We start from the raw sequence: 62530 nt of genomic DNA on the forward strand, positions 1-62530 counted from the left end.
ATTTTAATGACCTGTTTGCTTCAATTAAGGCCTGGCTATTATCTTTCCAAGAGGCAGAGGGTTGGGGAGGGGGAGACGGAGCAGGAGAAAAAAGCTGATCACTAGGACGTGTGAGTAGAACATTTAAGGGGCCAGCTGAAACCGAGAGTGGATTTGGAAAGGCTGTGTGATGAATCTGTGACATTGCAATATTTCAATCATCACATTTCAGATTCTGGTTCATGCATCATTTGCTATGAAAGTTTTGAGATTTTAATCAGTGTTTCAAGAGTAAATTGATACAGCCTAATCATTTAGAATCTCTGGCACAAGACCAAAGTGTATTATGTTAAGTGTATGTTATGTATTATAAAAGCTGCTTGCTGAAAATTAATTGAGTATTCCCGTGCTAGATAATGTTTCTCCATTCCCCAGAGCCCATCCCTTTGCGTGCGAGTGTTTTCCCAAGTGCAATGCAGATGCCAGAGAAAAGGTGAATATATAACATATGTAAAAGACTGGCTCAGTTAGACACAGCACAGTATCAAGCCTGCTAACCTCCCTGGCTAGATTGTGGGGCTGTTTATTTGTCTGCATGATGTGTAGGAGGAAAACTGCCGGGTACAAAATGAAAAAAAGAAAAGTATTTTCCATAGAAGCAAAATATAAGAAAGCCTGTGCCATGACTCTAAGTCATGTAAAAAATTGGAAATGTGTTTGCATTTCTCCTGATGACTTATGCGGACTTGGCAGAACAAGCAACCCAAGTAAATGACACGGTTAGCAGCCAGTGAGTCTAGGTAATGAATGTGCCACCATACTGTGTGTTCAAAGGCTCAGTAAATTCCTATGTTATGCTTGTCCTTCATTTTGTACCTGTGGCAATGCTGATAAAAGTAATGCGTTCAGAGATGAGGCATTGGGCACACCTTTAATTTGCCAAAAGCCAACACTGGGTGGCCACCAGCATTATTTATGCTCAGTGCTGACATTTCTGATACAAACAATTTCCATCTGGAGGGTTTGGTTTCTCAGGGGAACTTGGGCCCCTTTTGCAAAGAGGGGTTGTTTTTGGAGCTTCCCCTACCTACCTAGTACACAGGCAATTGGTTCAAATACTTTTGACCTGAGTTCAAATACCCCTGCTGCCCAATTCATGGCTCTGCACAGGGGAGTCTCCCCTGAATCTCCCCACTACCAGGATGTTCTCCCCAGCATCCTGGTTGAAGCTGTCCTGACTCTTTTGTGGTTTTCGGTTATTCTCAACGTTAGGTGCAAGAAGATGGGTGTTCACTGCCCACAGCTGGAGCTCACTTCCTTCAGCTCCAGCCTCAAGTCCTCCTCATCAGACATTTACTTCCTCTTGCCTGCACAGTTACCATTTTTAGAAATTGGAACAACATCAACACCAAGACCATACATCCATCCTCTCACCCTCTCATAAAATGTCAATGCAAGTCCATTAGTCTGAACTGGGTGTACCAAAGATTTGAAGCCCATTTGTACACATCCCAGGCAAGAGCCCCCACTCACTATTGCTTAAGCCCTTCAGCCACAAAATGAGGAGAAAGGCAGCATTTCTTTCAATGGCTTTGGCTAGGACACCTAGCCTCCCCATCTGACTGTCTTTGCCTCTTGGCTTTTCTTAAAGCCCCAAGGCAATGGAAAGAAAGCATTTGTTTGGGGTCACTTCAAATGCTTCAGTCAGCCAGAATTAATTGTTTCATTCTGCTGAATATTGGGAATTTTTTTCTTGCTGTTTCAGTTAAATGCATAGTCTCCCCAAATGGAAAATCAATAATTCTCAGTGGTCTTAATCAAAGCACGCTCATTACCAGGCCTTTTAAGATCAGACGTGGTCCATAAGATGGAGGAGGGAGATAGCTGGAAGGAGGCCGTCCCGCTCTCCTGAGGAGAGAACATCCCAAGGCACTCAAGCGACTCCTTTCTGTTCAGAAGGTTTGTAGTCCCTTTTCCCCAATTTAGGGCCTGGTTTGATTAAGACCATTACAGAAGGGTCAAAAGTACATTTGCTGGGTGCACACATACCATATCTCATTTACTGAGCAGGGAAATCCCACATCTGGCTTCTCCCTTGGGGCCTTGTCATTCTGCAGTCATACATCTGCAGTTCCACTCTGTAGTACTCTCTGACCTCTCTTTCAAAGGACAGCTAGCTGGCCTCATCTGTCATCAGCTTACTCATCACCTGGTGGCCGCAAAACAGCTGAGGGGTGTCCTCTTAGTGGGTCCCCTGTTCCCAAAGGAGTCCTCCCGCAGTCTAAGGCTGCAGCCTTTGCCCTGTTGCCTGACAATTTGATGTGCTGTCTTTGATCACTGGCGAAGGTACTTAGGTGTCCTATGGGAGAGGTTTCATGCTCACAATCACAGGTGATTTAACATTGCAAGGAAATGCAGCTTAGCTGCCCACCTTTACACTCTTATTTCTTAGCAGAAATAATCCAAGCATTTAATCACTAATTGTCTGTTTGTAGTGGCACCTTCTGGTATGACAGTGAGCAGGAAATAGAAATGGAGTATCCAAGAAGTTAAATACGCCTAAGGTTCAAAACTGATATCCCTCTTCAACTGTGGGGTTGAAAGTTCTTCCCTCTAGGAAGAAATGAATTATTTTGTGACTATGAAATCCTCATCTTCCTGCCTTGTGTCATTTGGACACAGACAACATTCCTCCAAGGACAGGAGGCCAAGCTCTTTTTTCATAGATCATGGAAGAGCTTGAAGAACTTCCTTGGAATATCCTTCAAAGGTATTGTAGTCTTAACACTGGATGCCAGAAGACACAAATGCTTCTGCTTCGTTTAACACATATTGTGAAATAGCACAATCAGGCGTAAAACCTAACAAAGAGCTAGCAGTTCTGGGCTGCTAGACCTGAACCTTTCCTTGCTAAAGCTCAAAGTCCATTGCTTCCTTCCTGTTGCTGGCTGCTTATTCACCATATGGCTGTGGCCATCCAACCACACCTGGTCCCATGGAGCCTGTGAGGAGTGGTAACACTGAGTAGCCATGAAGAATCCAAACAAATGAACAAACTGTCTGCACTGGGCCAGCTGGGGCATCTCAGAAAGCCTCCTTCCAAGCTCCTTCCTTCCCTGTCCCGTTGAGCTGCTCCATAACACAGGAATTGCTATGATCCACTATAATGCTATTCACAGGTTTCTTGTTTCTCCAGCCCCATCAGAGCCCATAAGCCCTCCCCCACCACCGCAATTGCCCTATTCCTCTCTTAGCTCATCTCTGCATCTCCTAGAAGCACAAAGGGATGAGATGGTATCAGGACTTTCCCTCTGTTCCCTGTTCTCTGTATCCTTCACCTGGGCCAGGTAAATGCCTTGCTGCTGAATGCCCAGCCTAGTGCAGGCCATGACTTCTGTGAGGGTACTTCTGTGTGACCTTGTTGTGGGCTGGGGCACCTGGCTCTGCACACCGCTGCTGGGGCACACAACTCTGGAAGTTGTGTGAATGTGATTAACACATCCAGCTAAACCAGGGCATAATAATAATCACAGCTCAGCACCACCTTCTCTTGGTTTCCAGTCAGGGGGGGTAAAAGTGCACGCATGGAGATGGGACAGCATGAGTTAATGCTTTTAAAAAAAAACAACTTTTGTGCTCTCGTATCTCCCAGGGACAGGCCTGGAAGGGCTTGTGAGACCTTTTCTATGGATGACCTAACAGAAAGGAAGGGACTGTAGAGGATGAGAGCCCCAGGTTTCTCTTGTTCATGTTCTGACCTTTGCCGAGTCATTTTGTCTTTCTCTGTCTGCTTCCCCTTCAGCGAAATCAAAGGGTGCTTATACAGCTCAGTGAGGCATCTGGTGCTCCAACAATGAAGGGGCTAAATTGTGTCAAGGAATAACCAAGCTACCATGAGCTGTTTATGGGGTCTGACTTTGGGAATGCCTGCAGCAGAAAAGGAAGAAATCACAGGGAAAATACTCAGACATCAAGGAGGGACAGAGCCTATCACCATGAGAATCAAGCAGGTGTCAGGGCCAGAAATCACAGCTTTACTCAATTCTGTAAATTTATGGTTTCCAACTTTTTTCTTCCCTGTTTGCAGACCCCTGAAAGTTTCTCTAAGGGAAGGACACATCGCTGTTTAGTGAATTTAAGCCCACTAACAAGAGGCCTTCCTCGTCTCCATAGGTCACAGAGACCCCAGGATGAAAATATCTGCTATAGCTGTAAGTAATAACTCTTATGTACTTGCTGTTCCAGACCTTAGAGGACAACACAATCTCGGTTTCTTAGCCAAAGTATTACATGGGCTGCCTACTACCGGATCTCTGGCTCCCCATGCTTAACTTTGTGCTGCGCTTCACTTGTGAATGAAATCAAGCATAGGGAGCCAAAGTCCTTGGTCGATGTTACCTCTGAATCTTCTGTATAGCGCAGAGGATTTGAATTATGGCTCTAGATCCAGCTTGTAGATACCTGCCCTCACCCTGTATGTTAGTCTCTCAGCGAATGTCATATTAGCAAACCAAAGTTTGGGGGCTCTTTCCTCTTTTAAAGGGCAGTCACTGTGTCATGACATTATATCTCATCATCATCTTTATATTAGCAGCCAAAGAGAAAGGCTCTAGACTGTATTTGATTTTTAGAAAGTAAGTAATAAAACTTATTTTTTTCATTTTGGGACTCAATAGCAAAAGCACCGAACACTTCTGTTTACCTTTTTTATTACACAGTATTGGCATTCTTAAAGTCTGGACTGAAAACCCATCATCTTTTTTCATTAAAGTGCTCAATATCAGGCTTTCTGCAATTTATTGTTCCTTATTTTCCATGTATTATGACAAAACACTAAGCCTAGGATGTCCGTTGCCATTGCTAAAGCACTGCATCCTTGTCTGATTGGAAAGCCACTCTTCATTGTTCCCTTTTCTACGCTCTCCATTAAGCCAACTGGCTTCAGCTGCTGGCAGATAACAAGTGAGAACAAAAAGAGGTGTTAAAAGGAAGTGCCAGGAAAATCTCCAAGCAGTGCTCAGTGTGAACAGATCTAGCTTGTTAGCCACCCCAGGAGAAAACTCTGGCGAAGCTGAGCAGTCCCTTTCTTAGATGCCTGTGCTGTCCCATGAGACTCGCTTGTTCTCCTGGGCAGGGCTGGTGCATTGTGTCCATCTCAGTCTGACAGAACTGCTGCTTCACTTCTGACTTCGTCATCTGCCATATCACAAGTTCTACAGGTCATATAGCAAAAGCACCAAACCCAAAAACCTCAGAGCAAAAATGTGCTAGAAACTTGCTTATGGGAGACAGAGGAAGACAGGTGGGGTGGAGCATAACCAGGCACAGCAAATGCACATGAGGTGGCTTGAAGGAACATATCAGATCAAAGGAGTGGAGCACAAAGTCCTGGGAATGATCCCCTTCTGCTTTGCAACTGTTACCCAGCAGACCAGAGATGAGGATGATGGACAGAGGGATTGACATTGTAGAAGCACAGGGTGTCACATTCTTATATCCATTTTTCTTCCTTGGAGCTGTACTGACTCATCTACCTTCATTTCCTCATGAAGCCAGTAACAATTTTACAATGTCCCTAGAGGATTCCAGACTCCCCAAACCACTCTTGAAAACTCAGTGATGAAGGTGACTTGTGATTTTGAAGTGAGGCTGCTGCAGGGCAAATGGCTATTGGAGAGGCAGGTGATTTGGCATCAGCAGGATGGGTTGCCAAAACAGCTCGGGAGGTGATGGCTTGTTCCACACAAAGTAAGTGACCCTCATAGTAACTCATCATCAACACGTAAAAGTGTGAACTCTGCTGTGACCAGACCAGATTAGTACTGTATTTCATGGCAGCAGTGTTCAGAGTGAATCCAGCCAAATCAGGTTATAAAACTGCTTCAACTTGTGTTAAAGGGTCCCACATACCGCAAAATTTGAAATCTGTTTTTTAGCATGGTTTGCTGTGGTGGGAATCTAGTAGTGATGCCCTTTAGCTATGGTTGGGTTTAGCACTAGCATAAATCCCTGCTGCCAACTCCCATTGCTGCTGTGCAGGTCCACCCAGCCAGAGCATAACTTTCCACTGACATTGGCGATCACGAGTCTTTGCCTTAGGAACAGCCAAAGGTGAGGTGCAAACCCAGGTCGGCAAACAAAGCCACAGCTTCTGCCAGCAACAAGCAGAGTTAAATTGTTAGGGATGTGGGGACTCCAGTAGCAAAGCCAAAGGGATAGATTTTAAAGGGACTTTGTTACCTCGCTCCCAGGGCAATCAGGAAGAGTAGAGCACATAAATGCTGTGGAAAAAAAAAAAAATCTATCCCTCAGGGCACTGTTTGCTGTAGGAACCAGATGAGGTATGACCTGGCTTTACTAGGCTCATCAGGATGATCCTCAGACCACCTCCCTTTCTGTGAAATAAAGTGTCAGGACCCTTTTAAAATGAGCCTTTGACCTACTCTCTGCCGGCAGTGCCGCTTGCGATGAGCAGCTGCTTGTCACCAGTGTACTCCACAATGGTGACCACCTCGCTGCCCAGGCTTCCTACAGCATCTGCCTCCAGAAGGAGTTGGAGGAGGAAGAAAGCAGAGGTGACAATACCTAGTCCCCTGAGGAACCTGGAAACAAAGGATTCAAAAGAGGAGTGGGAGGGAAGGAACGCTCTTAAGGGCCGGACTGTCTTACATTTTATTTTGCTTTAATGAGTGCAGTCTTGCTGAGCTCCTCACATCCACACAAGGGTGTGTGTAGTTGCCAAGCTGGGTTTTGTGTGTGCAGCTATCACAGAGCTATGGAGTAATGGGTCCAAAAAGGGATTAGACAAATTCAGAGAGGGTAAGTCTGTGTTGGCTGTTAAACTTGGTGGTCTGGACACAACCCCGGGCCTAGAGAGGCTTTAAGTTGCTGGTTGCTGGAAGCCAGGAGAGGATGCCAAGCGGAGCCTCAGTCTCTGCATTTCCCATTCTTAAGGATCTTCCCTAAGGATTTTCTACTGGTCCCTGCTAGGATGCTGAGCTAGACGGACCTTTGATCTGACCGTGTTCCTCCGCCTTCATGTTGTTATTCCCATATGTAATTTGAGCACAAAAGTGATAAATGAGCTTAGCCGTGCTTCTCGATCCCAGCACCATCCCCAGCATGCCCAGCGCATATAGGCTCTGCACTCCTAGCGTGTGCTGGCTAAAGGCTGGAGGCTATATGCATCAAGGAGGAATTCATAAATCTGTTACTGTTTTCACACTCCTGAGGTTCAAAGCATCTTTGCCAGAAACAATAGCCTTTTTGTCTCGCTAGATGGGAAGTGGGATCCCGCTGACTCGCTTTCTGCCACAGATGCTCCCGCTCTGTCAGTATTTCACTCTTTTTCTATGGCGGGGTCCCATCCCTGCGTGGAGTGATATATGAGCCAACGAACAGGCAAAGCGTTTGCATCTGGACTGAGATTCACAGGCCACTTCATGGTACGTTGCTGACATTTGTTTTCTTTGTTTACTGCAGGGTAGGAGCAAACACCTCATCCATGGGCATTTCAAAGACAAGCAGCTAAGCACATGTTGCAGTGAAATCCCCTCCTCTCAGGGGCAGAGGCACGTTAGCAACAGATTTTGTCTGGCTCTTGCTGGCAGAAGGTAGGGTGGTACATGGCCCAAGGAGACACTCCTTTCTGTGCAAGCATAGGCTGCTGCATGTGAAGGTGGGGGGCAGACCATATTCCATGTCCTGGGGTAATTTTGTTCAGAAATGTGTCTCAAAACCAGCCATTTGAGTCATGTTTCTAAACATAAACCATCCCTCAAACTTCCCTTTCCTACACCCCAGAGAGAGCTTCTATTTGCGCTTCTGACCCTTTGCAATGCTCTCCCCCTGCTCCCTCATCCTCACGTTTGTCTCCTCTCTGCCCAGACTGATTCAAGACATGTTCCCCTATTCCTGCCTCTGGGTGCTTGTTGGCTCTCCTTTCCCCCTTCCACTGACACTCTCCAACAATATTAAAGTAACTGAGACAAAGAAAACTTTAGCTCTTATGTCATTTGATATCCCGTTCACATAGGTTTTGTGTTGTGTCCTCCAGTTCCAAGTGCTTGGTCGCTGTCTGTTTTGGGCCAGGACAGTGTTTCTCTGTTTTACATGTATGGTTTCCCAAGCATGGGGAGGCATAGATCTAATTCTGTGTCTACTGCTTAAATTTTCCTCTCCACCTACTTTCAAAAGACATCCTACTATCTCATTTTCATATCATTCACTGTGCTCACTGACAGCCAACAGGGAAGGGGAAAAGAAGGTATAACTGGGCACTATGATATAAATTGAATTTCTTGAAGGATTTTCTTTGGACTTCAAATGGATAATGGCTGAATTACTTGACACTTCAAAATAAATTGAGCTCACTATCCTCTCCCAGAATTCAGAGCATTATTGTTTTATCTGCTTTACATTGGGCCAGCTCAGCCTGACGGCAGTGAGGCTTTCATTTCATCCTCAGTTGCATGCAGATTCTTCCTCAAAAAGCATGTGCCCCTTTTCCCTTTTCACTTCCTCTTCAGTTTCTCTTCTTTCATCTGTTTTGAAGTTTTGATTTGGCAGAGCTCTGCACAAGATGAAATGTGGAAGTTAGGACAAAGAGGTCTACTGCAACATGGGGATCAAGAATTATCAAAAGGAAGTTAAAAACTGAAATGACAGTGCAGCATTGTTAGTGCTGGGCACCTTTTGATGGCCAGACCAATGGTACCCAAAGTAATAGCTTATTGTTCTAGGTGAGTTTGTGCTGTAATTGGTTCTGGGTACAAACAGCTCCCTGTGTACTATGTCCTTTTATATAGCATTATATAAAAGCACCTACTAGTGTCAGCCCCAGTGCTCCAAGCAGTCAGTATACCACAGACTGCTACTTCTGATAAGGATCTACCTGGATTGGAAGAGATATCCAAAGCTAATTTATTTTGAGAAAGGAGACGATTTTTAAAAAGCTGGATGGAGGGTGGGTTCTCTAGATATTAAATAGCTGTACAAATGAATTCAAACAGAACCCCCCCAAAAAACTAGTTCATAATGTACAGCACGTGAGTAGACAGCTAAATGACATGGAGCTCACCTGCCTCCCTCCCTGTACATGGGGTAGCACTCTGACCATGCATGTCGTGTTGCAGGACTGGGGCTCAGCAAAACCTTCTGTAATGGTGGATTTCATTTAAGCATGCAAATTTCACACACAAAACAAAACAAGAAAACAGGAAAAATTAGCTTGTAAATAAAAAGAGTGTGAGGGTCCATACCTGTGGCTTCTGATCTGATTTGCTCATTTTTACCAGGAAATCTTTTTCATGAGTGCCAGTTCTGCAGCCATTTGGCCTCTGCTCCTTTCTGGCTCATGCATCATCACCAGAAATAAAAAATCCTGCAACTGGAACTTAACAATTCCACTGCGAGGCATGAATCAGAAAGGAATCCAGAGTTCTCTCCTACAGCTCCATTAGCTCTGCAGTGCTAATAAAAATTATTTGTTGCTAGCAATTTTTTTAGACAGAAAAGAGCTTTGCAAGACTTCTCAGAAAGGGATCTGCTCTAGGCATTTAAGACTTCATTTGCACACTTATTTTGTTGTTTGTTATTGCACTTTACAGTAGTTATTGACAGTGTGAAATATGTGAAGGTGTTACATGTATAGCACAGCAAGCGGCATTTTGTGACTATATTTAATGAGTATTTCTGTCTGTTCTCGTGGGAGCATGTGTCAGTAATGTACAATGCAAGTCAAAAAGACTCTATGGTGCTCAACTCTTAAAGTGCATTGCAAGAGCATTTTTTCCTGCTTTATATAACAACATGTAAATGTCTTGATCTCGCAAACTGGGCATTGTTTTTCCTGCAGATAAAACCAGAATCATTCTGGGTTGCATGTTATGAAATGATGTCCAAAGTGACTAGGAGGTAAGATAGCCAGCTGAGAACCTTGGTTGTACGCAGGGAGCAGAGCAGACGAGCTTCAATCCACTGTGTCACCGCTATGACCGAGAACTGCTGAGCAGATTTTAGACTAAGGCATGAGGCAAAAGTCCCATTAAAACCAAGAAAAATTTTGCCTGAGTATGGAATGCAGAGTAGGACTCTTTATTTGTTCACTAGGGGAGGAAGTAATGCCACAGTAAGAAAGCTGTTCTTGTAAGTTATTTATTGCTGAGTTTGGGGTTGGTTAGGATTTGTGCCAGGTACTAAATCACTGCAGGTCATGGAAATTTTATTTTTAAGCATTGCTCTTTTGGATGCCCCAAAAATTGCTTTAGCTGTGAATTATTCTGAAAGACCATGACCAATAAAAACGTGCGAACCATAAATCAGAGCCAACACGTCCCTGCTGGAGAACCTAGTATAAAATAGGAAGCCAGAATCTGGACTACCAGGAAATAGGTTCCTTTTTCTTTTTCAGGTACAGGTAAGTGTAAATACTGAGCATAAGTTTTCAAAGGGGCTGCCTCAATTATTCTGCAAAATCTATAGGTACCTGGAAAAAAAAAAAATCATGTTTATGTGCCCAACCAACTTCTCTGCAACCTCTACATATTTTGCTTTCTTCTCTCCTCTATTCTGTGCTCTCACTTTATTATGTGTCCACAGAAAGCCTGGTTTCAGCTTATCTGCCCCACACCTAGTGCTGTGGTAATGCAACCCATCTTGCAGACTTCTTTCTGAGAGGCATTAGAGAGGACAAGATTGAGATGCTCATGGACTCTCTAGATCCTCTGCAGCTCAACTTTCTTCAGGTAAAAGCCTGAATAGAAAGAGAAGGAGAGCTTGCCAGAAAAAAAGTCCAAACACGGAAGGCAGTGGATGTTATACCCTTTCCAAGTTATTACTTCACTCAGTACACCCTGTTGCTCTGAGAGGCCTTAAGCCCATGGAAACCTGTTCAGGCAGGGAAGCACGCTACTGCTGAGAGGTCTGGGTCTGTCTGCCAACAACTGACTCTTGTGTGACTAAAACATTTGCTAGGATTTTTACAAGGTGAGGGTTAGGAGAATCTTGCTCCTCCACTTAAGCACCTGGATTTTTGGTGGTGGATGGAAATATTAAGTAATGTGAAAATAATTCTGTTCACATGATGTGTGTCTGTGGGTGGCAGTGTTCACACCTCCACTTACAGCTTCCCTTGATGTCTCTCTTAGACATGCTGGATTGTCTCCCTGAAGCACCTACCTTCTTCCACTGACTCACGTGTTGAACTGACTGATCCTAGGGACACCCCCAAAATTAAATCTCCAAAGTAGCCTGTTGTAGATACCAAAATGTCCCTTGTTGTATGACTACTCTAGCCAGAAGTGATAGGAAAGAAAATAATCAGGTTGGTTTGTTCCATTTGGCACTTCTTTTTCCCTACATAAAAGCTGCTGAGCTGAGGTGGATGCTCCTGGGAAGACTGTGACTCTCTGACTGTGAAGCCGTGTTGACAGTGTCTCCAAACAAGTGGTACTTTGGCATTTTTCTCATCAACAGCCCCTGCCAGTGCTGGCCCAACTCTGATCAGTCGGTATGAATCAAAAAGGACATGCGATACATCATATCAGCTTCTCATTGTCATTACCTAGCATATTTATCAGTCCTGGAACAACCATGTCATGCACAACCTTGAACAGGCTCTTCTCCACCTCTCATTCTAGGGACTAAATAACAACTAACTCCTCTGCAGGAGCCCATGCACTTGCTTGCAGAAGCAAGGATATAGCCTTGGGCTGACAACAGGGAGTGCATTGTTTGTAAGGAGAAGAGGAGGATGATGATGCATAGCAGTTTAGCTACTTTCCTATCTTGTGACTGTCACATTGGTGATAGCAATTAGCAGAAGAGAAGAAGGGATTACAGCTACATTGTACCTATGGCAAATATCACTTTGGACACCTCTCCACTGGACTGTTGTCTCCTCCTCATTACCCAGCATGCTAAAGTTAGTGTTCTGTGTGTATATGATTAATGTTATGCTTTTGTAGCTGGTCAATAAAGAGTTGTAATATCCCATATTTTCAACAAACAATTTAACATACACCTTTGTATAAGCAGCTCTTAAATCAATTATTTTGTGTCTGTGCACAAGTTACTAAATGACTTTCTAGTTATCCCTAAACACAAATACCAGTAAAGATAGAGTTTGTTTCTGAGGACTCATTTCTCTAAATTGTCAGTGAATGGACTATTTGGCTATTGTTAAATGCATGTTTTGGTGCATTACTGGATTCTGGACTACAAAGTTCTTCCTGCTGTAAAATTAAAGCCCCACAGCCTGAATTCAGCATAGCATTTAACATGAATATTAACCGGAAGTGCAAGTATGTTAACCTTCACTGGAACTTGAGGTCTTGCTTAAATATCTACTGATAGATAACAACTATTTCTAAGCAAGAATTCAGTCATCCCTACCTGAATGGGTTCCTCAGTCATGGGTTTTGTGATCTCTTGGGGGCCAAATTCCATACCAAATGCAAGACTGGCTACTGTTAGTGCATGGCTACTGATGGGGACTGTAATTCCTCCAACCATCAGGTATTCATTTCCTATTGTTTCATCCTGACAGTGGGGAATTCTAGTCATAAAATTCCAATCCCTGCAACTTACTGAAGTCAATGGAAAAGCTCCCATAGATGTGAAATGGACTCAAATAATCGTCCAGTCTTATGAGGTGCTAAATGCTTCCATTTTTACTGAAGGCATGGATGTTCACCCATTGAAAGGATAAATAGTGACCCTTATCATGGATAAGCAAATAATTTTTTAATGATTTTAAACATTGCCCAATTTTTGCCAAGTGACAACTTTTTAGTTTGGGTTTTTTTTACATGGATGAGTGAAAGGGAAATTGAAAAGATATCTAAATTCTTATCTCAAAGCATTGAAAAGAGAGAGCGCCACTTTACAAGAACTGGTGGTTGAAGTTCTGAAGGAACGATGTCCACGCCAAATTTTCAGCCAGTTTCACTCCTATGATCACTGCAGGTTCTGTTTGATTAGACAGAAGAAAGCTCATCATAAAAAAACCCAAAACAAACAAACAAAAAAAGGACAAAAAAAAAAAACCACCAAGGAAAACAGTAACAGAAACACTTACTTTATAAACTCTATGTACATTGCCTAATCAATCAAACTTGGAAAATATTGAACTCAGTATGTTCACCATTTGGATGGGCTCACAGGCAGAGCAGCTATTTGTGAATGTCACAACATCACTGAAGGGTACTGTGCAGGAATCAAATTCTCCTGAGGAAGAAGTCGGCTCTTAGATGTACATTTCTTCATAAAGGCTGCTATTCTTATTGACTAAGTCAGTAATAAACTTTGACAACAGATTTCTGTAACTTGCCAAAATCCTATTGATTGGTTTAATAGCTGAAGAAAAGCTCCCTTTAAGCATAGGAAAGATTCCCATTTTTCTGTTTGGTAGCTGAATTACACTGATGTGTGGTGTGGACACCTCACTTCCAAGTTTCTTTTGACTTCCAAGCCTGAGTATGCTAATATGCTCAGCCATGTTGGGCAGAATTTGAGTCCTTTCTATTTTGCATCTGTTTACAAAGTCATTTCATCAGACAGGATTTTTTCTGAAGTGCAAGTGCCCAGAGCCACAGAGCAGACATGCTAAACAGCAGGATGGGACCAAAGGAAACTTATATCCTGTGTTGTGGATGTGTGCTGTGGAGTCATGGACTGACAAGTTGGGGACCTGCTAACAAGATACCTCAGCTCCTTTCCTACTCAGTGATTTTTTTCTGCCTATGGAAAGCAGTGAGCTGGGGTGGGGGAAACCAAGAGAGATGGTGCATTGTGGAGTTGGGAAGGGTGAGAATATAGATCTGCACCCAGGAATTTAGGAGCGCTCTTGTGCCTCCCAGTTTAGCTGCAATCAGAGAATCTCTCTGAAAGCCTATTTTCAGTGAAGAATTGAAGGTGTAAATTTATAGAAGTAACACCAAATTCATGCTCACCATTTTGTGCAGTCAAGTTTTGAAGTTCAGGGTTCTAATACAGATAAACACACACAAAGTGGGTAGCAAATTATGTGTACTAAGTAAAGACACCTCTGACTGCAGTAGCTAAAAAGCTTTTGCTTAGTAATTGTTGATGGGACTTTGCTGAGTTGGTATATTCCAGATTGTAAACAAAGCAATACACTGCCACAAATGCCCTCCTTTCCTACGGTGAACTACTTCTACATCTACTTCTTCGTAACAGGGTTCTCTTTTGAAAAGCTTCATATCAGTAGTACTCAGGCATGAATTTATGATGCAACTCTCATAGCTGGAGTTCCCAGGCAAGGCCTGTTCTTCATGTGCAGCCATCTGTTCCCCATCATCATAGCTGTAAGGGTCCCTGATGATGCTTGTATGCTCTGGGTGTTGTAATTCGTCATGTAGAGAAAAAGGATACCTTGGGACTGCTCTGGTAAATACACTGTTAACAAAGGGAGCTGCAAAATTTAAGACCAGATATACTAGAAAAAGCATAAGCAGAGGAAAAGAAAGGAACCTGCAGTACCTGCATCCACCCGTTCCTTAAGCAGATTGCTTAAGCTTCCTTAAGCTGATGTGTTTTGGCAGCATGGCATACAGTAAGTTCTCTGTCTTTTCTGCCTCCAAATTCTTGGAAAAGATCCTGAGCTCTTCCTTTTTTCTCTCCAGCTTGTTTGAAAGCTCTGTCTCTGCCAGGTGTGACTGGTTCATCAGGATAAGGTTCCTTGTGATGTCATGAGGTGCAGTGTCAGGGAGTTGCATCTTCAGCTCCTCTAGTTAGGCCAAGCTGCAGAACTTGGGGGAGCACTAGTACATCATGTACTGCATGGACTCCATCCAGATCATCCACCCTTTAAATAAAAGCATGGGCCAATGACACTACCAACGCACACATTTTTCTCCCTTACACCTTCCCAACCCATGGATTAGTCTGTGATAGAAACAACACAATCTAGCAACGCTTAATATTTTTTAGACACGTCTAGTAGTACTTATCCCAACGTACCAAGACACTTGAGAAGGAAAGCTGCAATAAGGCTAGTATAAACAACTGAGTAAAGCCTCCTGCATGGGCTTCTTGAGGTACAAGCGTGGCTTCTTTTCATCACAATCCCCCACAAAGAGCGCTATACCTTATTCGTTGGCAACGCTATGCCCTCTCCTTGTTTCCATTGACGTAGACAATCAGCTTCCCTATGAATTTGGCTGTTTGATCTGGCCACAGAATAGGAGAATACTATAACTAACCATCTAGGAAGAGCTCTGTACACCCAAAAGGCTTGCTAGGAAACATATCCTGCCCTTGCTGCAACCCATCATCTCCAGTCCCTGCCCTATGACACAACAAATGCAGGACATGTTTCATGGAGCAGAATGGAAGATTTCCAGATATTTTAACAAACAACTGTCATCTTCATGGAGAGATGGACAAGGTGTTTCAAAAGAAACCGTTAGGAACAAGGACAGAGCTAACAGCATTGTAATGTTACATTAATGAAAAGCTTTTTAGTGTTCATTGGCAACCCATCTTTGTTCCCACTGAAGTCAGCACTAAAGCTTTCACTGGGAGCAGCTATAACAATGCAAAGAGGATCTGCTAATACCAGAAAATGACATTTAGGATCTTGGTGCTTGGGAATGGAGGGTGCTAACAGGAAAAAAATCTCCAAAAGAACTCATATTCTGTATTACACTTCTTTTTCTATAAAACATGTATTCACAAAAGCTTAAATTGCTCAATTTTTTATTTTTTTGGTTAGTTTTGATTTGTTTGTTAGTTGTGGGTTTGTTTGCTGGGTTTTTTTAATCTTCTCCTCTCCCTGCTTTCATTCTACAAAGACAGAAGTGAAAACATACCTCTGACCTTCAGCATAGAATGGTTTCTCCATGATTTAGATTAATTTTCTCCTTTTGCTTTGAGAACAGAAGTTGATAATACATTTTCTCTTGCTGGGAAGGTAAATGGTAGATGGATGATGGCAAAATATTTATCTAAACAGTTCCCTGGGTTCCATATTCCTGATGTGAACTTCTGAATATTCTGCTTGCTTGATCCATAACTGAAGGAAGGATGGAAAGTTATGAATAGAGATAAAAAAAGCTTTCTTTCAAGAGAAATGTAAGATAATGCCACAATGTGTGTCTGCAGATGTGTGTGGATGGCAGAGACAAGGAAAAACTGATATCATGGCGAGAGAGGAAAAAAGAGAAAAAAACCCCAAACCACACTGGATGATGTGCAAGCCTGTTTGTCATCCCCACTTTTGGCAGAAGGGTCTGCTACTATTGTCTTGAGGAAAGATCTCAGGGCCCAATGTTTATACTAGCACTGTTGATGCCAGATTAAGGCACTTAATGTAGCGACATCATCAGACTTAATGTAAGGACACTGTCACTCTAAGTTCCCTCTGTAGTTAAGGGATACAGACAGGCACTCTAGGAGCCTGATGTGTGCTCTGAACTCCGAACATCTGAAGAGGGTGTTCTGGAGATCTCTGTCTCCACTGACTATAGAGGGGTCCTCAGCTGACCAAATTTTTAACTTCTGTGTTTCAATTTCTGACAGATTTGTGACTCTGCAGATGCCAGACTTCTGCTTCAGTCTCATCCCCCTTGGGATGATCCCTTGGGAAACACTAATGATGAAGATCACAAAACCCCAGCCTCCCAGTCCTGAAGTATGTCTCATCACAAGGAAGATGAAGTCCGCCTGCCTGAACCCAGGTACTGTCACATGCAAATTAACAATAACCAAATTAATTCTAATTTCCCAAAGTAAATATAAAAGCAAAACATCAGAAAACCTTAGTTATCATGTTGACACTGCTTTCCAATGCCAAATTTCTGCCCGCAACATGGTTTTATGGAGACTCTGTTAAGTCCAGAAAACAAGTTTTGTGAAAATGCTGCCAGAAAGAGATCCTGCACATAATAATGCAAACCTGTTTTTCATTGCTTTACAAAACTCCTTTGTATAGCACTGGAGGCTGCCTGAGTGACTTGTGAGATGACACTTTCTTCATTACAAATATTCTCATGAATACAGAAAAGCAATAGTTGCAGTTCAGGTGGCTTGGTAGAAGTGGCAGTAACTTGGCTGCCTCAGCCCAATGAAATTCTGTGGCTGACCGAAGTGCAGTTATTTTCTAATTGCCAGTGGAAGAGTTCAAAAAGAAGCCAAAGACAGTCCCAAAAAAATGCTGAACTGTAGCATATCTGGGAATTGTCGTGGTTTAGCCCCAGCCAGCAACTAAGCACCACGCAGCCGCTCGCTCACTCCCCCTACCCCGATGGGATGGGGGAGAGAATTGGAGGAGTAAGAGTGAGAAACACTCCTGGGCTGAGATAAGAACAGTTTAATAATTGAAATAAAGTAAAATAGTAATGCTAATAGTAACAGTATAATAATGATAATAATAATAATGATACACGAAGCAAGTGATGCACAATGCAATTGCTCACCACCCGCCGACCGATACCCAGACAGTTCCCGAGCAGCGATCGCTGCTCCCCGGCCAACCCCCCCCAGTTTATATACTGAGCATGACGTCATATGGTATGGAATAGCCCTTTGGTCAGTTTGGATCAACTATTCTGGCTGTGCCCCCTCCCAGTTTCTTGTGCGCCTGGCAGAGCATGGGAAGCTGAAAAAGTCCTTGACTAGCATAAGCAGTACTCAGCAACAACTACAAACATCAGCCTGTTATCAACATTCTTCTCCTACTAAATCCAAAACACAGCACTATGCCTGCTGTTAGGAAGAAAATTAACTCTATCCCAGCCGAAACCAGGACAGTATCCACCCCTTATTCTATACCATCTACGTCATGCACAGGCCCTCCCCTTTCCAATGTGTTCCAATTAATCACCACCCCTTTCCCTATCTTGATATACACACAGATATCATTCCCTTCGTCTATGGCCCATCCCTCTAAAATGTCCATTGAGTTCATTTAGCCCATGACTTTGGGTTCCATCTGTCATCACAGTCTTTCAGAGCAGGACAGGTGGTGTGCAGTGTTGGACTGTTGCATGCTGAAGTCAGTTCTCATTCCAACATGGTTTCATCAAAGTTCATTTTCCTTAGGCTGGGCAATTCTTACTGCAATACCATTGATGCGGCATATAGCAATCATAATATATAGTATTATATACTTAATATTAACCTACTATATTATTATATTAACATGCAGTTAAGAGATAACATATAGTTAAGAGATAACATACAGTATTATAAAGCAATTAATATTATACAATTCAGTTCATTGGCTATTTTCACCCAAAATCAAATTCCCTTGAGGTACACATTGGGCTTCCCCATCCTTTCGCATCACCCACCAAGTGCACCCAGGTCCTTGAGCAAAAGCAATCCCACGAATGGGTTTGCCTTTGCCAGAGGGGGAAGTAACCCAGACTGTCTTCCCCAGCATATTTTTCATGTGCACTACAGGAACTTTATCTCCTTCTACAGTACGTAAAAGTTTTGATTGGGCAGGGCCAGCTCGATTGGCAGATCCCCTGGTGTTGACTAACCAGGTGGCTTTTGCTAAATGCGTATCCCAATGTTTAAACGTCCCACCACCCATTGCTCTCAGGGTAGTCTTTAACAATCCATTGTATCGCTCAATTTTCCCGGAGGCTGGTGCATGGTAAGGGATGTGATACACCCACTCAATGCCGTGCTCTTTGGCCCAGGTGTCTATGAGGTTGTTTCGGAAATGAGTCCCGTTGTCTGACTCAATTCTTTCTGGGGTGCCATGTCGCCACAGGACTTGCTTTTCAAGGCCCAGGATGGTGTTCCGGGCGGTGGCATGGGGCACGGGATATGTTTCCAGCCATCCAGTGGTTGCTTCCACCATGGTGAGCACATAGCGCTTGCCCTGGCGGGTCTGTGGGAGCGTGATGTAATCAATCTGCCAGGCCTCCCCATATTTATATTTCAGCCATCGTTCACTATACCCAAGGGGCTTGAACTGCTTGGCTTGCTTGATTGCAGCGCATGTTTCACACTCATGAATAACCTGTGCAATACTGTCCATAGTTAAGTCCACCCCTCGATCACGAGCCCATTTATGCGTTGCATCCCTTCCTTGATGGCCTGAGGCATCATGGGCCCACCGAGCTATAAATAATTCACCCTTATGTTGCCAGTCCAAATCCACCTGAGCCACTTCAATCTTAGCAGCCTGATCTACTTGCTGGTTGTTTTGATGTTCTTCAGTGGCCCGACTCTTAGGTACATGAGCATCTACATGACGAACTTTTACAACCAGGTTCTCTACCCGGGCAGCAATATCTTGCCACAATGCGGCAGCCCAGATTGGTTTGCCTCTGCGCTGCCAGTTGCTCTGCTTCCATTGCTGCAGCCACCCCCACAGGGCATTTGCCACCATCCATGAGTCAGTATAGAGATAAAGGACTGGCCACTTTTCTCTTTCAGCAATATCTAAAGCCAGCTGGATGGCTTTCACCTCTGCAAACTGACTCGACTCCCCTTCTCCTTCAGCAGTTTCTGCGACTTGTCGTATAGGACTCCATACAGCAGCTTTCCACCTCCGATGCTTTCCCACGAGACGACAGGACCCATCAGTGAACAGGGCATATTGCTTTTCATTTTCTGGCAATTTATTATACAGTGGGGCCTCTTCAGCACGTGTCACCTCCTCCTCTGGTGATATTCTAATGTTTTTTCCTTCTGGCCAGTCCATGATCACTTCCAGGATTCCTGGGCGACTGGGGTTTCCTATTCGAGCCCGTTGTGTGATCAATGCAACCCACTTACTCCATGTAGCATCAGTTGCATGATGTGTAGAGGGGACCCTCCCTTTGAACATCCAGCCCAACACCGGCAGTCGGGGTGCCAGCAGGAGCTGTGCTTCAGTACCAACCACTTCTGAAGCAGCTCGAACCCCTTCATATGCTGCCAGTATCTCTTTCTCAGTTGGAGTGTAGCGGGCTTCGGATCCTCTGTATCCCCGACTCCAAAACCCTAGGGGTCGACCTCGAGTCTCCCCTGGTGCTTTCTGCCAGAGGCTCCAGGTAGGGCCATTCTCCCCGGCTGCGGTGTAGAGCACATTTTTAATATCCTGCCCTGCCCGGACTGGCCCAAGGGCTACTGCATGAACTATCTCACGTTTAATTTGTTCAAAGGCTTGTTGTTGCTCAGGGCCCCATTTGAATTTGTTCTTCTTCCGGGTCACTTGATAGAGAGGGCTTACGATCTGGCTGTAATTTGGAATATGCATTCTCCAAAACCCCACAACGCCTAAGAAAGCTTGTGTTTCCTTTTTGCTAGTTGGTGGGGACATAGCTGTTATTTTGTTGATCACATCCATTGGGATCTGACGACGTCCATCTTGCCATTTTATTCCTAAAAACTGGATCTCCTGTGCAGGCCCCTTGACCTTACTCTGTTTTATGGCAAAACCAGCCTTCAGAAGGATTTGGACTATTTTCTTTCCCTTCTCAAAAACTTCTTCTGCTGTATTGCCCCACACAATGATGTCATCAATGTACTGCAGATGTTCTGGAGCTTCACCCTGTTCCAGTGCTGTCTGGATCAGTCCATGGCAAATGGTGGGGCTGTGCTTCCACCCCTGGGGCAGTCGGTTCCAGGTGTACTGAACACCCCTCCAGGTAAAAGCAAACTGGGGTCTGCACTCTGCTGCCAAAGGGATGGAGAAAAATGCATTAGCAATATCAATTGTGGCATACCACTTAGCTGCCTTTGACTCCAGTTCATATTGAAGTTCTAGCATGTCTGGCACGGCAGCACTCAGCGGCGGTGTAACTTCGTTCAGGCCACGATAGTCCACTGTTAGTCTCCACTCCCCATTAGACTTTCGCACTGGCCATATGGGACTGTTAAAGGGTGAGCGAGTCTTGCTGATCACTCCCTGGCTCTCCAGTCGACGAATCAGGTTATGGATGGGAATCAGGGAGTCTCGGTTGGTGCGATATTGCCGCCTGTGCACAGTTGTGGTAGCAATTGGCACCTGTTGTTCCTCAACCTTCAGCAACCCTACAATTGAAGGGTCCTCTGAGAGACCGGGCAAGGTGGACAACTGTTTAATTTCCTCTGTCTCCAAAGCAGCTATACCAAAAGCCCACCGGTACCCTTTTGGGTCCTTGAAATACCCTCTCCTGAGGTAGTCTATGCCAAGGATGCACGGAGCATCTGGGCCAGTCACAATGGGGTGCTTTTGCCACTCATTCCCAGTTAGGCTCACTTCAGCTTCCAGTACAGTGAGCTGTTGGGATCCCCCTGTCACTCCAGAAATACAAATGGGTTCTGCCCCTCTATAGTTTGATGGCATTAGCGTGCACTGTGCACCAGTGTCCACTAGAGCCTTATACTCCTGTGGGTCTGACGTTCCAGGCCATCGAATCCACACAGTCCAGTAAACCCGGTTGTCCCTTTCCTCCACCTGGCTGGAGGCAGGGCCCCTCTAACACTGGTCACAGTATTCGTTGTTCACTTCCTGTAAATGTGAATCAAAAGTTCCCTGATCAAGGTCGGAAGTAAAATTAGCCCTCTTACTCTGTCTCGGGAACTGCTCACTGGAAACTGGAGCTGCAATTTTCCTGGGAGAACCGCCTTTTCTAATAGTTTTTCCTTGCAATTCACGCACCCGTGCCTCTAAGGTTGAGGTGGGTTTTCCATCCCACTTTCTCATGTCCTCTCCATAATCACGCAGGTAAAACCACAGGGTGCCCCGTGGTGTGTATCCTCTATATCCTCTCTCTTGAGCATAGGGACGTTGACTCCTAATGGCTGAGACACTGGTCCGTGCAGGTGGGGAGTAGGACAGATCCTCTCTGAGTTGTTGGAACTCTTGGCATATTTTTTCAGACAGTTTTTCCACAGCCGAGACACAGGCCCGTAGGGAGGAAGAGAGCTTTTCTTCGTAGTCCCGGAGTTGTCTAGCCACTTCATCCACCGTTGGTGCCTCGTCGTCTTTCCAGGCTAGTATTGCCAACGAGTTGGAATACGATGCTGGTGCGCTCCGTACCACCTTCCGCCACATGGATTGTGTGCACCTGACTTCATCTGGGTCTTTGGTTAACCGCTCATCATTCAGGTCACTGTAAATCACCTCCAGCACGCCTAATTCCCTCAGGTACTGGATACCTTTCTCTACGGTGGTCCATTTGCTTGGGCGGTATAAAACATCCTCCTTGAAGGGATACCTTTCCTTCACGCTTGACAGAAGTCGCCTCCAGAGGCTGAGCGGTTTTGCCCCTTTTCCAATTGCTTTGTCAATGCCCCCTTCCCTGGAAAGGGATCCCAGCTGCTTGGCTTCCCTACCCTCTAAATCCAGGCTACTGGCCCCGTTATCCCAGCATCGGAGCAGCCAGGTGATGATGTGCTCGCCTGGATGACGACCAAAATCTTTTCGCATATCTCGCAGCTCACTCAGGGATAGGGATCGGGTGGTCACCATCTCATTTATGGGTTCTTCCTCCTCTGGTTCTCGTGATGGCCCTGGTTCATCTTCATCCCTTACTAAACGAACTGATTTCCTCGTGTATTTTTTCTTCTGTATAGGGGCAACTGATACCGGCGCAGGTTGGTTCTCTGGTTTAGCCACAGTGTCTGTCACTGGGGTTTGAGTAGCCGCAGTGCTCATGGCTGTGGCTGGAGTAGCCACAGTGCCTGGGGCAGGGGTTTGAGTAGCTGCAAGGCCTGTAGTGGGGGTTGGAGTAGCCGCAGGGCCTGTAGTGGGGGTTTGAGTAGCCACAGTGCTTGTTGTTTTGTCATCAGATCCAGAGACCTTCTCTTTCTTTTGAGGGTACTGATTAGCGTTGACCACGGCTCGATAGGCATGGGCCAGTCCCCAGCATGTTGCAATGATTTGTGTCTCTCTGGAGCTACCAGGGTGACAACATACTTCTTCCAAATACTTTACTAATTCTTCAGGATTCTGCACTTGTTCAGGGGTGAAGTTCCAAAACACTGGAGGTCCCCACTGCCCTAGGTACTTGCGCATACGATCCCACACACCCTGCCACTCATAACTATCCAGCCTTGGGGTAGATCTCTGGATGGTATTTTTAAACTGCTTACTGACCTTTATCAAAATGGAAACAACATTCCCAAGAATTATCAATAGAAGTATCTTAACTGCCCAGGGGTGTTCAAGATACAGGAAAGTTGTTGTAATGAAGGAGGAAACATCATAGAAGAAAGCAGCAAAGGTGCCATTCTGTATTTCCTCCACAACAAGCCTCTCAGAGTAAGAAGTATAATTGCTAACTCTCTCTATGAGGTAGTACCCGAAGTACAGTAGTGACTTCTGTATGAAACCCAAATACCAAAGAATGCTCAAGGTCAGGGTTTTGATAAGGAGCCTCCCAAGCAAAAGATCATGAATCACTGCAGAGCATAGCACACCACACAAACTGACAGCAAGCTTTAACGCGTGCTGCAAAAAAAAGAACATGGTGCAGATCAGAAGAACTAATATCGTGACCGGCAACTGTTAACAGACTCCTTAATACACTCTGATTAATCTGTTGTTATCTCAAGCCCCACGTTGGGCGCCAAAAAGGACTGTCGTGGTTTAGCCCCAGCCAGCAACTAAGCACCACGCAGCCGCTCACTCACTCCCCCTACCCCGATGGGATGGGGGAGAGAATTGGAGGAGTAAGAGTGAGAAACACTCCTGGGCTGAGATAAGAACAGTTTAATAATTGAAATAAAGTAAAATAGTAATGCTAATAGTAACAGTATAATAATGATAATAATAATAATGATACACGAAGCAAGTGATGCACAATGCAATTGCTCACCACCCGCCGACCGATACCCAGACAGTTCCCGAGCAGCGATCGCTGCTCCCCGGCCAACCCCCCCCAGTTTATATACTGAGCATGACGTCATATGGTATGGAATAGCCCTTTGGTCAGTTTGGATCAACTATTCTGGCTGTGCCCCCTCCCAGTTTCTTGTGCGCCTGGCAGAGCATGGGAAGCTGAAAAAGTCCTTGACTAGCATAAGCAGTACTCAGCAACAACTACAAACATCAGCCTGTTATCAACATTCTTCTCCTACTAAATCCAAAACACAGCACTATGCCTGCTGTTAGGAAGAAAATTAACTCTATCCCAGCCGAAACCAGGACAGAATGTAAATGAATACATATTGTATATGAATTCTGTCATGTTCTAGATCCATGATCCTTAAAACTGAGATCCTGTCTTTAGCCAGTGTACATATATATATATTTGTGTGTGTGCATGTATAAACACTAGTGGTGGTAGTAGACAGCCATCAGCAGTTCATATCTGCTGATAAGTTATCATCCTGATAAAGAATGAACTGTTTCTTCCGCTTCATCATCCTTCCAATCAGCAGTGTCCCATCTGACACCACCTATCAAAGATGTGTTGCATTTTCTTCACTTCAGACACTTCTCTGGAAAGCTAACTGAAAACAATTCTTGTCTCCTCCTCTGGTTGTATAAGCAACCGCAGTAATTATATAACTGCTGAAAAGCCAACCTCCTTTCAGGACCAAATGTACACAAAATAAACAAAATAAACAAAAGGACATCCAGGATATGCATTTTTTTCTGAGCAGCTAACCCAATGCGTCCTACCATACAAATAAAAGTTAAGCGAAAGCTCTACTATAGTCAAAAGCAAATAAACTCACTGCACATCATGGTCTGGCTGCATTTAGACAAGAAAACCTCTCCCACCAAATCCGAACTCTGCAATCCTTGCATAAATCAATGACATCATCTTTGGTGACTCACTGCCTACAATATTTATATTCAGCAGGCTCTCTCCCTCGTGGGAAAGTGTCTGTACTGCTGAGACCCATAGCTCATTCTGATCCTTGTACAGGAGGTAAAGAGGATGTTCTCTCACCTTGCCTTAATTTCACACACTTTGCACAATATCCCAGTAGGATTTCTTTTCTCAATTTCACAACAACGTTGAACAGTTCTTTGTCTCCTGAGAAGCTTCAGCTTGTGCTGTCTAGGGAATAGCATAGAGAAGAACATATGTGAGTGTGCTCATGTTCCTGTGTATGACATGAATCCTCTTGGTAAACTGTTTTAACGTGATACACTCAGATAACACGAAGGCTGAAAGATAAGCACTTACTGAACATGCACTGGCAGTGGTGCATGCAATATTCATTTTGCTTCAGTCTGTGAAAGAGTGATGATGCATTCTTTCATTACATGCTCATACGCCCTTTCTCAAATACTCTTACACATTTTTGTTATGTTTTCCCATTATCCAAGCTGGTGACCCCAGGCTCCCTTTATAGTCAATAAGAAGAAACAGGCATTTCTGCAGTGGAATTCATCTCATCTGAAAATGGACATCTAAAATATGACAGCTGAATCACACTTGAGAAGTACCCTTCAGTCATTTACACCTGTATAAAATGCAGCCACTTGGCTTGATTTAGCTCATAGACAATTGTCCTGCGTGAATGGCAAGATAAAGTCCAATCCAGCTCATCCATCTCCATCCCTCTTTAAACTTCAAGGCTGTAATGTCTGTTATCTCTAAGATATTTCCGGTAGATTAAAAAAACCTCCAAACTGGCAGAGAAAATTGTAAGCAATTTTCCTCATTTCTGTAAACCATTGAATACACCTCATTATCTTTATGAAAGGCTCTATTTTCTCAATTTGTGTCCGTTCCTGTTTTCGTCTTTGGGCTGTTAGACTTCTGCAGCACAAGGAATGCTACATGCTTCTCTCCTCCTTTGCACTCCTCCTCTTCTTGATCTAACATTTCCATTGTTGCTTCACTGTTGAAGAACTCTCTGACAACAGGCTCTAGGTTACCTGATTTGAAAGCAGTCATAGCTTTGTATTGTGGCCTAATGGTTTAAGTGAATTATTCTACATCAAATCCTGACATTTTTTTAAGTTTATTAATGAAACATCTTTTCTCTTCTCCTTCTGGCTCAACCTGCATTTTTGCTGTTACCTAGCTCATCAACAGGACTATTGGGTATAAAATATGCCATATAAGGGACAATTATAACTGATTTAATAATGATTTATATTCCTGCAACTTTGTAAATCTCAAAGAATTGTAGGCAAACTGTAATGATTCCAGATTTACACCAGAAGAACCGAATTCAACATCTGGCTCAGAATTTCATCCAGAGAAAAAGTGGTTCAAACTGTGAAGCTTCTGTGAGCATGTGCGGGTGGGGAGGGGAAAATGCAAGAAAATGGGTGTCTTTCTGAAATGGAAACACCAGGCAATTTTATAATTATATTACTAAAAGCTGGGAAAGCAAGTTTTGTCTCCCACACCCAACATAAAACTATAAACCCAAAAATATGATGTTCATCTGACCCTTTAAATGCTATCTCAATTATTTTCTGTCTGTGGTATTTATAGAGTATCTGTCACTGCATACAGGCACCAGCTGCATAACCACAGCTATTTGGATATGATCAAGTTAAAGCCATAGGACTAAGAGTAGCAACCATTCATTTCTATTATGATTCCCACTGCCCACAACAATGTGATACTCACAGTAATAGATACACACGTACAGAGAATAAATCCTGATCTTCAAATGAACAACCAGTGCTGTCTCTGCAAGTGGATAGGTCTTAAACATCAACCAAGATCTCAGATCTCAGGCATTTTTTAAGCACAGATAATGCAAATCATGTGTGGAATCCAATGCAGAGCATTTCTAGATGCACACAGTGTGGCTCACAACTAGCTTAGGCTTCGTTCATAGAACCTCTTCTAGCTTCGATTGCCCTGGTAAAGGGAATACCATGCCCAGCCTGTCCAAGAAGCATGTCAGCACCCTACCTACTGGCCAGATCTGCCAGCTGCACTGCTTGTGTAACTGCTCTCCATCTATTTCTTCCAAAGCATGTAGAAACACACTGCTATTTCAGAGGAAAAAAATAGGGAGGAGTAGGAGGGGCCTGGAGTTGTAAAACTGAAGTATTTGATATTATGGATCCCTGCATGTGACTACACGTCCTCAGAAAGTGTCCTCTATTCACAGGTTTCCTTGAAGCAAGACTGTCAAGGCATGCCTGGCCAGGTGCAGTGCACATGAAGTACTTCTGTCTTACCTGGCATGACATGACAAAGGACTCTCCTGACAAAACAGGAGTGAAGAAGCATTATTCTGTCTGTCCTCCTTTCCACATGAAAAGATGGTACATTCTTTTCAGAAAGGTGAATACACAGAATTTTTTTCAGAGCAGAACTTCATAGCACTTCCAAAGACCTACAGACACTTAAAATATCTTGGGCATATCAGCTGCTGGTGAAATCAGCATACTACCCCTTTGACCTAAAAGATATGTCCTGAGCAAAGATCGGGAAAATAACATAACCTACTGGAATGAGGCATCCCCTTTTATTTGCTTCGTGGATTTTTGTATCTATAATTTGAGACATGACTAATGAAAACCAAGGCTAGTTTGGGGCAAGCCGCACAGAAGTGCTGCCTGTCTCTCATGAGCTTTGGTTGTCCACAGGGAGAAACAGAGAGGGCTGTTGATCTTGTGCAAGTGTGAATTCATTGAACAAGGCTCTGCCTCTTCATGCAAAGATGCTATGCTCTCCATTAGCCTGAGGAGTATTGTCCATTTCCCCTTCACTTTGTATGAACAACCTCTAGGACGGGCTTGAAGGCACCTGAACTGAGCTCCTCATGTATGTGTGAATAGAGTCTGTGGAGTTACTCAGTTCCTGGAGGCAGATTTGTATAGGTGTATATATATAGGTATATATATACAGGTATATATAGAGAGAGCTGTATATATATATAGGTATATATAGGGGTGTATGTATATATATACATATATATAGGTCAGCTGAATAACTGCAGACTCCATTTGGTCCATTGGCTAGATCTCCGTTGTCTTTCATGGGAGCTTAGACATCTGACTTATGCGTGGACACTGACATATAGACACCTGGACTTAAGTGTCTACAATGTTTACAATGTGGATCTGAATGGGGGCTACATGTCATTGCTTAGTTTTGCACAGGTGTGCTGATGCCGAGTGAAGCCTACCTGTAAGAAGGCTGATCAGTTCTAGCCATCTGGAAGTGTCCCTTTGGCATCAGAGGAAAAGGCCTGGGACATAGTCTAGTGCAAAGGTGGTGTGTAGAAGCAGGTTATATATACATGCCCTTTGCACGTACCTTTCACCAAACCCGGGTGAAGGACCCTGTCATCTGCAGAACAAATTCTCTCAGGGCTTACCCTGGGATGGAAAATGACTGCCTCTTGCCCTCAGAGAGAGGCTACAGGCAGATCTGCCACAATCTGGCATCTTGGTATGACAGCAAGGTCTGCCAGGAGGCACTGGGATAGATGTCAGTGCTCTCCAAGCCATAGAAAAGTGGCAAACCATCTTTACTTAGCATGCCACAGGCTTCTCAAATCAGTAATGTCATCATATACAGCATAGGTCATGAAGGTGTTTTTGACTCCTGCCTGGGTTCTGAAAAATACAGAGGACAATGACTTCAGGTAACATACAGGGAAAAATCATCCAACCTAGTTCCCTCTGAAAATGATCCTGCCTGTGATAAGGCTGAACACAGGAGAACCAGAAAACAGGGCCCAGCATTCTCTAAACTTCTTGATTTTATAAAAGCAATTTCCAAGGAACAATAAAAAAATTGTATCAATCCCTGTCAAGTGGTCCTTAGAGTGGTGGGCTGAGGGGAATGCAGGGGGCATGCAGGGGTTCCTCTGTGCTTTCTCCAGGAGGTATGGTTCCTCAAACAGAAACGCAAGTGGGGAAAAAAAGCCATGTGAGAAAAGAAAATATAGTCCTTTAGCCTCATCTCTTTAGAAAGCCTTATCTCTTTATGTTTGTTTATCCCAAGCATTTTCAACTCAGTGCAGAGTTCTCTCCTCCTCCCCTGTTGATAAAGAAGATCCATAGATGCTCTAGATAAGAAAACTAGGCAGAAGGCCACAAACAGTTATTCCTAAGAGCATGTGTGTAGCCTGTGTCCCTCTGCATCTTCTGCACTTGAGCAACTTTGAGAGGGCCCAGACAAGACCCTGGTCCTGGTGTGTCAGATGCTACAAAAACCTGCGTAAGAAAGAGTCCCTGGCCCAGTAGGAGCAGGCAAAGGCTGAGAAGGAAAGAAATATGGCATGAGTTTAGAGGAGAGGTTAACACTAAGGTTTCAAAAGTAGGTTTTGGATATCCAGTTGGAAACACTTCAAAGGACCTGATCACCAAGTATTTTAAGCTGAATACCTAAAATCACTAGAAGTTTTGGAAAACCTTGACCTATACCACTGTGTTGTGATAAAAAATATTTACCTCTACACAGGGAACATTTAGGATTGAATGCTCATTTCTTAGTGTCCTGCCCTACATTAAATGTCACTCTTATCTTCCTAGTGAAACTTGTGATAGAGACAGCTCCTGTCATGATTGCTTTCTTGATCTGAGATACTAATGGCATAAAGCAGCCAGTAGTAAATTCAAATATCTTCTCAGTGCAGCTACTGAGGTTGATCTAATTTGCACTCCTTTTCTGATGGCCCTATAAGCGTCATCAAAGCAGTATAAAAACTACAGAGGAAGGGACAGAGGTATATTCAGGCTACCCACAGTGTGCTTAAATATATGACTCCTTTCCACTGGATTTGAGCAGCTCTGGGTAGCAGGCAGGCTGAATGGCACATTGCTCTAAGATATCATATGTGTTGCAAAGAAAAGATTTGCAGTTCATTTCACCTACCTTTGGATTGCTAGAAGTCATGCATGTAGCCAGAGCTAATTGCCTAGTCCTTTTATAGACTGTGAGAGAAAGGTGTTTTCAGAAGGTGATTCATCCTACCCATCCTAACCCAAAAATGAATAGCCTGTATGAATGGCTGTCAGTCTCCGGTGACTGCACAGGGAGCTGAGGCCTGCCTTATACTAGATGCATAAGTCTTTAGATGGCAAGAGTCATCCCAGCCAGTTACACAGGTTGAATATGAGCCAATATACCCAGAAGAGTTCACATGTATGCATTTCTTTATATCTAATGGAAAATGCATATATCAGTCAGTCCTCTCCTTCTGCACTCTCTTGTATTTTGGCTACATCTATCATTACATTTCTCTTCCTGTTCTCCTGACATTAACGCAGCAAGTCACTACTGGAGAAATACAGTTATGCTGGGGGAAGAAGGAGGAATAAAACACGCTGTGTGCAAACCCATTTCAGAGGCTGAGAGCAGAAAATCAGAGCACAGACAGAACAGCCTGAGTGTTTCTGGCGTGCTTGCAGGCACAACACAAGTAAACATCTGAAAGACAAAACTACTATCAGCTCAGCATAGAAAGCAAGCTGCCAGATCCAGACAAAAATGAGTGTGAGGCCCAACCTAAGCATGTGTGTGCATGCTGAAGAGAGCCAGAAAATCTCTACAAATATCACCATCCACTCTGATTTGATATATGGGCCCCAGAGGCCAAGAACTTGACTCTCGGATCTTTTTTGTGCAAACTGTGACATCTCAGACTCACATCAAGAGCTTTCTATATGTTTTGGCTCAATATCTGCTCCCAGTTATGTTGGTGGAAGGAACTTCAGATTCACACCAACCTAACAGAGTTTATTTTGCCATCTGTCTGTGTTTAGTCTTCATACTAATAATTAAGGCAAGCAATGCAGATTGGGATGCAAATTCTTTCCTGAGGAGCAGAACTGTGTGCTGTGCAAACCACCTAGCAGCCACTGAAACTGTTGTTTCAAAAATTACTAGTGAGAAACCTCACTACTCATTTTTCCATAAGTACTGGCATTTCTAGGATGTCCATTGCCATGTGCCTGCTATTTAAAATTTCTGCTGAACGACAGCATGCCCAAAGACTAATGGGCTTGGTTAATGACATGCTGTGAACTTTGTGAGGGTTTTTTGAGCTATAAATGTACTTTATGCGGTCTGTTAATGAAGTCATCCTTCCTGTCAATGAAACAGGGCCATGCAGAGGCAAGTTGCATGAGTTTCCCCCAATGGAGTTTTTCCCAGCCCACGCCACAGCTCAGGGTTATTTGCACAGAGGCCCCTTCACTGGCTCAGGAAACCCTTCCAGTCAATGGCTACCTCTCCTGAAAGTGTGGCCTTGGCTTATGGGTTTCCTCCACCCAAGAGAGGGGTGGTGGGTCACCATCGAGCCAAGAAGGTCTCAGTCAGCGATTTGCCACTTTCTAACACATGTGGTCCAAAAGAACAAGTCTGGTTTATGATATGCAACACAGGAAATCCCAGAGGGGAAAGGTGAACCTGGCAATAGGTAAAGGCATTATTAATCTCATGGACAAATGCATCTGTCACTGCCAATGTAGGATGTCTTTACCTCTTCTGAGTTGTTTCCTGATTTACACTGAGCACAAGCCGCTCAACTTCTATGGGGATATGACTCAGCACTGAACTTTGGCAGAGGCTGCACAGAATTAATTATAATGGTGAAGTGCAGAGCTGTGGGAGCCCCAATTCTATTGATAATCCTCCTCACCACGTAATCAGATTTTAACCCCCTTTGGCCCCATTACAAACGTCCCCATCCAGGACCAGTACTTCTCTTCTGGAAGATAAAATAGTTACTTGAATTTTTTCCCAGGTCTCTTTACTGAAGTTCTCTATAATAAGAGATTTCAGACAGGAATTGATAAATCCATGCTAAAGGGAGGGAAAACATTAAGATATTATACCTCATGGAATAAAAGGGGAAAAACAGAGCTCTTGAAATGCTAGTTAAAATGTAATGGAAAACCTCTAAAGAAAACAACAATGCCATCATTTTTGTGTACATTTGGTTTTTTAATAGCTCTGCTCATTTTGACCCCCGGTCCTAAATTCTTCACATCAGTAATTCAAGTTTCCATAAAGAAAACATAGTAAATTTTGAAGCCACAGTGTAATTAAAGACAGTTACAACAAAATCATCTCTGGGTAATTTGAATCCTTTCAGAACCAATATGGCTAAACTATTGACAGAACAAAGAGGGGAAATTAATGGATCTCGTATCAATCTTGAGTGAAAGGCAACTGTTTTGTTTGGGAAAACCACACAGCAATTGGCATTTAAATCTGACTTACAAAGCTTGCTATTGAATTTTTTTTAAAAGGTTCTCTCACCGCATATTTTCCTCTTAAACAGTGATACTGAAAGAAGCTTACCATGGTTTGGCTGTCTGCTTGCAGCTTCTGCAAGGCAGGTGCTCTCAGCTCTTCACAGCAACCAAGTTGCTTTTGCTTGTTGCTGTTCTGGCACACCAACTGTAAGTTTCTTTTCTTCTTCATTTCTTTTCTTATCATCAGTTTTGAATGTCTAGAGGCCATGGTACACAGGACTGAGAGATCCACAGAGAAATATAAACCCCAGCGTTTGTCTTTCTACATATCCTTTCCCAGGAGAGCAGGGCATATTGCTCTGAAGAAAACAAAGAGAAAAGTATTTTTGTTGGTCTGAGTCTGAACTAAGTGTTTCAAGGTGAAAACATGAAGTTGCTCAGGAGGTGTTGGGGGAGAGGGTGTTATTCCTAATAGAGCAGCCTCGCTTTTGAAATCCATAGCTTCTGGAAGTAGGCTGCTCACTTCTTTGAGTGCTGCTGTTAAGCCAGCTCAGACGCCGTCCATCTGCATGTGTCCCAGGGTAAGACTAAGCAGCCAAGTGCAGTCCATTGCCTGCCCAGCCTCTCGGCTGACAATGTACTCTCCACAAGTTGCATACCCACTGCGCCTGGCAAGTCCTGCTGATCTTTGTCACCCTAAGGCATCATACCATATGAGAAGCAGAAAGACCAAATACTGTGTTTAAAAAGGCGATACTTGCACTGAATCTCTTCATCCTGAGATCTCTCCTAGGTTATTTCATTTCTTCCCATCTTCTGTGTCCCTTCAGCCCCCTAAGGTCAACAGATGAGTTCCAGATCTACCGTAGTGAAGATGATCAGACTCTGATCTTTCATATCTCACTTCAGGGTAGAACAAGTCTGAAATCTTCTCCTGAGGAACAGGAAGTGTGGTGGGATGTTGCCATAACAGCTTGTCTGTGGAAAATGCCATGTTGTCATGTGCAAGTACCCCCTGACAGAGGGGTACTTTTGCAAGAGCCCTTGGGCATACTTGTGTGAATAGAAGAGCAGCAGCAGTTCTCATATTCACACAGCATTCATAGAAATTCTGGTTTTGTGAGTAATTGCACTTCCAGGAACATTACCAACAAATTATTAGGGCCCAGGTTACATGGGAGCATCAGTAACAACCAACAGCCCTGCAGGAAGAGAGCAGCAAGGGTTGTGGAAATCTGACAAAGCTGTGGGACAATTCTTTATTTCAGAATTACGCTGCTCGAGGGCTTAAAGTTACTAGGCTTAGAGGCAGGCACGCTGGGCTAGTTCTGGACTTCTTGTAGTCTAATTTAATTCCTAGAAGTGGAACTGTGTCCGCCCAAGCTTGGCTCCAGACCATCTTTTCCAAAAGCAGTCAAGCACCAGTGCAATTGTCAGAGTCACCTAACTCCCACTGATGCTAGTTACGTGCCTTTTGAAAATCCCACTAAGGGTGACTGCAAATCTGGCCCCGAGTATACTCACTTCAGTTTATTCAGCTGTAATTACGGGTCAGCTCTGCTCACACTGGAGTCCTTCCACAGAACTGCTCACTTTCCTGGCACAGCAAAGACCTATATCACTGAGGTGAGGGAGCAAAAATTAATTCTGTGTATTGGAAACTGAAAAGTGAAGCTATTGAAGGGTAAGAATGTGATGAATCAGTTCTCTACAGTGAAGTGATACTAAAGCTAGCTCTAACTTAGGAACAGCACAGAGTATTTTATTGTTGATCAATCCCCTTTTCCCTTTGCTGTTCCCCATACAAGTATCTGGAGACGATGGTACTGTGTTTGTCAGTTAACATACATCAAACCACAAGCAAGCCCAGACTAAAAGCCTGCGTGTGAGCAGTCCCAGCACTGATGTTATACCTGGGCCTTATTAATGCAGGGAACCTCATTAATCTGAACACTTTGGGACCATACAACCATCTGAATTCATGAAATCTCCCGTGGCTGATGTGTAGTCATAACCAGTGCAAAGATATATTCCTTCTTTTCCTTTAAATGAGTATTTTTGCATAAAACAAAACAAAAAAAACTCAAGCAGTTTAGCATGCATGCACTAAATATAAACATACCCCTGGCAGACATGGGAGAAGCTGATGCAGGAGCAGGTTAGCTTTTGACTAACTGAGCTGCTTCAATTAGAGAATTCTGTAATAACAGCATTACAGGCCCCAGGAAGCTGGAAACCTCATATATTGATTCTCCTAGGCCTTGGAAGGAACTTCAGAGTCAGGTCAGAAACTCTTAGCTCAGGCCTATCTCAAGATTGAACTTCTGAATCTTCAAATCCTCTGCTTATTATTTTTAATCCATCTTTGTATTTTCTGTGCCTAGGAGTGCATTGTTTCTGGCAATGATATTACTTTGTCCTTTTGTTTCCAGACCACAGTCAGAGTCAAGTGGTCAGCATCTCAGACATGATTTACTGAGGTCTCAGTGTCTCCTATGATGTCATGCTTATTTATTTCCTAAGGAAATCATGTCCCTGGAAGAATAAACTCATTTAAGAAAATAATGTTAATTGGGAACTGCCAAACAAATGCCTGTGAATTAGGGAGCCTAGAAGTGAGTAACAGATACACGCACACTGACTGTCTGTTAAAGCAGGACAAAACATTTCCCTTTCCCTTTCGTCCCCAGTTCTCTTGCTGATCAGAGAAATAGGAGGGCTGCAGAATAGCTAGGAATGAACTGCCACCGTGTGGCCAAGGGACACTTCTAGCTACCTTTCTAGAAATCTCCTTCCAGAGCTGTTGCTCTAAGATAAGTGACAGTCCCCAACACTTACTAGTGAAAGTTTTCTGCTCGATCACACATTTCACTTTGGTGGCACTTGCAGTGCCTCCCCAACAGTGGCTACAGGCTTCTTGGTGAGGTCTTGCTCTCTTCTCAGTCTCGCTTTAATAAAAGGGTGGAACACATCACTTTTAGTTCCATAAATTCTTTTTATATTTTCTCTAGTAGGTCACCTCATCTTCTGACAGGGTTCAGGGAATCATAATCTCTGAGCCATTCAGGTGATGATACCTGGTCTTGCCTTTAAAAAGATGGATAATCATTTAATATCACAAGCCTGTTAGTAGAAAACTTTTCACCATGCACTAAATTACTGCTAATCAAGTAACAGATTACCACCCTCTGCTTCTCAGCCCAGTCTGAAGCAGCTGAGCTCATATGTTCTAATTTGCCCTCAAAATTGTTTCAGAACAGCATGTTTTTCTAGACATTAAACTGAAGATAAGTCAAGAATCATTCCACTGACTTGATGCAACTTGGCTCCACTTTACCGTGGCCGTAATTCAGAGCTACATGCCCAAAAGGTGGCAAAAGCCCCCTCAACACTGCCTGCTGTGACTGGCCAGGTTCGTGCTGCTTTCATCTCCTTGTGGACCTGCTCCACTACAGAAACAGAACAGGCGCTCTCCTGAATTTGCCCAAGCAGAACTACAAACTGGCCCTAGAGCTGTGAAAATTTTGAAGATGTCCACTAGGTGTTAATCTAATATTTTTTATACACCCCATTCAGTCTGGAGCAGCAGATAACTGTATGTCTTGGCTATGCATTACCTTGGAGGACTTACTGCATTACTTAATGCGGTGCTGACACCTTCTGCCTTCTGCCTTGTAACTTTATGGCACCGAAAGATTCAAACCAGAGTGCACATCTTGTCCAGCTGCCAACTTTCCATTAGCTGCCTATATTTCTTCTGTTTCTGCCAAAGATGCTTGCAATTTCAGCTCACTTAGGTGCATTATGATTACACCGAGTTTCTCAACACAGAAGGACAAAATTATTTTGAATCTCCCAGGACATGATTTCTTCAACAGAGTTCCTCTCTCTTCAGTTACTCGATTCTTGTACACCGTGTCTTCAGTTTCTCACGGACAGCTGTGGATGTGGTGTCACAGAAATTCATAGCCCCTTCAGAGCTAGTGCTCAGCAATGACATTAGCTAGAGGAATTTGAAATACCCCAGTACCTCAGCTGAGCTGAATTTGAAACAACAAAATAAGAGATGCTCTCCTAAAGACCTTGCCTATCACTCCAATGCACTCTGGGAAAGAGCTTCTGGGGATCAGTGCTGTGGGGAACGCTCACACACAACAGCCTTGATCGATAGAGCTCCTAGTTGATGCCCTTCATTATCAGGGCCCGGGGGCATGACTGAAAGCACTCACTAATAATCTCTGCAAGGGATCTAGGTCATACAGAGCTCTGTTGGTCATGAATAATTCTTCTGTACAATTTGCATTGTCAGAGCACCTATAGTAGGTGCTTAATTTCAATGTTGCAATGCCTGAAAATAGCTGCATGTTGCAGCAAGGTCATTTAGAGGGCCTACCCAAGGCAAACAGAGTCCATTTCGTGTCAGTGCAGAGAGATCTGTCTCCAAAGGCCTTGGGTGAACAACTGAGAGCAGCAAAGGAGCACCTCTGTAAGGCAACCAACTGCTCCTGGAAACTGCGTGGAAAGCTGCCAGTGTTTGGCAGGGACATGGTTCTGTCTTGGGGCAATACAGAGGGTGCTGCCATCCACACTAAACTCTTCTCTGAGGAGGCAGCTAATGCAGGGGATGGAAATGCTTTGTTTTCCTCTCTCCTGCTCCCTTTCTGCTCAACTGCTCTGTTCCAGCACAGGGAGCACAACACCCAGCTTCTGGGCTTGAACCCTCAGCTCCCATCTCCCCAGAGAGTGACCTAAGATGCTAGGGCTACTCTCCATAGGTCTGTTGGAGCTGAGGCGTGTCCAGTGAGGAGCTCAAAAGGGCTAATATGCTAGGAGAAGGAAGATGCTTGCATTTATGGGATAGGAGGTAGAAAATGTTCTCAGATAAAAACTGCTTTATTTTACTTGCTTAATTAAAATTTCCTAAAATGATAACAGGTTTAAAGTGAGCTTTAAGAAAAGGAAAAAAAAAGAAATCACAGAATCCAAATAGAAATTACAAATCTTTTTTCCCCCTCTGTCTCTTATTCATAAAAGCAAACACATATTTCACACTGGAGTTTGTGTGCTGGACAGCAGGGGGACCCTTACCCTCTGTCACAGCAGATGACTAGAGATACCTTGGTTGTACAAAGACAGACAAAAAGTCACAGGGAAGGTCAAACATGCCAAAGCAGTCTGGTTCTGCACATCACAGTACGTCCCTAAAACAATAGCAAAAAGATCAGCTACTCCAATGAATAAAACTTGGCACTATGAACATGAAGCACAGCCCAGGACAGAACACCGTTGGAATCCTTTTCTTCTTCTTTCATCAGTATTTTAATTATTCACATGCCTAATTCTCTTATAGTAACACTAAAAGACGGTGAGGTTTTCTGTCAGCATCTATTCATGTTGCAGGTTCTAGTAGCAAAAAGGAGACCACACACTCAGTAAAATTTTCCTTGGCATCTTCAGTGTGAGATTCTGCTTGGAGAGGGGTTTCAGGGTGACACAGTTGCCAAAAATGTGCAGTTTCTGGCCTTAAATGATCATATGTCAAAGGCAGAACAGTTTTAAACACAGTCGTGTTCAGTTCAGGGCAGTCAGGACAGGAGTGGGGAGGTACAAAGGCAGCCACACTGTCTTTATAGAGAATACCTACTAATCATGAGAAGCACCAACGGCAGAGAAGCAAAACCTGGACCTTAATTTAAACTCTTCATGAAGATGTATCATTGATGTTGGTTAAACTGGTCATTTTGAAGAGGCTAAAGGCTAGACAAAGAGTGGCAAAAGCACCTGAAGAATCAAAGTGTTACAGAAACAAGTCACCTCTCCCCTTCATGAACACCACTAGAAAAAGAAACAAAATGCTTTAATCAAACAGGAGATGCCAGCTCTGAGTGGAGGAACATGAGTGGTTTTGGCACTCTCCTATCTCATGACAGAAAGTGTCCTAGATCAGTGAGATCTGAGAGAGGTACTTCCACTTCGTGGCAGAAGTGCTGTTTCGATAAGTCAGTCCTGAAGACTAGGAACACAAATCAGCAAGAATTGCCACCTGCCAAATGTTCTGTGTAGTGGGCACAAAGCTCAGGGAGGTTATGATATATCAGATGGATTATACTGATGGCCAGCACCTTAGGAAATTTATCCAAGCCTGTGGACACAAAAACTACTGAACATGGAACCAAGAAATCACCAGTGAATCATCAGCTGGTCATACCATTCCTGCCATGATCCATCTGTCACAGTCAACCACTGATTGAACACCAGATGAAAAAAATCAGAGTAAGCAAAGGCTTGATCCCAAACATCTCAGGAAATTCTTATGACAAAGCATGAGCTGGGGGATGTGGCTCAGACTGATGCCTGTGATATAAATGGTATTGCCCTATTTGAAGGGCCACAGGCTAGTATTTCCATAGGATGCTATCTCCTTGTCACTTTCTATGCATTTTTACATTGCTGTACATCAGTAAAACTGGCAGAGTTTGGGTCTTAACAATTCCAAGTATCACATGGAAGACATATCACCTCTAAGATGATATGATATGAGCCTGATGATATGATATGAGCCTGAAGAGTAACACTTCTAGACTTCATTCTTCCTGATATATAGTCTTTAATGATGAAGTAGCAGAATTTCAAATATTGGGTATAATCTAATGCTGATGCAGTGGATTTGTCTGCAAATTGTCTTCTGCCCTTGAGAACAACCTTTGCTCCAGTTTATTCACAGAGTGTTCTTCTTCAAGACAATAAGCTTTTCTAGTGTACACTGGGATGTCTAGATTCAGCAACTAGGTGTTAAAATACATGAAAACTAACAGGTGGTGTAGCCATATGAAAAAAGTTGTATACATTTGTGCATGCAGTGAATCCCTTGATATTATATCCCAGGACAGAATCATTCCCAATAGCAAGCAGAGTACAAGATAGCTTGTTTTTTCAAAACACACTGGAGCAATTCCTCAAAACACAAGTTTCTAAAGCTGACTCCTTTACTGCACCTTTTTCTGTTTGTACCACAGCCTGCTTGTACCTCAGTGCTGCTGTATACTCTCAGATCACAAAGTCAATGATGGCACATACAAATTTTCACATGCAAAAAAAGGAGAAAATTCTGCTTCACTGCTTTGAAGTTTGAAACACTGGTGCAAAAGCTCCAACATATTAGCTGAATTGCTTGAATTGTTTTGCAGTCCTGAAGTCAGAAGAAAAATTACTGCACCAGCCAATCTCTGAATCATTGCTTTCAATAACAGCACTAGAAAAAAGTTCTGTCAAGTTGGAGTTCCCCCCTCTAAGCTGAATGACAAAGCAGTATTGTTAGGCACAATGAACTTGATGAGTTAAACTGTCATATGAGTCCGATGTTGGAATAGCCATGGCTTAAAATATGTCCCACACAAAGAACCTTCAGTGGCTGCACATGTCAATTCTAGAGTGTAAGAGTTGGGTCAGAGGTAAAAAAAAAAAAAAAAAAAAGCAAGTCTTACATGCCCTATTTCATATATCCTATCTTCAGCTGAAGAGGGAATATTCTTTCAGTGTTCATTCTTACGTGTTTTGGGCTTAAATTTTAAAGTGCTATATGCCCCTTCCACGGCTTTGGGCAAGTACATGGGATGTCTTTCCAACCTCTTCCTAGAGCCAGTGGTTCTCCACTGGCCATTTCTTTGAGACTGGTTTGCAGCCTTTGCTGTTTGGGCAGTATCTTGTGAGTATCTCCGGGGAGCACGAAGGATCCAGTTTGAATGTAAACTGTGTTCACTTGTGCTAGTAGCAACTGAAAGACAGAAGATAATCTGGCGTTAACAGTTTGCCAGTGATATTTTTACATGCACAGTGAGAGAGCAGGGTGCGTGCTGGGCCCTTCCTGGAAGTAATGCTGAGGAACCAACCTGGTTTCACTGCAGGTTGTTGCTTGGAATGGGATTCATCTTACCTAGTATTTCAATGTCTGCAGTGTAAATACATGTGTCAGAGCTAGTCCCTTTATACACACTTTTAGGGCACAGCTAATCTGACCTGTTTCAGATATCCACCTTAGCCTAAGACAAAGGAGAGAAATGTCTGTTTCTCTTCACCGATTATACAGGACAGATGATGAGCTCAGATGGGCACATCCTCATTTAGTTGGGCAATGCCTTCCTTTCTGATGGAAATGTACCGTTATTTAGCCTCATCTCTAAATGTCGTCTTTTTTGCTAGTTGGAGAGAAAACATCCAGCCATTTCTCAATGAGAAAAATGAAAACCAGATGAAGAAGAAATTATATTTTTATAGCTCTCCTCCGAAGACAGCTCAGGGTAGAGATGCAAGGGTGGAATTCAGCCCTGGGCAGAAGGCAAGCACTAATCCAGCACTACACATGCTACATTTGCTCACGTAATGGCCACACATAAAATAGCTGCACCCATTCAACAGGGAACAAGCAATGCATTTCTGTAGTTTCACATACTGCAGGTAATGGTCTTAGATTTGGGAAACAGAACTTGGAGAAAAACTGTGTCCATTAAATAAGCAAACATGATCTTACAATGCCACTCCTCCCTCTACCCTCTGCACACCAAAAGTAATCATATTACTGCTGGTTTATACTGCACCATCAAAATCAACATCCACATTTGGCAGATCCACATCAGGAACTCTCCGCCGTCTCTCTGAATCCAGGTCTGCAATAACTGAGTCAAAGAAAGCTATTGCTTCTCTTACATCTGAACCGGTCTGCGGGGTTTTTCTCTCCATGGGTATCTGTTGATCACATAGGGGGAAAAAAGGGTTAGCTAAAGGTTGGGCACAATGACTTCTTAATGAGCAAACTGTATAAGGAAACTGCAAAAATTGTATTTGATTCTATACTTCAAGCTGTCAGAAAAGGACACAGGTCCAGATTACTCCACAGTTTGTAGTCAGCAACGAAAGCGGGACAGCAGTCTAACAAACGTCCATCTTGTTACATACTCAACATCAAACATCTTCCACTTGGGCACTGCTAGCCAGGTGTTATAAAATCCCTCAGAATCCCCATATCAGGCCATTTAATTAGGTGGCTAAATGACAGCTGGGCTTTGTGTCCAAATTTATTCTACCTAGCAGTAGGCACCTAATGAGACACACATTAGAAATGTAGTCATGCAGGGTTCCTTCTGTAATTAATGCAGGGCTCGAGTACCTTCAGAAGATGAGTCAGGCCTTAGGTAGGCTGAATTCCCCTCTGCAGGCAGCTCTTTCTCTTAGCTGCAGAGGGTTTGTGGGGTAACTTGGTTACTAATTTAAGCATCTTATTAAAATGCCTAGGTTAGGTGAAATGAATCCAGATATAAATTGCTAAAGTCTTTTTGAAATAGAAAAGGACTGTGTGTGCTAAAATATGAGTCATTCAACACTGTGATAATTCCCACAGGAAAGCCATGGGGTTTAAAATTAGGAGCCTATCTTGATAAAAAGGCAAATGCCTGTCTAGAAATGCCGAAGCAGTCATAAAGCCTCAGTTAGCAATTCCATAGGTCCATGTGGGATGAACACTTCCTGCCAGGTTCTACTTAATGAAGGGCTGTCTATTTCTCTGCCAGTCCAAGCCAGGTGTATTGCCAGGCAGCAATACCAAGTCAGAAAAGTACTACCTTGGGTTTCAAACAAGCAAGCAAAAGGTACATGCTGTATCACATCTCTGAAGGACCAGCTTGCTCCCCATTCTGTGGAGGCAGAGAGATGAGCTAGCTTATTCCCCTCCTGACATTATGGGTTGATTGACATCCTTACAAGTCTTAAAAGATAACTACTACCACACATCTACTGAAAATAGTGACTGCTATTATGACTAAGCCCGTATTGGTTAGAAGACATTTTAAATAAATGCCTATGTCCTTCCAGCATTTGACACACCTCTCTATTCTTCTCTCTCACTAGACCCAATTGGCAAATTTTGCATCCACAGTCAGCCTGTAGTCCAGGCCCTGGGGATCTTTGGATTAAAGCTCCCATGAGGACAGGGTTGTCTGGACAAAGTACCTTCCCATTAATCATGCAGCAGGTAGGAGAAAGAAGTGAATTTCCACTGACAGGTAATTTAACACAGATAGTTACAGACAAAACCATTCAAGCCTGTTGATAAGATGAACCTTGCAATCTGTGAACACAAAATTTGTAGTTAGGCGGCAAAGTATTCTGGCTATTCTAGAAGTCTTCTTGACTTTTTCCTCATTTTTGCAAAGTCAGGGCTGTGCAGGTGTGACCCTGCCATTTGTGTTGGCAAGAATGACTCATATGGGTGGCATATCCTGACGATGTTCCTTTCTGTTCCTAAGAGGATGGCTTGTGGAGATAGCGTGCCAGCCAGTACCAGGGCTGTTCATACGTAAGAGCTAGCTGGCCACCGTCAGATGACAGTACTCTTAGCCTCAGCTTGTGGGAGATTCACTTGTTTGCCAGACCCAAGTTAAGCTTTTGGCATTTTTCTTAAGTGGTATTTTCAGTGGCAAATCTCAGAAATTCACAAACCTGCATGAACCCTAGTTGTGCAGAATCTATTTCCCAGCCTCCTGGTCCATGGTTTTAGCACTGTTTTGCACTCATTTTTTCCCACCTGGCTGATGGTTCGTCATGTACGGCTCTGCTACATCGCTGTTCAGCTCATCAGGGAACTAGCATGCTGTAAATCTCCACTGCCTCAAGCCAATCTTTGTGTAACAGTGCACAAAGTCAGTTCACAGACTGTTTCTATAGTGCTGAGATTCATCTCCTGGCACCTGGCACCACCAGGCCACTCTCCTGTATCTCAGTCATTCTCTTTGGATGTTTCCCTGGCCCTAAATAGTAATGCCTTTATAAAATCTATCTTCTTCAGACCACTGAGATTAGTATTGTTTCCTACTGTTATTCCTAGCTTCTGAGAATCACTGTTCAAAGCATTAAAAAGATGACATAAAGCCCAATAAAACCAAATTAAAAATTCCCACTAACTGAATGGATATTAGATCAAAACATAAAATTAAAAAATATGGTATCTAGCCATAAACATGTGAGCCTTTTCTTTGGTTAAGCAATGCCTGCAACAGAGCTCAGCTTCAGCCTTTCTGACATTCCGCTGTGACAGAACATCTAAATGTGGCAATACATTTTTGGTAAAGTCTACCTGGCCTAATCAGTAAGTCAGACATACATCCCTTCTTCCCACCATCCCCATTAGTATCCAGTTTAAAGACTGCACTGGGTAACCTGTGAGTCTTCTGTCAAACTCATGTTTGCAGTCGTGTTACCTAAACAGATCACCCACCTGCTGCAAACCTTTCCTTTGTCCTCACTGAATCAAGTCCAGAGTCATATTAATGACTGAACTGTCTAGAGACATGCAATCTATAAACTGCAACCAGAAGGAAGCTTTGCAATGCTTTTCTCTCTAGGATACACAGAAATAGTCTGCAAAAGGTGATATTTCAGTTTTATTTTTGTCGTGTCATTACAGTAAAAGGTGAAGAATTATACTGTCTCAAAATGACCTTCCAACTTATTAATTAACAGAGAAAGAAACCCTTAAGAATTCCTTATGCCCTACAGCCTATCAGTAGAGCTTGCACTGATGTTAAATGTAGCACTGGCAAGCTCTCTGACCAGTCAGAAAAAATCCTATTTGTTTCAATGAATTTACAATTATTTTGTGTAAGTAATTTTATGCCAGTAAAAAGGCTGCCAGTAAACCTAGGGATTACTGTGCTTGTCAATCATTAACAGCTATAAATAACCATAGTGGAGAATTCTGAGGCACTTAAGTAGCCTGTCAGAGTATTGAGAGGACAGCTCACTCTTTCATAACATGTTTTCAGATATTTCCCATACTCGCATACCTCTTTCCTTCTCCTATTTTCTCTCCCCTCACACAAACATAGACATATACATTTCTTTCCATGACCACGCATTCATACTTAATTTCATGCTACTCAGAAAGAATCTTAAGGTATTTAGCAGCATTTCAAATGATGCAACAGTAAAAAGACAGCCAGCTGAGACCAATAAAGCCAAAAATCAACATAGGTCGTATAGCTAATTGCTTCACGGTTTAAGACCAAGCACACGGGAAAAGTTCTTAAGAATTACCTTACAAAATTCTTTGGAAGGAAGTGGAAGAAATGACTTCTTTCCAGTTTTGGATGATTTTGTGGACGTTGGGGAATCTGCAGCCATATGCTTGGATTTCAAGTTATTGATGTTGTCAAGATATTTTTTCCGCAAGGCTAACAGATCCTGTAAGTACTTCAAGCAGTCCTGAGTCTTAGAGTACATCCAGTCTCTGTCTTCCTCTTTTGGCTGGAAGCAAGAGTCGATGCTGGTTGTACTTTTGCATTTTTTTATTGGTTCGCTAACTTTTTCCTGCTCACCTCCAAGGACATACATAGAAGTGCTGCGGACCAATCTCACTGCAGAACCTGTGCCATCACAGTAAGGGATGTCATCTGTCACATTTCTTCGGTGGGAGTAGGGGTGAAATATCGAATGGATCTTTTTGAACATAGTGTGTCACTTCCTCCCCTTTATACCTTTTCTCTTTCAATTCCTTAATTTAACCCTAGATCTGGTAATCAGCTGCTGTTACTCTTGCCATCAGCAGACAGAATATTGTGCCACTTACTGTAATGAGGAGAAAAAAAACCCCTATCCCTGCGCAAATTGCTTTCAGTCTAATACATTGTGAAGAGCATGATGGTAACGCAGAAGCGTGTTTTCTATTCCGTTTGCGTCAGTGAAACAGCTTTATCCTTTCCTCGGCTTAAAATACAGTACAGGAGGTCAACTCTCATGCTTTGACCTTTCATTTGACTGCCGCTCCCCATACAAAACATCAGCACCGAGGTCGAAATCCCCTCTTTCACGTTTCCTGCGCGCTGCTCGGTGCCCGCCACCGCCTCCCGCCGCCGGCCGGCGGGCGCTGGCCGTGGTGCTGAACCGCTGCCGCTCTCCAGCCAGCATCCATCCGCCTCCCGGCGGCGGGGAGCGGCAGCCCGGCAGCCCTCTGCCGGGTGCTTTTTGGGAAGAGCTTGTTGAGATCAGCCTCGGCAGGGAGAAAAGTCTGAGTGGGGAAGGGTAGTTTCTGTCGGGTAGAGTTCAGCTGCTGGAAGAAGCGGCTCTGGGTTTCACCCGACAGTAACCAGGAGATGGTTGCAGCTACCTGATACCACGGCACTACTAGGAACAAAGTGGATTCAGATGTCAGGCTCTATTACACTCAATACAAAGACGCCCTGTGTAAGGGATGCTGTAAAATAAAACACGCTTCCAAAGTACTCATCTGGCAAAATATTGCAGACAGAAACCAATGAATTTGTATCTTTCCACATTAGTCCTTCTCCTAGATTAATGCAGGAACATTCAATACAATGGTTTGGATGACTGCTTTTTGGCTGAAAGCTGCTGAGTACATTGACTATTATTAGCATATTCAAGCATTGCTAGTATTTGTGTCTGTGTGACGACATGATGTATGCTTTAGAGATAAGTAGATAGCGAATTGGGTCATTTCTCATGACTAAGACAACCAACAACTTTTTAAAAGCAAGCAGGAGTGTCCAGATTTACCATGTTCAAAAGAGTTTTCATAATTCATCCTGCTCAAGCATTGAGTGCTTGAGAAAAGAATTATTTTGAAAGCCAATGGATATCACCCTGCAGACTCCACTGAGCAAATTTCTGCTAATGCCACTGGAAGTGCCAGTTGAAGGTTTAAGCATCCTAAGAGCTGTAGGATCTCAACAGGAAAGATAGATTCTAATATAAATTTGCATCCATTCCCTCAGGAACTCTGATTTACTGGATACCAAACTTATACCACAACCATCTTAAAACATGCACTTTCTTCCTTTTACTTATAGCTAAAGATGAAATGACCTTATAACATAAATAAAAATTGAGGCAAACTAACTTTTTGCCACTTTTTCAGCCTTCTAATACTAGCATAGACATGATTCCCACTGCAGCTGAAAGCAGCCTAGAGATTGCTCTGAAATACATTCAGCTGCTTGAGATCTGGTACCTATATAGAGGTATTCCATTACTGATTATCTCCGAAGTCCTACTCAATCCCACAGCTAGGTAATAGATTAAGTTGACTTTATGCTAGCATAGACCATTAGAACTATGAAAAAAGATGAGATCTCCCCCCAAAATTACATGTCTGAGATGGAAAAAGTTTCTGGTCATCAATACTAGTATAGAATAATAATAATTCCATCTACAGCTTGATTTCATTTTCAGAGCAAAAGGCTACAACGGGATTTTAATCTATTGTCCTGAATGAGTGAGGTAAATATCTGCCATAGTCATTCTAGACACTGTGTTTGCTAAGTAAGTTAAGAAAATGAGATTGTTCCAGAATAACCCTATTAAAAATTACTTAGATTTGCCACACAGGATACTGGTGTTTGGTTATAGACATGACACAGTACCAGTGAGCCTCAGAGAGGTATTCTAAGTGACCTCATAGTCACAAAACCTGTGATTCAAGAAAATCAGTGGGAGCTCAAGGAATTATTGACAAAGAGTTGAGTTAGTAAGGTCAACAGGAACTCCACTGAGTAACTGCTTATAGAATCAGACATTGCCTTTCAATAGCAGATTGATTTCTAAGCTCATCTGGACTTACAAAGAGCTACAGGGTAAAGCAAAAAAAGAAAACCAAAAACCAACAAAAAAAACCCCAACAACCCCCCCCCCCCCCAAAAAAAAACCCAAAACCACCCAAGATTCTGTTCATGAAACCACAGAAAAGATACATCTGTGAAGAGTAAATCTGATGATATACACTGTGATTTGAAAAACATTTCATATAGGCCATAGATTTTCTTATCCTGCTTCAACTAAGTAATTAAAACATATGCTAATCATAGAATCATAGAATGCTTTAGGTTGGAAGGGACCTTGAGAGATCATCAAGCCCAACCCCCCTGCAGTGAGCAGGGATTGAACCGGTGAACTTGGCGGTATTAGCACCATGTTCTAACCAACTGAGCTAACCCGGCTGACATCTCACTAATTTAAAAAAAAAGTTTCAAGCTCTTAAGAGGGTTCTCAATTTCAAGCATGTTCATTCCCAATTTTTAAAAAAGCTTGAAAGGCCACATTCATTCTGTGCCAACATACGTGTGGTTCCCATTTTTCACAGTGGTGTTAAAATAAGGAAGGATTAATAAATGCATGAGACAATACAGTAGCTGCATTATACAGTAGAATTTCATTTGCAGTAATAAAAGGGTCATTTACAATTATTTCAGACATGAATATTTTATTCTATGCATTGCTTATGGGCAGTGGGAATACACTATCTTCCTCTCCTATTGTAAAAATTAATATTAATCTGTTTTCTTTGGAGTATCAACTGTAATTTAAATAGCTCCATGGTTTTAGAAAGTTAAAGGACAAAATAATGGATATATTTAAAGGTCACAAATGTCTCTAGTGTGTTTTGTGAGAAGAGGGATGTCCTATGTCTTTTTAAGATATTTTCCTATAAGGCTTTTGCATTGAAACATGTTTCCTGAGTAGTGCTTTATTTCTTTGTAGCCAAACTCTGGTCCCCGTGTACCTGTAAGTGTCCCTGTTTAAGTAAATAGCAGGGTAATTATAATTCAGCCACCAGAGATCACAGGTCTCTTCCCCAGTGTTACTGCTGGGGACTGAATACACTACCATTATCTAACCAGGCTCTTATTCAAGAACTATTTCCTTCTGCACAAAGGCACTCATCAAATGGCAAATATGGTTGAAGAAGAATATTTTGTCTGTTAATTCAAAGTACCAAATTCATGGGCAGCTATTAAATCATAAATAAAGACCTCCCAACGAAGGAGCTTGTGAGAAGCAGATCAAATAGACCATCCTAATCAAATAGACCACACTAAATATTTAATGGCATCTAAGATTACTAACTTTGACAAGGCAATGCTCATACCTTGTTTGTTCATTTGGCTGCCTGAACTGGACTTCACTTACTCAATATTTTTTATTTTAAGTGACTTTTTTTTCTATTACTGCTTTCAATGTTTCTGTTTTCTTTGTAGCTAGCAGAGTGATCTAAGTTCCATAGACCACCACACAATCACTCCCAAAATTGCTTTTGTTGTCTAGCTCTGGTATTCTGGCTATTCCTGAGCCGTCACAATGGGGTAGGAAAATCAAGTTAGAAAATCCAATGTGTGTGTTCTGTTTAACTAAATTAACTCCACAGTTGAACAAAACCACATAAAATCAAATTTATAGATAAATACAATTAAAAGAAAATCACACATCTTTTAAGTTTTTCACAATAACTTGTTTGTCAAAATGCATTGTTATCTCCAGAATAACGTGATATCATGCATATAAATCTATCTACTTGATAGTTACATTTCACCTGAGACTGATACAAAGGAATGTCAAATCATCCTTGAAACAAAGTAAAGCTCTGATGCCAAAGAAGAAAACCTCTGACAAACTGTAGATGACAAGGTATTCTTTCTCTATCATGAAGTTGTATGAAGCTGTTGTATCTCATTCAGGATAATATGTTTCATTATATTTTAAAAATCAGAGTGAAAACACTTTCTTCACTTTTAAAGAAAAAAAATCCACACTTATAAAATATGTGAGTGGATAGTAAAGTTATTGAGCCTTGTGTTATTTTAAATATTCAGAAACTAAAGGGCACTTGTCAATCTCTGTTAAACTCTGATATGTCTATAGCTACATAAAAGAGTAAATTGTTTGGAGAGACCTAACTGAAACAGTCCAAAAACAGAGGGAAATAGAGCAAACAATTCATCACAACAGGTATCTACACTTCGCTCCCTAGTCCCTTACTATTTGCCACTTCATACGTTCCCTTGAAGTTCTGCAAAGACACACAAAAAAATACACAATCTCCTAGAGATTTAAGAGAAAATCAACAAATGCAAGAATGCTGAGACCACAGCTCAGTCCTAAAGGAAAATAACATCCCAGGGTTTGATACCTGCATATGGTGGTTGTCATGACACTCACTGTTTCAAAGACCACACACACTTGAAAAGATTAGATGGTGGAGCATTCCCAGATCATAGATCAGGTGCTGAATGTCAGTGCTTTTGGTGGGTGGCAAGAAACATCCACTATTAGAGGTGCAATACCACAGGACTTTTACCCTTCATTGACTAAAAGAGAAGACGGAAGAAGAATGGATCTTGTTATCAAGCAAAGAAGAATCCTCAGTAATAGTTGTTTCATCTCTTTCAGCCCAGGAAGGCAACAGTCTGGAGGAGTTCTGCCTCCCCGGAACTGCTATCAGCAGCTGCTTGATATTCTTCCTCTTTTGGGAAGTTCTCAAAGTATGTGAAAGGAGAGCAATTCTGATACCATGCATTTGAAATAGCTATGATTTCTTCTCTGAGACATGAAACTGGAGAAATCAGTTTCCCAAGAATGAAGATAAAGATTTTCATTTGAGCTGATTTAGATGTAAATGCAGTGAAATCTAGATGTGTTGCCTATATCAGATTTAACGGTGGTCTTTTTTTTTTTTTTTTTAAGGGTACATGCTTGAGCTGTTCTGTCACCTGGGCAACACTGACCTGCAAAACTAGCTGAGTCAGAAAATTGAGGCTCCTGCCAGAGGATGAACAGAATTTTTTGTAATTCTGAAGCATCATTTTTCCATCTAATCTAAATTTGAATCTATTTCCATTTGACTTAGACCCTGCTCATTCTCCATAAATTTTCACCGCATGCAAAATTTGCATTCATTGAACAGGTTTTGTTGCAGCATAAGCACTGACTGCAACCAACCAAAGCAGTGACTACATTCCTATCAGGCATGAGACAATAAAGAAATGTCATTCATGTACAGAGAAATACTTAGGAAATGATTACACAAATGAGATACCAGTCTTTTTTTTTTTTTTTTTTTTTTTTTTTTTAACTTGTTATCCTGGCATCAATGTTGGGAAAAGTTCTGTGTTCATCCTATGACAAAGCAATAAAATGCACTCTGGTGAAACACACCCTGCTTTAGAGCTATCTCTATAGCTGTTGCCTGGCAGCATTTTCAGAGGGTGAGAGGTTACCACACTTATCCCCTGCTGTATCTAGCCTCTTCTTTCCCTTTGTTTCCTCAAATAACCCTGCTGTCATTAAAAACCCCATCTCTGTGACAAGCTTGACAAGGGAACTTTGTCTTGTCTTCTGTCACAGAGGGTCAAGGGACAACCAGTTGTCCTTGCTTGTTTCATTGGAAGAATTCATGTCTTTTTAGTAGAAACACTGTTAGGACCTTTCAAATCTTTGTTAGTCTTTGTTGAATTAGTTATTGTCTCGCCTCTTGAGTCTTTTGTTCCAAAGATGGCTGAAGAATTATTGTGATGTCTAGCTTGTTGCCTGTCACATCCATCACCCATTGATAAAGTCTTTGCCAGGAGAATGTGATAAATAGCTAAAATTCCTTCATGATAGCTCAATGAGGAGTGGATGTTGTAAGCAGCAGTTCTTCAAATTAGGTTATAGAAGACAAATATTTAAATGACCTGTCTGTCTTGATCTTTATCATCTGTTTCTTGTTCCAATTAAATTCTAATACACTATTTATCCTTCCAACAAAGGAAGTCCATAGGACGATTTATGAAAGGGGACAGTTTGGATCTTTTGGTAAGTCACAGAGTTGCCAGACCATGTCAGTCATCTCCAGGCAAGGTGCACTCACCATACCTACAGACATTTTCATAGGCACCCTTGGATCCCTACTTCCCATTTCTGTCTCCTTCCTACTCTGCTAACCCAATGAAACAGGGCAAAGACTAGTTTAACTGGCGAAGCAAAGAAAGAGCAGTTTGGCTTGGATATCTGAGAGAGACTCAGTACAAGTGAGATATCAGATAAGCACTAGGGAGGATGGAAAGAAAGAGAAGAAATATATCCTGAGAACTTTGGAACTATTGGAACAGGCTGCCCAGAGAGTTGGTGGAGTCACCATCCCTGGAAGTGTTCAAAAAACGGGTATATGTGGCACTTCCGGACATGGTTTAGTCTAGTCTGCCTTTGATTGGTTTAGTGTGGACTTGGTAGTGTAGGTTAATGGTTGGACTGGATGATCTTAAAGGTCTTTTCCAACCTAAACAATTCTATGATTCTATGATTCTAACTTCCCAATAGTTTTTTTGAGCATATTAACTATTTTTTCTGCTCAGATCACAATATCCCTGGGGAAAAATATATCTGTATACAGCCTAACATACAGTGGTCCTGCCCTGCCCCTGCCCCTGCTGCGATGACATAATTAATAAAAAGGAACTTTCTCTTTCCTATATGTTTCTTGAACATATCTCCTAGTACGTCTCCTTCAGCACCTGCAAAAGCAGTTTCCAATTGGAGCAACTCTGGTCATGCTAAGGAATGCAAGGAGCCAGTCAGGACCATTTCAGCCTACACCAGCTACACCTGCAATGACACCCTACAAGGACTGAGTCCTACAATACTATCACTGCTATGAGTGCACACCACCAGCTCTCTGCTCCAACCAGTGTTGGAATGCACTGTCGGAATGGAAAAGTTTTACTGACAATAAGTAGCTCTGAAGGGAAGCAACCAAAGTATGGAGGGAGATTATTATCCAGGATTGGCAGAAGCAGGTTTTGTTGCCTCTCTCCGAGTGGTCAGTAAAGAAGAGGGAGAATTCAGATTCCATGTTGTTCTTGCTCATTTGCCAGTTTTAACAGTAAATACTGTTGCTGGTAAACATGAATTATTTCTCCTTGGTTAGTTTGATCTTCTGCCTCTACTCATTTCCCACGTACCCTTCCACTGCCGTTATAATGCAGCCTGGCCAGTCTGTATTCAACAAGACACGTTGAAAAGGTGGGGGAAGGAGAGGAAGAAGTGTCTATCCAGCCTCGCCTCCCACTTTCAAGCTAAGCTTCAAAAAGCATTTCCCCTGTACCTACTGTGAACAGTCAAATCATAGAATCATTTAGGTTGGAAAATATCTTTAAGATCATCAAGTCCAACCATTAACCTAGCACTGCCAAGTCCACCACTAAACCATAGCATACACTCCTTAGAGCTGTGGCTATTTGCTGGGGCAAAGAGACTTCATTTACATCCTCCCAGGAATTTTCAATCAATCATCATATTCCATAGTAGCTGACCTACAGAAGTTATAAAGAGAGCTGCGACCAGCCTGGTGGGCACAATGGAGCTGCTCCTGGAATAGTACGATTCAAAAAGGCCACATGAAGCCCTTTGGCAACTTGCAAAAGTGGACACTTGAGGTTTCCCTGGAGCAGATGCTGCTTGCAGTGGGTTCAGAAGTTTTAAGAAACTTTGAGATGGCTCACCAATACTAAAGGAAGTAAGACAAAAACAACCTTTATCTACTCATGTTCTTAAAGCAACCTGAAAAGTCTCAGGAAAGGTACCTGGGTAAGGTTTCAGTCAGGTCAGAAAAAAACACAAGGAGACATAGGTGCAGGTGGGCATATATGCTGAACTGGGTTTGCAGCTTAGCAAGATGTTTGCAGTAATCTGCAAAGCCAAATGGCACTTTCCAGGCTAAGCTACTCATTAAATTCACAAAGCTTACAAGTCAACTTAGGCTGTGCTCAAAGGAACACAGAGATTTACTCCCTGAAATCAGTCAGAACATGTGCCTTTGACCCAAGGTGGGCAAAATACAGAGGTGCTAAATATGTTTTTCTCTGAGACCTCTAGGTCAGGCAGGAGGGAAGTGAAGCGAAGTTAACTGAAACAGAAGGAAATATTTATGTGAACTCTGGTGAACTGAAACAGCTGAGTCTTACAGGCCTGTAATCTGGGAATCAGCACAAACTGAAAGGGACTGTCAGAATGGAAAGGACTGAGGTAGCCAGCAATCCTCTTGTGATTTTTTTCCAAAACCATTGTTAAGAAAAAGCATCTCCAGGAAACTGTGGTAGTTACAAAAGTGCACAGACCAAAATAACAGATCAAATCATGGCCAGAGCTGGCAGCAAGCAAAGGTCACTGCATTTCTGAGTCAAAACACAGTCAGCAAGGACTTCATGGAGAATCTTTTACACATCCACTGGAGCTAAGCAGATACAACAGGAACCTCCAGAAGAATTTGCTGCAGTGGAAATGAACTGCAATCTATCATCCATAATTTTTCCTGCATAAAGAGAAATCCAGTTGTCTGAAAACATGAGGCAGCAGAAACTGAGTTGATATTTCAATTTAATTCACTTCAGTTCACCTTATTGACTTCAATGGTATGCAGAACACTGTCTTTTATCACTCAAGTGTCACTGTTCTTCATTTTTTGCATAGTGAATATGGTTATGGCTATTAATGTAATTATGAAATATGCACGTAGGTTCCTCCACGGTGTGTCTGGATTTCTGCCTGTGGATATCAAGAATTATTCTGTGGTGGTTGGGAGTTCGGTTTGGGGTTTGGTTTTGGGGTTTTTTTGGGGGGGCGGGGGCAGGGGGAAAAGAGGTAGGCTAATCTTGCAAAAGCAACCTCCACAAGGGCACAGATCTCTTTCTTTACAGAGTTCACGACTGTTGCAGCGACTGTAATGTAATTACAGTTTCCAAGAAGGGCTCTATTTGTTCCATCTCTTTGGCATATCCTAGCAGAAGTGATTATGAGCCAGATTACAGTTCTAAACCATGTGTGAGAAAAAAGATTATCAAGAGCTCTTGACAGGATGATCGCAACCTGGAAAATGTCGTTCTCCTCACCCTCTATGACAGTCACATTTTTTTCTGAAAAATGAAATCTGAAAATATAGATTACCATGCAGAGACCAAGCTTTGCTTTCTGCCATGCCCGAGGCTGTGGGTCAGGCCCAGTGCACCCTACTACTGCCAGTACAGCTGCAGAATGTCCTGCCTGGCTTTAAGTAAAGGACAACACCCACCCGAGTGACCTGTCCTCCCTTCCTGCCTGAGCTACACTGCTCCTCCCAAACCTCGGAGATGTTTTGGGTTGCCTAGCTTTTTTCCTGCTTTTATTTTCTTGCTCTTCTCCTCAGTTACAGTTTGGAACAAGAAGGATGCTCGCAAGGACCCCAGCCGTCCTCATTCCCATGAACTGCTCCTTTTGCACCTTTAAGTTTTGCCACTAGATGGAAGCCTTGACCTCCAGAGTTACTCCCTTAGATTCCTGACTGTTCAATTGCATACTCGAGCTTCTTGGTGAGCTGTTTATCTACACCGAGTCAGAAATTTAAGTAACAATTCTCTGACCTCAGGCATTTCTGTAGCTCACTGATTCGTACACAGTAGGTATAAACCTCCCAGGTGGGGTGGCATTCTCAGATAAAACTGTAGAGATTACTAGGGCTATGTAAATATTTACTAATTATATGGAGCTAGATTGGATTGGCTGTGGACAAGCAAAGGGAAGAGAACAGGATCACTGCTTCCCATCAGTCTCAGCATGAGGGGGTAGTCACCAGTGGTATATAGTAGGGGCTGCAAAGCCTGCTGAAGGTTATTCCTTTTGGCAGCACTGAGCTCCCCGGCACAGTACTGAGGTCCCAGGACACAACATAAATAGTGGCTATATACTCTGAGTTTCCTACAATATTTCTGGTTGCAAGCACCACATGAATGAGTTTCCAATTGTTACTGTAAGAAATTTCTCACCAAATACTTCCTATGAATGAACATTTTTTTTTACGTCTTATTTCCGAGAGGTTCACTGTGAATTTTTATGTTCAGCATTCAAGGTGTTTGGGACATATGGCTCTCATGGGATCATTCCCTGACTGGGGAAGTAGCTCTTAGTAATGGGATATGAATTGCTGAATACTCATGATTATGAACTCAGAATTTGCTTTTGAAGAAAGCTGATGTTGGCTGTTAGCCAACATCAATGAGATCAATGGGAGATATTTCTGCTCCCGAGTGCCAAGTCAGATGCTTAGAATCTCTACTGTTTTAGCAGACAGCAAATTCATTTCAATATTTAGACAAAGCAAACAGCAAACACAGGTTATAAAAATTTGCTTAGAAACTCAGAAGGCTAGTCCTGAAAAGAATTTCTGATACTCATGTGTCTTTAGTCCTTACTTTGGTAAGGCTATGGGAAGATCCAGGGGCAAAGGGATGAAGTTCCTTGTTTCTTGCTCTTCAATTATTGTTTGAATAAAATGGCAAAAATCTGATGTCATCTTGCTGTTTATCCCTATGATTGTTCTCACACAAAGTACTACAACTGTTATGTCTATAGTGCTACTAAACTGCAGAACAGTTTAGATTAGATGGTGTGCATGTCAATCAGTGGCATGTGAGGTTACATCTGCGCAGGTACATCAGACAGTGAAAGGTCAGACCTCTGGCTCTGAAGGCAACAGACTTAGCATGGATTACACCCACCTAAATAAACTCTCTTTCCTCCCCAGAATATCTGGCTTTGTCTTTAATGCCAGACAGAAAGATATCTAGTCTGTGCTGTTGCCCAAATTGTGATGGGTGCTGTTCGATGGAACGCTAGCTGGTGCAAACTAAAACTGCTGAAAAGCATGTAGCCGGTGTGGACCATCACAAGCTAGTCATGATTCCATGGTGCCATGGACCTGTTTCATCTACCAGTGTAGGCATAGCTCTTAAAGTCTAGTCCCTGAGCTGGTATAGATAATCTAATTCAAAGGATTTACACACATTTAGTGTAGTCAAGGGTTTGGTACACATTAGCACAGATCAGTAAAGGTTAGGAAAAAAAAAAACCTTCTAAAGATTTGTTTTCATCATAACATACCTGGGAATTTCACATTGCCATTTGCAAATGATTTGTGTGTAACACAGACAGCAAAACCAATCCTCTCATGGGCTTCACAGGCAGCTCTTTTCTCTTGGGCTCTGCTTGGGGTTAGGATTGTGTTGCCATTACTCCAGATGTCATTAATCCCTTCTGTTCATTTGAGTCCATCTGTTTCATAGTGCTGTTTGGTTTCAATGAGTGTCCTTTTTGTTGACTGGGGCAGCAAGGGGAAGATGTACCATCTCTGTAAGGCAATTGCATTGTAACAAGCAAGACTATTACCTTATTACAAGAAGGAGAATGCCTTATGTATATGAGCTAGTCCACACCATATACATGTTATCTCAGCAGGACAAACTACTTAAAGTCTAAATGTAGTATGTCTGAACTTCAAAAAGACACTATAAAAAAATTACTTTTCCTGGAAAATTGTTTGTTTGGTATTACCACAAATAACACTGGAGGTTATTGTAATTGAAAGGGACAGAAAATCTTGGGCTTGGGCATGGTTTCTCTGTATACACATTCCCATTCATTCCTTGTGGAGCATACTACATGGGTTAGGGCATGGTCCTGCACCAGCTGGAGTTTCTGGCTCAGATTGCCTCAACTTCACTATTACAGGATGGTAGCTTGAACTAATAATATTCAGCTTGTATACACCTCTTGTACAGCAATGAAGAAGGGAAGAAGCTGTAGTTGAATGCAAAAAAAAAAAAAAAACCAACAAAAGCACCAACTGGCCAGAATCATGAGTGGCTGTACTATCTGAAAATACTCTGAATTCGCTTCTGAAACCAAATGCATTTCAGGTTGCCAGTATCCCTTTAAGAAGTACCATTTAATGTGAAAGCCATTTGGAGAAAAGAAGCAAAAGTCTCATTGATAATGATATCAGCATGGAATGAGTGAGGATGTCACTGTATTTCTGTGGTAGGGCTTGTGTTTATTGAATGGAAAACTGTAAATAATAAATATGTGGTAAGCCTCTATAAATAGCACCTTTTTGTTATACTAATCATTTTCAGTTTTCCATGATTTGCAGATGCCTCGGATTTTACAAGTGGAAAATGCACGTACACAGAGTGGAGCCTGGTGTATGGAAAGAGGTGAGAATGCCAGTCTGATGGTTAAAATTTGAATTAATATTTGATTTCAGTTTTATTTTAATCTGGAGTTATAACACAGTCATGTGAACATTCATTTTATGGGCCAAACTGCTTAAAACTTTTCTTCCATTAATGAGCCAGCTGCTGCTGAGACATTCACCAAATTCAGTAGATTCACAATCTGTTCCTTAATCTAATTATTAATAAAGGTGCCCACAGAAAACTTTTTTTTGATTGCTCAATTTTACAAAGTTTAATGTAGTTTTACCAGTCAGAGATATAAGTCAAAGGCTGCACTGGTTCCAATGTCTGATACAATTAGGTTAATGGCATGAAGCCACTGGAGTGCGGAAATGCAGACAGACTGCTCTGTGCCCAGGAGACAGAGCTATGGTCATATTTGCCCTTGCTGTCAAAGAGAAGAGAATGGTAGTGACACCAGTGGCTAGAAAGAGCTTTCTAGAAATAAAAACTGTCAGGTTCTCCTTGCATTCTCATGCCTGTAGGCAGCTGTCCTACAAAGTATTCCTACTTCCTAGAAATTTCAATAGGTTTTTCTGGGCAGGGACAGAGAATTTTTCACAAAAAAACCCCGAAACTACTTGGTCTAATGAAAAACATGAACTGCTGTGCTCCTCAGGTCTGAGTTTTTCCTTAGGTAGGCACTAGCATGAGAACATAAGGAGAGATCAGAATGAGGTCTCCCCACAAGTGAGAACTCAACTATCTTGAACATCCCCAGAAAAGCCCATAACATGTTAAACTTTTTGCAGCAGTCTTCCTAAGTATAGAAGTTTTCTCCCCATTTTCTTCCTTCACCTTGCCTCCATTTTTGTGGGTTTTTTTTTCCTAGTTTCTATCAGCCTACTTCCAAGCTGTGTTTAGTTCAGCTGTAACAAAGTCAATAATGGAATGAGTGGCATACTGTCCTCCTTGGCCATTGTTCTGGCTATATAATGATTTACTTCACTCACCCTTCAAGTTTGTGATCAAGATCAAAGATCATAGAATCATGGAATCGTTTAGGTTGGAAAAGACCTTTAAGATCATCCAGTCCAACCACTCCACAACTGTTTCTCTTCTACAGAGGTGGAGATATAGGCAATTTCCAATATTGTTCAATACCCTCTGTCATGTGGACTTGCCTATGTATTACATGGAAATCATTACTAAGTATTACTGAGAAAGAGCCTAGTTTATATAAACATGAAGCCTACTTTCATTAGGGCAGTCAGATTTCAGTTATTTATAGACAGGTTCTAGCTTTTTATTTTCTCTTCAGAAAAAAAATTATTACTCTCAGTCATAATCCTGTTCTTGTTTCATGTGGAAAAGGAGGTGACTAGGAGGGACTAGAAAACAGAGCAGATTAGGTGGAACATTCTCATCAGTGAGATGAATGATCACCATGCAACCACCCATGCAACGGTCAGATTCTGATTTCTCCCTGGCCCTGAGGGCCAGATTATCCAGTTAGGGATGTGCTATGCTGCATAAGCATGATAAAAATCTCAGTCAGAGCCTTAAAGGAGCTAGAGACGCCTGGAGAGAACCCCTTAATATGAACCAGAACTGCTGTGCAGGTGGAAGGAAAGTATCTGGATATGACACCACTCAGGTCCAAAAGCAGTCTGTGTTCACATGGCACTGCACCCAGTTTCACAACCCTTGTTTCAGATGCACTGTTATGTGAATTCAGTCAGCATAATGTGGGACTTGAACTGGCAGGTCCACTTGGCTTGGGAGCATCCCCATGAGTTTGGGAATCTCAGTGCTGTGCTCCATTCCCAGGTATAGACATCCCTTCTGACATGTCCCCTCCACAGAGATGGATGGGGAGAGGTCAGACAAGGACCTCTGCCAGCACCACAGGAGTGGAAGTTGCATTTAGGACATTTAATTGTGGAGTGGGAAAGGAAGCACTTGATAGTTTTTTAGCACATAGGCCTAGGCTCCCACTAAGTGACAAAAGCTAGAGTGGATTTCTAATGCTCTACAAGAAGTCCCTTTCTTCTGTTGCCCACATGTAGCTTCAAAGCAGTGGAAAAAAGAAGTCCATCATTTAAAGAGAGATATTCTTACAAAAGAGCTCTTGAGCTGCTGGAGACTTTTACTGTAAATTGAGTGCCTCTAGGAGTCCTGAGGCATACAACTTCTAGAGATTAGAAAATGGAATTGTAAAATGGAATTCAGATAAACACCAGTAGCGCCTCGCCTTCCTTGCGGCTGCTTTCTGTCTGCCCTGGCCACCCTGCCAGAATGGATTGGTGACCCATGAAGATCAATAAAAGATCACACAATAACAGTATACACGCTCACAGCTCAGCATCCCAACAAACTGCGTGTTTGGTCATCATCATCTAGATCTTAATAATGCAAACTTTCTGGTTGAAGGCAAAAAATCTGCCTTGCGAGTACATACAGGGGCTATTGATTTCACTAACTCGAACTGCCTACTTGCAAAAAATGTGCTGCCTAGTACTTGGAAAGGAACAACTTCCTTTGGAGGTGACTCATAGAACCTATTTCTCTTCACTGGCTTTGAAGGGAGTCCAGAGAGATAAGTTTCCAGGTGTCTAAACTTCAGCAGTCTGACCACTTGCCCCAAACCTTCTCCAAGAACCTGTTATGTGGGAGCAAGGGACATCTGAAGCACAGCCACAGTCCTCCAGCACCATGTCCCCAGTGCTGTGCAGAGCAGCAGACAGGCAGCCCATGTCCAAGGGCCTTACTCCAACAGCTGTCACAGTAGTGACACCCCATCCCCTGTCCCCTAGGCAGGGCACTCAAAATCAGGGGAGCTCCTTTCTGTCCAAGGGCTTTTTGCCAACCTGCTACACAGAGGAGTGAGGGCTAGTCCTAGTACATTTCTTAACTGCATGGAAAAAGGAAAGAAAGCCAAACTGTAAGTGAGGAGCAGCCCTAAAATTAGCTCAAAAAAACAATGATGTGATGAATATCACGGAAAGGCTTCCTCTTATAACCAGATCTGTACAAATAGTGAGAAAAGCAAATAGCAATGTCTCTCTGTTACTAAATAAATTGCTAAATAAATATTCTGCTGCTGAGGATGCTGTTGAAAGTAGAGCTTTCACTTGACAAATAAAGAGATCAGATTAGCAGCAGGATTTATAGCCTTTTAGATTTACTAACATATGCAAAATAGCAAAGACAACACTCTTACAGCACTTCATCTCTTCATAGCACTGTGTAAACATCATTTAGCCATATACCTCAACAAATCCCTATATCTTCTCAATGCCCAAGCAAGACTTAGCTTTAACCAGACACCTGCTCTGCAGGAAGATTGGCTTCCCTATCTGTCCAGACTTTTGCCTCCCCTACAAGGCGGATTGATATGGCTGTGGTCTTCTGTCACTCACATTAGAAGAGAAACCTACAGTAGATAAATCATTATGTAGTTATTGGACTGTAGGCCACTGCTATTTTTTGTTGGCTTGTGAAATGATCCAGAGCCCACACTCAGTTTCCTGAGCCATCTAATACCCTTTCCACAGCCCTTGCAAAATTAGTCACAAGCTATACCATAAGCTTCCACCATTATCACCCATTAAAATTCTTCCTTACTTACAGAATGTTTAAAAATATGTTATTATATCATGTCTGATATAATCATGGCTGACAATGTGGGTGGGGAGGAGAATAAGGCTTTTTTGGTCCATTTACTTCTTCCAGTGCCCAAAAGCTCTGCCAAAAATGCAAGAAAGGAAGCAATCACTCAAACAATCCAATAAACATTTTCTTCATGTGGGTGATCTCACGATACAGCAACCACAGAAACTATAATAGTTACTAAAAGAAACTTTTCTATCCCAGATAAATGATCTTATCCCACAAGAAATGTTTGTCTAGCAGAAATAGGCAGTATGCTAAGACACTTACATTAACTGCAGTTTATTGGTTAGTATTATAAAGCTCCTTCAAGAATGGGGAATTTGGAGGCCTCTGTCTATACAGGGAAATACTATCATAAGCCTGGACACAGTTTCCCTACCACCCACGTGTAGGCTTCTTCTCTAGCAATGAGGAGACACCATGCAACGTGAATCACTCCTAGAGTGCCTGTCTTCCTCCATTGACTAAGGCAAGCAGATGACTGTCAGCTAAGCTCCTCACCTAACAGTGCTCAGAAGAGTGCTAATATTGAGCAAAATTAATTCTGTCAAATACCTCTTTGGTATGGTCACCGTTCCCCTGGAATACAAAATGGAGCTGCACACAGGTCTTTACTCAATGAGGTTGCTCCCTGCTTTCATGCATAGACGACCCCCGTTCTTCTCTTTCAAATCTTCTTTCAGACAAATAACTTCCTTTAAACTTTTCCCCAGTTGGAGACTTTTCCTCTATCCTTGTACGCTGGGCTGGTGACTAATGCATCTGGCTTTTTTTACCTGTAAGTTAACACTACTAAGTTCTCTGGACAAAGATCTGTTTCTCTCATACATTCAGCACAGACGTCTGAAGAGTGAGAATGGAAGGAGAAGATAACATAGCCCTTGTTTTTAGCAGTACAGGTTTAACTGTACTCCTAGTTAGAGGTATTTTCATTATGGTTTCCTGGGAGCACCAGGAAAAAAGTGCATTTTTGAGGAAGATGAACAAATGGGGTAGGGACCCTGAAGACGAGCTAAAGGAGGCCAAGCTGTGGCAGTTAAAAAAAAAGATACTTCTAAAGAAGTAATCCCCTTAGGGATATGAGCCAAAAGAAAGGGCAGAAGATGGCAATTTATATGAAAATTGGAGGAAAATAAAGGGATGGTGTAACCTTGGGTGGGATAAGAGGATCCTCTGCTTTCCTATTGATCACTCCATCCCTTTCTTACATGTTTGAGAGCTTCCTTATCCTCTGAAACCAACATTTGAATTAATGGCTCATATTCAGAGCAATAACTGAGATGTAGATTTTGAAGATTGCTGAGCATCTGCATTGCCCATGGACAGTAAGCTCTGAAAATCTTGTCAGTTTTATGTGGGAATCTAAACACAGATGTAGATACCTAACTTCAAATGGATAGGCTTGAAAGTGATTGTCTAAATGTAGGATGAGATTTTATTTGATAAATCCCAGGTGACTAAACTTGGCATCTGAATCATTACTCCTTGCACAGGACTTCTGGAGAGCAGTTATGGGAGCAACTTCTGGGCAAGCAGAAATAACTTGTAAAACTTGTTTCACATTCTTTGAGGAAAGGCAAGTGCTTAAAATCATGTATTTTGCTTCTTCCTTTGACAGCCTTGGAATAAAATTTTTACAAGTTTTTAGACCTCTTTTTTTTCTCTTAAGTTTTTTCTTAAGGGTTTTTGTGGTTCTTATAGCTACAGCATTATCGTGGAAAATAGCTGAAAAGGAGCTATTTATGAGATCAGTCCTGCAAATACAGAATACTGTCCATAGTGCATATTCCAAAAATACTGTGTAGATCCATAACATATATGCAATAATAGGCCATAGCAAATAGTCCCAGAAATGCCAACATGCACACACAGATACAAGGGTATAAAGGATATATATATCCAAAATGAAATTTAACATTTTTACATAGTAGTGCCATTTGCTGAACGGATAAAAATAATGAATAGTGTTGCCTTAGAGTTACAATTAATCGTGCATTTTCAGACAATGAGCATAACTGTTTCATTGGTTTCATGCATTTCTATT

General features: G+C 42.5%; 1 protein-coding gene and 1 pseudogene across 1 annotated transcript; both read right to left on the reverse strand.

Annotated features, from left to right (window-relative positions):
- Positions 1 to 13084: 13084 nt before the first annotated feature.
- Positions 13085 to 16563, reverse strand: LOC142594648 (guanylate cyclase soluble subunit beta-2-like; annotated as a pseudogene).
- Positions 16564 to 39546: 22983 nt separating this feature from the next.
- On the reverse strand, positions 39547 to 44512 carry C1H13orf42 (chromosome 1 C13orf42 homolog). Its single transcript, XM_075727957.1, has 3 exons — positions 44099 to 44512; positions 40609 to 40756; positions 39547 to 39788 (listed from the first exon to the last, which is right to left on the reverse strand). Exons 1-3 carry the CDS (start codon positions 44510 to 44512, stop codon positions 39547 to 39549), a joined length of 804 nt encoding a protein of 267 aa, XP_075584072.1.
- Between the last annotated feature and the right edge of the window lie 18018 nt (positions 44513 to 62530).

Source organism: Pelecanus crispus, chromosome 1, assembly GCF_030463565.1.
Source record: "Pelecanus crispus isolate bPelCri1 chromosome 1, bPelCri1.pri, whole genome shotgun sequence".
Taxonomy (NCBI): Eukaryota; Metazoa; Chordata; class Aves; order Pelecaniformes; family Pelecanidae; genus Pelecanus; species Pelecanus crispus.

Excerpts from the sequence above, each read along its gene's own strand:
- C1H13orf42 (XM_075727957.1), bottom strand. The coding sequence starts at position 44,512 with ATGTTCAAAAAGATCCATTCGATATTTCACCCCTACTCCCACCGAAGA. Across the intron at positions 40,757-44,098 it reads CTTCCAAAGAATTTTGTAAG|ATACCCATGGAGAGAAAAAC; the intron begins GTAATTCTTAAG and ends TGTGATCAACAG. Across the intron at positions 39,789-40,608 it reads TGTGGATGTTGATTTTGATG|TTGCTACTAGCACAAGTGAA; the intron begins GTGCAGTATAAA and ends TCTGTCTTTCAG.